The following is a 72089-nucleotide window of genomic DNA, read 5'->3' on the forward strand; positions in this document are numbered from 1 at the left end:
AAAACATAAAGTAAACACGCATAGGTAACACATAAGGCACACACACACGTATAACAACAACCAAAGATCGCGTAATTCAAGATACGAGTTCGATGATGGTTAGATCGGTTTGATTACTGATTAGCTAACTTTATCGCATTGTTACTTCCTACCATTCACAGTCGTAAATCGGTTCGCGTCGATTAAACATTCGATTACTTCGATTCATTCTGATTACAACACTTACTCCACATAATACAATTAGAACATAAAATAGACTAATTACAGTCAAAGAAGTCAAAGTTGACTTGGACTTTGACTTTGACTTTGACTTTGACATTCGAAAACACGGGGTGTTACAGCAACCTTGTTTATTGATGTTGATTTCTTGATTATAAGTAGTTATCTTGGATGTTTAGTATATGGTTAGTTGAGATAATTGAAAGATGAAGCTTAATTAATCATGTATTAGTAGACTTTAAACTTGGTTAACTAGTTTAACTTGGTTAAAATGTGTGCACCATGATACTAGAAATGGTTAGTGGGTTCATGGTCTTAACAAGCATGCTAGTGACAAGTTCTAAATTACACGTGACATCCGGCTCACTTCTTATCCGAAATGAACAAATATATAACAATTTCAAGGCTCAAATATGCTCACATAACGGAAGGAATGAGTAATAGTGTGAAAATTATCATGCAAGTTTTTTCTTTGTTTGTCATGCTTTCTCGTTATATTTTTCAAAATTTATTTGGCTTGTCGAGTTTTTATCATGTCCGAAGCTTTCTAAAACACAACCAACCGGTTTATTTACTCAAAATATATACAAATTACTGATATTTTTGATTGATTTTTTTTATATAGGACAAACAAAGTCAACATGTTAAACCCCCTCCCCACACTTGAACTTCACATTGTCCCCAATGCGAAACCCAAAATATAGAGAAAAAGGAGAATAACACTCCCCTGAAGATGATTTTGATGCAACGAGACTTCAAAGCTGCTTCTGTGGTGTGCTCCAGTCCAAGACATGCTAGCCAAAATTTGTAAATATGTCACAAGGCACAGCAAAACAAAACAGAAGCATAGGCAATATAAACCGAAACAAACCATAATTTACATAAATAAAAGTACTAAATATCCAAACATAGACAAAACAAATAAACTAAAGTGTCTGAAAATTAAAGTACATATCCGTGGGTGTTTGAAATAGTAGCCAAAATGAATACCCGAAAAATAAACTACTAAAATATCATAATCACCCACTCACAACTCCACCTACTCCTCGTCATCGCCACCAGCATCTCCTCCCGTGCCGGATGGGCCGGCATATCCATAACTGCTGGGGTTCCCAAACGGGAACTGTGGGGGCTCCGCAAAGTAGTTAGGGTAGGCGTTCTGGAGCCCCCCAAATATATACGAGAATCCTGCATGCACCTCCTGGCGCATGAACTCTTGATTCGCCCTAATCGCCTCCTGGTTCGCCCTCAGCTGATCTTGATTAGCTCTTACCTGCTCTATATTAATCCTTTGTTGCTCCTGGCTAACCTGTATCTGCTGAAACTACTAGTAAAACTCAGGGTAGGGGGGAATGCCGGGAGGCCAGTGCTCATAATGTGGGGAGCGGTGCTGCTGTGGTGAGTGTGGTGGCTCATGCTGCTCGTGTTGCTCATGCTGCTCCTCCATAACTTCATCCTCATCATTTCCTGGGAGTGGAGGCAATGGGTCCCAGACCTCGTTGTCCAACCCCTTCAACCTATCCCCATGATCCGTCTCTGCAATAATCCCCATTGCTTTCAACGAGCGGATGTCGACGTACAAACCCTCGGTCACCAAAATAAGACCCTCAACTACCTCGTCCGTCATAATCCCCATCCCGTATGCGATCTGAGTCACGTACTGATCCCCATGAATCTGACTACTGGGGGTACGACCGGAGCTATTCATAAAGTACTCAGCCATCCGTGCGGCGAGGTTTATGTGTATCCCCTCCGCTAGCGCATAGAGAAATATAAGATCCGGTGTTGGACAGTTTCCCAAACTGTCCATGCGCCCCGCTATGGTATGACTAAATATATGGTGCATGACTCTGTGCAATGGGTCGCGTAACCTTGAAGCTTTTGACATCCTAGGATCATATGGGTCTCCAACCGCAATTTGTGCCCAAAAGTCGCCCCGCTCGTTTTCGCCGGGGAAGGTAAACTGATCTGTAAAGAACTCGTAATCCATATCCTCATCGGTGTAGATTCCTAGTCTTCGACCCAATCTTCCCACTGTCCAATTATGCCAACGACTGCCCATTCTGAAATTTATCCTCTTCTTGTAGCGGAAGTTTGGAACTTTATGCGCTTTAGGCTTCTCGTATTTGTAAATGGAGAAGAACTCTAGTGTAAGCTCTCGATAAATCGGGCGGTCGATGTTGACCAAACGAGCAAGCGGGACTGTCAACATGTTCTCGAGCCTGTCACACTGATTTAATTCAGCCATGACGCCCCAATCCAGCCTCCTCGGGATACCAAACTGGCCTCGCCTTTGCCACAATGAGTTAAATTTTGGGATGCAAAGACTTTCCCTCTCGTCTTCTTCGTTAAACTGGAGGAAGGGATGATCCATCTGTATGAGGAATGTTGTCAGATTAAGAGGAGCAGAAAAAGTACCGAACAAAACAGCATAAACACACCGTTATGAAGGTTCTGTCTCGCTGATCTGGGCGATTGGCACGGGCGTGCGTCACCGAGATCAGTGCATGTGATCGGAGTCTATCGGCAATGCACGAACAGTGCAAATGTTGAACGACCATGCGACTCCAGATCACAACAAAACCAAGTGAACAGCCGGGACTGAACGACCGTTCCACCCGAGGAACGACCGTGCGACAACAATTTCTGCAGATTTCGAACCCCTAAACCAGAATAGCCAGATTTTTACGAAATTTAACAACTTTTTGGCAAACAGGGTTGGAAATCCTACCGGATGTTCACTAAACACATGATTCTTGCAAGGGTTAGGGTTTCGATTTGTTTATGAAGAGAACCCTAAAAATCCTTGAAGAAATCGAACAAATCTAACCTAGAACAAGAATGGAACAGAAAATCGACAAGAAAGAACATACCGTGCGAGAAGATTGGAGAAACCGTGCGAAGAAATGGTGTCATTTGGAGCAAAATCGGTCTGGAACGGCTGCTGCTGTTTAGGGTTTGCGAATGAGGGAATAAACTGCAGATGAGGGCTTTTATACAGCACAGATGACAAAAATGCCCTTGGCCTCTCGCACGGTCGTGCGGCCATCCGCACGGTCGTGCGTCACTGGCAAGTGCTAACCCTGGCACGCTTATCTCGGAACTGCACCGGGGGTGCGACTCGAAATGCTGGCCGGCCCACAACCGCATGGGCGTGCGGCCTGGGGCACGGCCATGCCATATCTGCAGATCAGTTTTTTCTGCAGAATTCATTTGCAGCACCTATTTCAGCCGTTTTTCACCATTTTTGCACTATGCCAACTGTTTTAACATTGTTCCACCATTGACCCTTCGCTTGGCATGTCTAAAAATTGTACAAACTTACGGAAACTACAAAACACACCTAAATTACCTAAAAACGACGAAAGCATAAAATGGACATTTTTACCCCTAAAGCGTCAAAGACACTCTTGCAACATTTTTAGTCTTCGAGTCAGTAGCGTAGACTCCTCCCCACACTTAAGCTGTATGCGGGGTGTGGAGCTCGACAACCTCCACCGCCGACTCGATCGGCCCGGCCACGTATAGCTTCAAGCGATGCCCATTCACCTTGAAAATAACGTCGTCCGCGTTCTCTATTGCAACAGTTCCTTAAGGAAGTACCTCTTTTACCGTGTATGGTCCTGTCCAACGTGAATGTAATTTCCCTGGAAATAGACGCAACCTCGAGTTGTAGAGAAGAACAAGATCGCCCGCTTGGAATTGTTTGTGGTCCTTCAAGCGTTTGTCGTGCAATCTCTTGGTGCGCTCTTTGTACAACACGGAGTTCTCATAGGCGTGTTATCGTAGCTCTTCCAATTCATAAATCTGAAGAAACCGGGCTTCACCTCCGGTTTTTAAGTCCAGATTTGCGGTTTTTAGAGCCCACATCGCCTTATGCTCCAATTCCACCGGTAAATGGCATGCTTTTATGTATACAAGCCTAAAGGGAGTAGTCCCAATAGGGGTCTTGTAAGCCGTATGGAAAGCCCACAACGCTTCATCAAGCTTATCCGACCAATCCTTGCGGTTTGCACCTACCGACCGCTCAAGGATTCTCTTCAGCCCTCGGTTCCTGACTTCCACCTGCCTGCTTGTCTGTGGATGATAGGGCGTGGATAAACGGTGATGCACACCGTAGCAGGAAAAAGCTCTCTCAAGCTGAGTATTGCAAAAGTGCGTCCCTCTGTCACTGATAAGCGCCTTCGGTGCGCCAAAACGGGCAAACAAACTTTTCAAAAATCTCACGACTACCCTGGCATCATTGGTGGGCAAAGCCTGTGCTTCCGCCCACTTCGATACATAATAAACCACTACCAGGATATATTTGTTTCCTCGTGAGGGGGGAAATGGTCCCATGAAGTCTATCCCCCAGATATCAAAGACTTCACAAACTTGAATCCAGTTGAGGCATTTCATTACGTGCGGATATGTTTGCTACCCTCTGGCAGGCATCACACGTCCTAACCCAACTCTGCGCATCACGAAATATAGTCGGCCAATAAAACCCAGAATCAAGCATCTTGGGGTGAAATTGGCACCATGGTGACCTCCTGTAGGTCCCTCGTGACAGTGGCGCAGAATGTCAGTCGCCTCCTTTCCTGAAACACACCTTCTAATAACCTGATCAGCACCAACCCTAAACAAGTAAGGGTCATCCCAAATGTAGTGCTTGACATCCGAAAAGAATTTCCTCTTTTGTTGGTGAGCTAACCCTTTAATCAGAATCCCGCAAGCAAGGTAGTTCGCAAAGTCGGCGAACCATGGCGACTCATCGCATATCTCAACACTCATCAACGACTCGTGTGGGAAATTGTCATTTATGGAATCCCAATGCGTGTCCTTGATGTCTCCATGCTCCATCCGAGATAGATGGTCAGCCGCTAGATTCAATGCACCCTTTTTATCTTGAATTTTGATATCAAATTCTTGCAGCAATAATATCCATCTGATGAGACGCGGTTTAGCGTCCTGTTTGCTGAAAAGATATCTGATGGCTGCGTGATCCATATACACTATTGTCTTTGAAAGCACCAAATACGATCTAAATTTATCAAATGTTGTAGGATCGTTGTGTGACCTTAACGAGTCGTTCAGAAGAGTTTTTGATCAAAAGGAGAGGCGGAAACAGACGTTTTGATGATGAATCAACTTGATTTCCACAGAGAATCACTTAAACTGTCTCTTGTATTGATATGAAAGCTTTACACGACCTGGAGACACTTCGGCAGAGCTTCGCTACCAGAATCCAAAGTTACAAATGAAATCTCAAGTCACCTATTTATAGGATTTCTCATTTCGCACGAAATGCACTTTTCATTTCGCACGAAATGGACTTTTCATTTCGCACGAAATGTCATTTCGTGTGAAATGTCATTTCGTGTGAAACTGGCTAACAATTCTATTACAAGACTCAATACAAGACGAAGTCGATAGACATATGCACCAACAGACTCCCCCTTGGATGTTGACGAAGTCTTCAGTGTCGAGTCTTCAGTATGATGAGTCTTCAGTCTTGATCAGTCTTCTCGCTCTCTCCAAAGTGTCTGACATTGTAAGCATCCTCAATCTTCTCTCTTCTCTTTATCATCATCAACAACTAATCTCCCCCTAGGATGTTGATCTAATAAACTTCAATCTCCTCTTTCTCTCACTTGTCAGCACATCAGCTTCTGTCTTGATCACAATTCCATAATCAGAAACTGGCTCTACTGTCTTCAGACTCCCCTTTGCTAGTAGACTCCCCCTAAAATTATTCCGGGATCGCAATCTAACATAGCACTTTCACAGATTCAAGAATGATTCCTGGCTATCCGTAGCAACAGGATCAAACACGGGGATCTGCACAAATCTCTACCCAACACATAAGTTTTTACAATTATTAAAATTTAACAATTTTAATCTCTACTAACTACTTGTAATTGAAACATACAAATTTGGTATTTCATTAAAATCATTTTACATTTCAAACACCCTCTCCCAACTCAGTTGTCGTCATGTTTAGCACTCGGAAATTTGAAAATCAGCTTTTCAGCATCAGTTGTCGAAAATAAGATGAAATAAAATCTTTTTGGATTTTTCAAAATTTTAAATCTAAAACACAATCTTTTTGTATTTTTGTTTTTAATGAAGAGCAGTAAAGAAATATTTACAGACAATATTTTTGTGAGTTTGTGTAAGAGGATTATATCAGTTTTTGAGACAAATCACTAACACCGTTAAGCTTTAAACATTTTAAGTTCTAAACAATTCACCTAGATTGTCAGTATACTGATCCACTTAAATTTTCACACAAAGTTTAACTGTTTCGAGATACGAATTAGTGTTTTAAAGCACTTAAACTTATTCGCGTGTACCACCTCAGAATATACTCCCGTATCCAGACTTCTATATTCAGTCTTACATGTGAGTGTACACTAATGATATCTGTAAACGGGTAAATGCAAGACCATGAGAGCTCAGGTTAGAACTTCCGTTCAGACAAAGAGATGATGGGATCTTTTCTTTAACAGCCATGATTAGCATTTTTCAATGTTTCATCATTTTTTATGCTGAGGGTGGGCTTTGTGAATAAAGCTATGCAAAGTATTATACGAGGACTAGGCTATTGCTCTCGCAAAATCAGAAGTCCTGGTATAATACCCCAGATATCATCACGCACAAAGACCTAGTATGTCAGAAATAAAAAGTCTTTCAAACAAGATTTCGGGGGTTACCCATATATCCGAGAGATGTTCCCCACGAGATAAGTAAGTATTTGAAATTTAGGTTTATACCTTGAAAACAATCTACTGAATGTATAAAAACCTACTGACACATCCTCAGTGAGACCGTTTATCACTTTTGACTTTCCAATTCTTTAGCGTACTGTGATAATCCACTGATGTACTATCATTTCCTCTTTTTTCACAACAAAACTCGTTTTTGAATTTATCATGTTTTTGGCTTTTTCAAATTTTCTAATGTTTTTAGATTTTCTGAAATTTCTTACTCCCCCTAAAATTCAAAACCATGTAAAGAAAATTTGACAAACTAATGCGAATTGCTTCAATTCTCCATTCACTTTGGCATAAACAAACAGAACTCCCCCTGACAACAAACTATTTTCCCATTATGATTTCAAAACACTTAAGTTTGTTTTAATCAAAATGGTTTTTCCGGAAAATAAGTTTTGTTGATTTTCACAAACCATTTGTAGGTTAGGGGATAAACTCATCATTTTGTTTTATCAACCACTTGTATGAGGATTACATCAAGTTCAATTTAATGACCTTGATTAACCACTTGTATGAACAAACACTTGTATGTTCACTTCAACAATACCACTTGTAAGTTGAAATATGACATTTTTAAGTTTTACCACTTGTAGGCTTTCCAAACAAAATATTTCAAGACTGATGCTGATTCCTGCTCCACGATTGTCACACACCAACCAATGGCGGAAACATTGGGATGAGACGAAGTGTGAAGATTGCTCGAGACATCATAACGCTAATAATTGTGACAAGTATTTAAATAATCATTTCATTTCATTTCTAAAGAATCAAGTACAAGGTTTTGAAACAAAGTACAATAACATGAATAATAAAATGATACAATACAAATACAATTCTTTCTAAGTGGGTATCTAAGCATCCTACTAGATTCCATGCATCGTCAACATCCACCTGTAACATGTTAAAACAAAGTTCAATGCAAAAGCAAAGGCGAGTATACAAGTTTGATACGTACATAGCAAAAGATAAGTTTTGAACAATTCCTCATAGCAAGCATGTGATTCAAGATAAGCCTTTAAATATGGTATGTGTCTAACATATCAAACCAAGGAAACGCAATATGCTCATGACATAACCGAGATAAAGGGGCGGGTCGTTAATCCTATAGCGCTACATATGTCACGGTTTGGCTCGTACGAAGTTAATGATAAATTCAACACATAAGTTTCACCCAAGTTTAAAGTATCAAGCCATCATGTATACAAGCATGTTGTAGGAATGTTCATGTGTTTAAGCAAAATGTTCATGTGTAAGTTTGTTGATAGATAAACATGTTACACCCCAAAAGTGATAAAAGTAAAAGGGGGAATACGAGTATACTCACAAAGTTTGCATATGCTTTCCAATTATCCAATTATTGACGAGTTGATGAGGTTGGAAGATTGAATGTGTAGGGTTAAAGTTCAAGTATGCTTAGAGTCGAGATTCGGCATTCAAAACAACATAAAAAGTAAGATATGTGAATAGCATGTGAAAATAATCATCTTCAACACTTAACACTTGTATCACACTTGGTAACCACAAGGGTTATGATAATGTTTTCATGAGTTGAACACCCATAAGAATCACAACAAGGTTTAGGTCTTAGGTGATGTTCTACTACTTTAACATATAAACATGAGTTCAACATCAAAGGTTCGAATGAGTGTATATATATATCTAGGTTAAGTACTACATATTATTTAGTCCAATAATTCAAGTAGGAGGTAGAAGATTAGAATCTTCATTTAGGCACCTCGTGTTATCATAGATGTCATGTATGGGGTAGGAAGGACATGCTTCCATTTAGGAACCCCTTGAATGTTCACCACTTCACTTGGTGTAACAACAACCAAGGAGGGTCACGAACTAGGATTTGCACAATAACATAAACAACCTAACTATAGAGAAATCATCAAATCACGTGAGGATTGTATGTAGGACAACCCAAGTTGTTCCCTAATCACTCATTCATCAAGACCTAAGCTTGACATGATTTGTGGGTTGAAACCCTAGACAAAACACCAAGTTTATGAGGTTTAATCCTCTGATTTTAAATGTCTAAACCTTGTTTTTAAGCTTAACCAACCATGGGATAAGTTGTAAGCATTAGGACATAGGTATGAGATGTGTTGAACACAAGTTACATAGGTTTAAACAAGTTTTTGATGAACATAAAAACAAACAGAAAGTTTATGGACGATTTCGGGGCATTTCCAGGTCTGATTTCTCCAAGGAGAAGTCTAGGAATCGAACCCCATGATTATCCAAGTAAGTAGGAAAAAGAATCAAGTGATTTCGTTAAGAAATGCGTGAGTTATGCTCATTTTCGTGAAGGGGTGTCAATCTGCTCGAACCTTTGCTTTCAGCTACGGTTTGGAGGATGTTTTGAGAGTTTTTAGTGTTGCAAAAGTGGTAGAGAGGCTGGTTATAAGTGGTATTTATAGGGGGAAGGATTAGGGTTTCAATGGGTTGGGCTTTGGAAGTGTTTAGAAGGGGTTACACCTTGAAACTAGCCCACAAAACCCAACTATATGGGGCTGAATTTTGCTGAATTGGGGCTGCCATATTTCTTTATTTTTTTATTTTTTTAAGACATTATAATGAGTAATTTTGTTAGTTAAGTTGTGTAATAATATGCAACAATGTTTCCCCTAACTTGTAACAAGGTGAAATATGAAATAAAACATGATTTAAGTAGGTAAAAAGTGTAATGTACAAGTATGTAACATGTTTGTAAGTGACAAGTATATGTCACATATTAGATGATTAACCGTTGTATAAATAAGCATATTATTAGGGGTTTTTAGGTATCAACAATTTAAGGACAAGCATGGACATGCATCGTGAATAAGTATCGTATAAGTATGAATTACAAATAAGGATTCGATGTACAATGAATTCGAACGTATGAACATGTATGAATATGTAGATGGTGAATTTAAAGAAATACGAATTTTATTTATGATCCAAGTCTCGGATTTACAATGATTACAAGGAAAGAACGATTACAAGAATACAAAGTTTCCAAAAATAGTTTTACAAACGATGGTTTCTAAATATTGAAAGTATGAAAACGCGGGGCGTTACAGTCTCCCCTCCTTTAGGAAATTTCGTCCCGAAATTTATTCAAGAGGTAGACTTGAAGAGTTCTAGTAAAAATTTGAGACTTGAAAATTTTGAAATGTTTCGAAAGGCACAAAACTTTGGGAAAATAAGTTTGTAAAATGATTTGTCGGGATAAAATGGTTTTGAGGCATAAGCAGGGGTAAACGTGGATAGGTAAAAAATGATTTGAAATGGCTAAAATTAGAAAATCGGTTCTAAAGGTAATAAGGTAAGTTAGGATTCGAATGCTTGAGTGAGCTTGATTATGACCGAGGCTCGTATGACAGGAAGGAAATAGGAGCATGGGGCGAACAATTGACACCAAAAGAACGCAAGTATATGAGTGATATGGGTATTAGATAGATGAAAGTTGCATGTTAAAGATGAAGTCTCGTCATGGATAATCGGACGTAATGCGTTTGTGAGTTGTTTAAAGCTTGTATTAGGTCCAAGAGGTCTATAAAACACTGAATTTCTCATGGCACATTTTACGAAAGTTTGGTAATATGGTGAAAACACTTATATATAGGAAGTACCAGCGGCGTATCCACCGTGTTTTGACCATGTTACATCCGTTTCGTCTTCGGTGTCATGTCACGTTCCGTGCATTACCATACGCAATAGCACACTCTATGGTTCTCATACGCCTATCACTATAATCCCGTGTGCACCCGTGATTATTTTGATCGTCGCATGATCCGCATAGCTTGTACTAGTTGTGTATGAATCAGGGTATACAAAAAATTAGAATGTGCACGTACAAGGATATAGTATATAAGCAAGTCCATGCTTAAGTATGTGTGGGACCCACGTAAGCGAATCCCTCGGATTCCGCTCGCGTACGGGTACGGGTACGAATGTATGAATCATGAGTATAAGCAAAATTATGAGCATAAGTATAAGTTTAAGTATGAATATACACGTAAGTATGGGTATCAAACGTACGAGTAGTATGAGTACATGTGTAAGCATGAAACGTATAAATATAATTAAAATCATAAAACGCATGAGTACAAGTATGAATACGATTATAAGTATAAGCATAAAATGTGTTGTTATGAATATGAGTGAGAGGGTGAGTACAAATACTATTGATTACGTATATAGTATTAATTGAAACATAACAAAGTTACGTATGTAAGAGTGCTCAAAAGGTTGAGTATGTAGATACGGACGATATAAGTGGAGTTATCGTGAGATAGTGACAAAAACATGTAGGATGATATGCATGTATAGTTGTTTAAATGAAACGTTGAGTTTATTGAATCAAATTTAGATTAAGCTTGGTTTGAAAGGTAGAATATAGTTTGCATATGTAAGAGGATATAAAGTACTTATTGGTCATGCATATCGTATTTTGTAATGAATGGAAATGCTACCTTTGTTTTAAAAGAGTGTACGAAATCCGAAGATGGTCGGCCCCATGAAGTCTTCTTGCCCGCGTGTTTTGGAAAATAGGTGTAGGAAAAGGTCTTTGAAAAAGTAAGTTCGTTTCATCAAAACAAGAAATTTTGGAGTTTTTGTGAATACGTCGATCCTTGGAAAAAGGGGTTTATCAAAGGTCTTAGTGTTCATTTTAAAGGGTTTTGACAAATGGTTCGTTGATGTTGGAAATATTCTTTGGTAAAACGATCTCATAATATCTATAAGATCCTATAAGTAATTGAGAAAGGTTGGTTTGGTTTCAATTAAGAATGGAAGTCTCTAGTATGACGATATAATGTGAGCAAGTTTTAGTGATTAAGTCGAATATGAAGTTCATGGGCAAGAGTTTCGTTGGACCGATTTAATTGATAGGTAGCATTTCGTAAGGTTTTGGAGTTCGAGTAATAAAACGTTTTAAGACATGATTAAGAATCTCGTGTATATGAGTTGAGTGAAAATAGGTTGTAGAATAAGATGTACGTTTGATAAAACAATGTATTTTGAAATCGGTATGAGTGGGTATTTTGAATAATGATAAACAATTTGGGTATAAAATATGATCGAGTTTGCATAATAAGATATTTTGAAGAGACGTTTTGGTAACGATCACCTAGGTAAGGGAATCACCCCTAACTCGTTGGTGAGGTCGTTTTTAAGAAAAGGGGAGTGGAGTTAATCGTCAAGGTAAGGAAATCACTCCAATCTCGATGATACCCCTCCACTAGTTGTTACAAGGAATATGAATTTAAATTATATGAAAATCATGCATATATAAATGTATCGAAAAGGTTCGATATGTTGTGCGTGTGAAAAGAGAAATCAAAGGTAAACTCGAGGTTGAAAGATTGCATCGTATAAAATGAACAATAGAAACACATGTTTGACCAAAGTTTGGAGTGTTCCAAAACGGTACTTTGACTAACCAAAGTGGTCGAAAAGTCTTTTGAATTTGAGGAGCATGCTTTAGCCTAATAGGTAAAATACTCTCGCCGACAAGTCGGTTAACGGTATTTATCCTTCCGGTTACTACATGTCCCAAATCAATCGAAATTTCGAGACTTGGCGGGATTTATGAAAAAAAAATGCCAAGGAGTGGAACTAGTCGACAAGGTGCGGGTTTCACCCCTAACTTGACGATTCCGTATCCTAAGTGTGGTTGGTACTCGTCGGGTCAAAATTTAATTTCGACGTGTTGACGAGGGTCCACTAGAATTTGAAATTTGAGATTTACCATTAAGATGTGGATTTCACTCCTAGCTTAATGGCGATATCTCGTGTAAAAAAAAGAATAGGTAGATTGAGAGTCGTTCACCAAATTGTGGGTTTCACGCCTATTTTGGTGAATTCGTCTCATTTGTACAATATGAGTGTTGTCGGATTTAGAATAATCGAGTAAAATGCATGAGGGAAGTGTATGTCGAAGGAGATACACAAACAAGTGTAAACACATAGGAAAGCATATCAAGAATGGTACTTAAATAATGAAATGATAAAACAAGTATTAACACATAGAGAAATATGTCAAGAATAACACATAAAGAATCGAACAACGAAACAAGTGTTAACACATAATAAAACAAGCATTAATGCGTAAGAATAACATGTCAAATATTACACATGAGTAACATACATGTTTAGAAGAGCATAAATAAGTAACAAATAAAGTATCATGTAGTAGCCCAAGCAAAGCATACAAATAAGGCTCTAAAACTATAGACTAGGTGAAAGCATTCCTACTTTTCCTAATTCCCTATAGTTATGGCTCTGATACCAATCTGTCACACCCCAACCAATGGCGGAAACATCGGGATGAGACGAAGTGTGAAGATTGCTCGAGACATCATAACGCTAATAATTGTGACAAGTATTTAAATAATCATTTCATTTCATTTCTAAAGAATCAAGTACAAGGTTTTGAAACAAAGTACAACAACATGAATAATAAAATGATACAATACAAATACAATTCTTTCTAAGTGGGTATCTAAGCATCCTACTAGATTCCATGCATCGTCAACATCCACCTGTAACATGTTAAAATAAAGTTCAATGCAAAAGCAAAGGCGAGTATACAAGTTTGATACGTACATAGCAAAAGATAAGTTTTGAACAATTCCTCATAGCAAGCATGTGATTCAAGATAAGCCTTTAAATATGGTATGTGTCTAACATATCAAACCAAGGAAACGCAATATGCTCATGACATAACCGAGATAAAGGGGCGGGTCGTTAATCCTATAGCGCTACATATGTCACGGTTTGGCTCGTACGAAGTTAATGATAAATTCAACACATAAGTTTCACCCAAGTTTAAAGTATCAAGCCATCATGTATACAAGCATGTTGTGGGAATGTTCATGTGTTTAAGCAAAATGTTCATGTGTAAGTTTGTTGATAGATAAACATGTTACGCCCCAAAAGTGATAAAAGTAAAAGGGGGAATACGAGTATACTCACAAAGTTTGCATATGATTTCCAATTATCCAATTATTGACGAGTTGATGAGGTTGGAAGATTGAATGTGTAGGGTTAAAGTTCAAGTATGCTTAGAGTCGAGATTCGGCATTCAAAACAACATAAAAAGTAAGATATGTGAATAGCATGTGAAAATAATCATCTTCAACACTTAACACTTGTATCACACTTGGTAACCACAAGGGTTATGATAATGTTTTCATGAGTTGAACACCCATAAGAATCACAACAAGGTTTAGGTCTTAGGTGATGTTCTACTACTTTAACATATAAACATGAGTTCAACATCAAAGGTTCGAATGAGTGTATATATATATATATATATATCTAGGTTAAGTACTACATATTATTTAGTCCAATAATTCAAGTAGGAGGTAGAAGATTAGAATCTTCATTTAGGCACCTCGTGTTATCATAGATGTCATGTATGGGGTAGGAAGGACATGCTTCCATTTAGGAACCCCTTGAATGTTCACCACTTCACTTGGTGTAACAACAACCAAGGAGGGTCACGAACTAGGATTTGCACAATAACATAAACAACCTAACTATAGAGAAATCATCAAATCACGTGAGGATTGTATGTAGGACAACCCAAGTTGTTCCCTAATCACTCATTCATCAAGACCTAAGCTTGACATGATTTGTGGGTTGAAACCCTAGACAAAACACCAAGTTTATGAGGTTTAATCCTCTGATTTTAAATGTCTCAACCTTGTTTTTAAGATTAACCAACCATGGGATAAGTTGTAAGCATTAGGACATAGGTATGAGATGTGTTGAACACAAGTTACATAGGTTTAAACAAGTTTTTGATGAACATAAAAACAAACAGAAAGTTTATGGACGATTTCGGGGCATTTCCAGGTCTGATTTCTCCAAGGAGAAGTCTAGGAATCGAACCCCATGATTATCCAAGTAAGTAGGAAAAAGAATCAAGTGATTTCATTAAGAAATGAGTGAGTTATGCTCATTTTCGTGAAGGGGTGTCAATCTGCTCGAACCTTTGCTTTTAGCTACGGTTTGGAGGATGTTTTGAGAGTTTTTAGTGTTGCAAAAGTGGTAGAGAGGCTGGTTATAAGTGGTATTTATAGGGGGAAGGATTAGGGTTTCAATGGGTTGGGCTTTGTTTAGAAGGGGTTACACCTTGAAACTAGCCCACAAAACCCAACTATATGGGGCTGAATTTTGCTGAATTGGGGCTGCCATATTTCTTTATTTTTTTATTTTTTAAGACATTATAATGAGTAATTTTGTTAGTTAAGTTGTGTAATAATATGCAACAATGTTTCCCCTAACTTGTAACAAGGTGAAATATGAAATAAAACATGATTTAAGTAGGTAAAAAGTGTAATGTACAAGTATGTAACATGTTTGTAAGTGACAAGTATATGTCACATATTAGATGATTAACCGTTGTATAAATAAGCATATTATTAGGGGTTTTTAGGTATCAACAATTTAAGGACAAGCATGGACATGCATCGTGAATAAGTATCGTATAAGTATGAATTACAAATAAGGATTCGATGTACAATGAATTTCAACGTATGAACATGTATGAATATGTAGATGGTGAATTTAAAGAAATACGAATTTTATTTATGATCCAAGTCTCGGATTTACAATGATTACAAGGAAAGAACGATTACAAGAATACAAAGTTTCCAAAAATAGTTTTACAAACGATGGTTTCTAAATATTGAAAGTATGAAAACGCGGGGCGTTACAACGATTACCAACTCGGGAGCTCCGGCAAGTCAGGGTTTTTAAGCAAAGAATGCAGACACCCAAGCCTGACCAGCTTTGGGTGTGACCTTTTCAGTTTCACTTGGGGTTTGAACATTCCTTTTTACTTCATAAAATTCTTTTACCCCTTTGGCCTTCCCATCGACTATCTTACCAAAAATATTTTTAACTTTGTCATTAAAAGCCTTTTCGACATCAAATTCTTTCTTTTCAGAATAGAATTGATTCGAAATTTCAACCTTACCAACTTTTTGTTTAAAATTTTCAATCCGCAATGGTGGAAAGTTGACATCATCCATTGGCGGCACTGAATTCTCACTTTTAACCTCAACTTGTGGCTCCTCTGACTTTGACGAGTCAGATTCATCACCCGATTTTACATCTGATTTCTTAACAACCCATGTTTGGTTGTCAAGATTTCCCCTTCGTTTGTAAAACCTTTTTAAACACTCTCTAACTTCATATGTTGAATTTTTAAACACTTTGAATTTTTCAGTTGGTGGTTCAGTTTTATCAACAACTTTTTCTTTCAGTTTAGAAACAACTTCCTGTTTTGAATTGGTAGCCATTGGACAGTTCCAGGCGATGTGACCAACTTCTTGACATTGGTAACAGGTTCTTGTTTCCTTTTTCTGATTAGCTTCATTCTTTTCAAACTTCTGTTTTTCTCCAAGAAATTTTTATTCGACTGCTTCCAGAATTAGCTTTTCTTCTCTTCTTCAGAACTTGCCCCTGAAACAAATATTGTTTTTGTTTTAGAAATTTTCTCATTTTTATGATTTTCGGGTGGAATAAATCCTAAACCTTTCTTTTTGAAATTACAACTATGGTTTGGTTTCTTTTGAAAACCAGAACCAGAACTGTAGCCTTTTTTCTTGTTCAATCTTTGTTGAACTCTTGAAGTGTATTTTTTAGTTTTTTCATTAAGATTTACATCTTTTATTTCAGAAATATTAATTTCTGTTAATTTGAAAACCTTTTTGATCTTTACAATTTGAATACGACCGCCAAGAGCTCTTTTTCTGTTGTGGTATAATTCTCCTGAGCGTCGTGAAGAGTCTTGCTCGCATAATAGATCGGGTGAAAGTGCTTTTCTTTCTTTTTCCTAACACGGCCCCTATAGCGAAATCGCTCGCGTCGCACATAATTTCGAATGGCAGACTCCAGTTAGGCGCAACTAAAATAGGGGCCTCAATCAACTTTTCTTGAGAAGGTCAAAATCCCTCAAGCAATCATCCCCAAAGATAAACAGAGCGTCTTTCTCCAACAGACGGGTCATGGGCCTGGCGATCTTTGAAAAATCCTTGATGAATCACCTGTAGAACCCTGCATGACCAAGAAAGCTCCGTATCGCTCTCACAGAGGTGGGCGGTGGAAGTCGTGAAATAATATCAACTTTGGCTGGATTGACCTCCATACCAGCACGCGAAATCTTGTGTCCCAACACTATGCCCTCTTGTAACGCCTCACTTTTTCGCTACTTTCTGTATTTAGAAAGATTGTCGTATATTTCTACTTTCGGAAACTTATATTCCTTGTAATCGTATTTCGTTTGGAATCGTTGTAAATCTGAGACTTAGATCGTAATAAAATTATTTATTTTATACGAATCATGCTTCGTTATTTTTACATGCTTAAACATTTAATCTTTATATACATTTGATACATACTCGTACCCTTGTAAACGCATGCGTAACTTGCAATCTATAGGTGATGCTAGATATCCTATACGTGCAAACACTGGATGATACGTTCACATACACAACCTATACTTTTATTTTATATAAGCTTGTTACTTAAATTCACATAGATTAGACATTAAGATGTATATATATATATGATTCATAAGTTATTTAATTATACATATTGATAATACATATTATAATATCACACACTAAGTTCCTAAAAAAAACTGATCTTGACCCCACTCAAAAATTCAGCTGAATTGATCCACTTTTCACATGTAAATATTACATATTGTAATATACTTTACTACATAAAAAGGAATCAACATACAATGCCAAATGTGGAGGCATTGTGACTGTGATCCACAGCACAAATCGGCTGACAACATTGGACCAAAGTCCAACCATTTCCAAGCCAAGATTTGGTTGTTTTTATATATACTATACCTATTTTATACCCCACTTATGTATTAATCAATGAAACAACATTTAAGTAAAATATTAGGACCAACAATTGACAAAAAAAAAATAAATAAGCTAGTCTAACATTACGGCCAGAATTGTAATTCAGCTTTGATTGGCCTTTTCTTTATTCAACCACCAACTAACTTCATTAATTAAACTAGCCCTAATCCCCTTTCATTTTTGCAGCCGACACCATCTTGTTCCCTCCCAATTCCTTTTTGTCTTCAACTTATGAACATGTAATACACACACAAACTCCTGTACATTCATCTTCTCCAAACAAACCTCATATCAACCTGCATCTCGATTCCCCCCTTCCATGTCTGTTCTGCCACCGGTGAGACCAGAGGCGCCGTCAGACGACCTCCGGCCGACAACCCTCATTTTCTTCTCCGCCGTCGGCTCAGTCGACGACACACCCCACACCCCCCAAACATCTGATGTTACCGGTGACGACAAGAGCAGAAGAGAAAGAGATGGATAGAGAGAGAGAAAGAGATATCGGGAAGAGAGAGAGAGAAGGATGACGGCGGCGCTGCCACCGTCGGCGTTGGAAGTAGACACCGGCGACCAGGTCGTGGTTGTTTTCTTTGATTTGTTCCGACAAGTTCCGGTAACCACCTTCTCACTTTCCGTCAGTTTTGGCCCAATTCGTGTTTCTGATTCAGGTTTTTCTCGATCAAATTTCTTTGTTTGATCTAGTTGTGGCTCGGGTTCGGATGTCGTTCAGCGGGTCAGTTTCGGGTCGGTCAACCACTGGTTTGGTTCAGTCGCAGCTCACGTTCAGTTCGCGTCGGTTTGGTCCGGTCAAACATGGTCAACAACAGTTCCGGTTCGGTCAACAGTAGTCGACTGGTCAACGGCTCGAGTCAACGATCGCACTTGTTCGGTTCAGATTTGACATTCGGTAAAATTAACGACCCGATTGTTTCTATAGCATCTTGTTATATATTTTTATAACTAATTAAGCTCGAATTGTTACACTTATCATTTAAAGATATTTGAATTTTTGACGTGAATTTTATATATATTATGGTTATTTGTTGAGCTTTGACAAATATAACGACAACTTGTGTTGTCGGGGTCATCCAAAAACAGGGGAAACTCTGCCCGTTTTTCGTAAAATCCCGTGAAACGAAACACGTTTATTTTAAAAGGCGAAGCCTATCGGGTTCAATTAAATTTTTATAAAAATAATTATAAATGTATATGTATTTATTTAGTTATTTATTTATTTTTACAATACTTTTATAACCTTTCCGATAGACATAATTTAGAATTATTGTATAAACTATATAAAATATATATATACTTATCCAGCGACAAGTTATACTTTAGATTTCACTTCCTATCCTCCGTCATAATTCCTTTTACTCATGCACCATCGTTTACCCTTATAGGGTGACCTTAGTGTTCCGTCTTCCTAAACTCGCACACTCGTCAACACTTGGATAATCGGAAGACTTAGCAATTATGTGAGTATACTCGCAACCCCCTTTTTATGTTTACCACTTTTGGGGTGTAACATGTTAATTTATAAAATCCCACTTAAACTTATTCTTTATGCAATGCACGAAAACAATCCTTATACATGAATACTATGTTATGATACTTGATGCTTACGTGGACCATACTTATGTGATATGTTTTAGTCATTAGCTTTCACGAGCCTCCATTTGACATGTATAGCGCTATAGGAGTAACGCACCGCCCCCCTTAAACTTGGGTCATGTTGAATTAATTAAACTTTCTTGCGTAAACAGAGGTTGGCTAGAAATATTGCATGCCACGCTAGGTTGATCTCGTATAGACTAAGTTGCCATGTGGATTCGTTTTAAACTTTTATACTTATAATTATACCTATGCTTAAACTTGTATACTCGCCTTTGCTTTTGCATTGAATTGTATTTTAAACATGTTACAGGTTGATGATGACGATGCTATGAAAAGAAGTAGCGTTGATGCCTAGATACACATATAGACGTTTAGGTTTAATATGTTGTATCAATTTTGATTATGTTGTTACGTATTTCCTTTGAACATGTTGTCATTTGAATTTCCTTGTATGTTTTGACAATTTATCTATGAAATGAAACCGGTTGAATTAAATATCGTCACTAGTAGTGTTATGAAGTCTCTAGCAATCTTCACACTTCGTCTCATCCTGATGTTTCCGCCATTGGTTGGGGTGTGATAGATTGGTATCAGAGCCATAACTATAGGGAATAAGGAAAATTGCCATGCTTTTGACCTAGTCTATAGTTAAGCACCAAATTCGACCATATTTGCTTCACATGCTACTTGTATGGAACATCTTTACGTGCTATTCTTGAAAAGTTTCTTATGTGTTAACTTCTTGATAACGTTTCCTATGTGTTAATTTCTTGAAATGCATTATGTGTTATACTTGATTTGATATTTCAAACATCAGCCTTCCTAAGGCATTTTACTCGTTTATACTAAACTCGAAACCACTCGTATTGTACAAACGAGGCGACTTCACCAAAATAGGCGTGAAACCCACAATTTGGTGGACGACTCTCAATCCATCTATTCTTTTACGCGAAATTCGCCACCAAGTTAGGAGTGAAATCCTCACCTTGATGGAGAATTTCCATTTCAAATTCTAGTGGACCCTCGTCAAAGTGTCAAAATTAAATTTTGACCCGACGAGTACCAACCACACTTAGGGTACGAAATCGTCAAGTTAGGGGTGAAACCCGTACCTTGTCAACTAGTTCCGCTCCTTGATTTAAAAAAAAATCCCGCCAAGTCTCGAATTTTCGATTGATTTGGAAGAAGTAGTAACTGGAAGGGTGAATATAGTTAACCGAGATATCGGTGAGGGTATTCCGCTTATTAGGCCAAAGCATGTTTCTCAGATTCAGAAGAATTTTCGACCACTTTGGTTCAGTCAAAGTTTCGTTTTGGAACAATCCAAGTTTTAATCAAACCTATGCTTTACTATCATCGCTTTCATATAATTTAAATTTATTTTCGAAATCGTTTTTCTCACACACACATCATACTAAATCTTTTGATACATTATACATATGCATGATTTTAAAACGTCACTCATTTTTGTTTACATTCTTTGTAACACCAAAATGGAGACATATCATCGAGATAGGAGTGATTTCCTTACCTTGACGATTAACTCCTTCTTTTCTTAAAACGACCTCACCGAAGAGTTAGGGGTAATTCCCTTACCTAGGTGATTGTTACCAAATTTCCTTTCAAAAGAGACTTCATCATACAAAACAATCATATTTTACACCTAAATCGTTCATCATTCGTCAAAATCGCTACTTATGTAAATTTCAAAATTTATTATTTTATCGAACGTATTCTTTATCTCATAATCTATTTCACGTAAATCACATACACGAAAATTCTTAATCATGCCTTAAAACGTTTTATCACCTGAATTTCGAAACCTTGCGAAATGCTACCTATCAACGTAATCAGCCCAATGGATCTCTTGCCCATGAACTTCATATTTAACCTCATCACTAAAACATGCTCACATTATATCATTATACTAAATACTTCCACTCTCAGTCGTAAATCAAACCAACTTTCTCATATATTGATAAGATCTTATATATATTATAAGATCGTTTTACCACAAACTCTTTTCAAAACCAACGAATCATTTTCACTGCTAAACTTCTTTTAAGAATCAACGTTTTCACAAGAACCTCCAAATTTCAAATTTCATATTTTAATGCAAGATCCTTTGAAATAACATGAACTTATTATTTACAATGAACTTTTATACACCCTCAATAAGTCATTCAAATTTCTAAACATGGGGGCAAGAGGACTTCATGGGGATCGATGATCTTCAACTTGCGTAAATCTTCTTTTTGAAACAAAAGTAGCATTTTCATCGCTTACAAAATATGTTATGTATAACCAATAAGTACCTTATATTCTTTTTACATTTACAAACTAGAATCTACATTACTAGTCAAACTCAATCTATTTCTATTCGATAAACTCAACGTTTTGCTTAAACAACTATACATGCATATCATCGTACATGTTTTAATCATTGTCTCACGACAACTCCACTTAAACCGTTCGTTTTTGCATACTCAACCTTTCGATTGTTTTCACATGCTTAAACTCGTTATGTTTCAATTTATACCATTTACGCAATCTTTATTATTCGTACCTACACTCTTACTCATACGTTTTATATTTATACTTACACCCACATGCGTATTTATACATACACGTATATTTATGCTCATACTCTCCTTCATACTCATGATTCATATATTCGTACCCGTACGCGAGCGGAATCCGAGGGATTCGCTTACGTGGGTCCCATACATGCTTAAACATAAACATGCTTATACACTACATTCTTTTACGTACTCGATCTTATTTTTCAAATTTATGTATACCCTGATTCATACACAACTAGTACAAGCTAAGCGGATCATGCGACGATCAATATAATCGCGGGTGCACACGGGATTATGATGACAGACGCATGAGAATCATAGAGTGTACTATTGTGTATGGTAAGACACGGAACGTAACATGATACCGAATATGAAACGAACGTAATATGGTTAAAACATGGTGGATACGCTGCTGGTACTTCCTATATATAAGTGTTTTCACCATGTTATCAAACTTTCGTAAAACGTGCCATGAGGAATTCGGTGTTTTGCAGACCTTTTAGACCTAATACAAACTTTAACAACTCACAAACGCATTATATCCATTTATCCATGACAAGACCTTATTCTCAACAGTCATAATCACATTGTATCCCACCTTCAAACCATTCTTGTACTCGCATTCACCAACTAGATCATTTGTTCACTCTTATACCTCTGTTGTTCCCAGTTATTCTTTTGTTTTTATGCAAACCTCGTTTATAAGAAATGGGTTTAAACACTCGAAAACTAAATACTTTTGCTTTTAAAGCCTTCTTACAACTTACAAAGCGACCACACTTTTCATCAAAATGCATACCATTTTATACAACAGTTTTCTTTCTTAGATAGCATATTTTAAAATACCTCTCCATTTGAATTATTCAAACCTGTTTAAGCTCGCTGGTCTATACACGCTTATGCACGTTTTACTTACGCTTAATGTCTCAACTCACTTTAATCAAACAAACTCCTTTTACAAAACCTACCCTTTCGTCCTTCAAAACTTCGTACCTTTCAAAACGTTTCAAAACTTCCAAGACTCAAAATTTTAGACAATCATTCTTTTAGCCAAAATGTTTTTTTTTCTTCACAAGGTCTTCCTCTTGAATAAATTTCGGGACGAAATTTCCTAAAGGAAGGGAGACTGTAACGCCTCACTCTTTCGCTACTTTCTGTATTTAGAAAGATTGTCGTATATTTCTACTTTCGGAAACTTATATTCCTTGTAATCGTATTTCGTTTGGAATCGTTGTAAATCTGAGACTTAGATCGTAATAAAATTATTTATTTTATACGAATCATGCTTCCTTATTTTTACATGCTTAAACATTTAATCTTTAAATACATTTGATATATACTAGTACCCTTGTAAACGCATGCGTAACTTGCAATCTATACGTGATGCTAGATATCCTATACGTGCAAACACTGGATGATACGTTCACAATACACAACCTATACTTTTATTTTATATAAACTTGTTACTTAAATTCACATAGATTAAACATTAAGATGCATATATATATATATATGATTCATAAGTTATTTAATTATATATATCGATAATACATATTATAATATCACACACTAAGTTCCTAAAAAAAACTAATCTTAACCCCACTCGAAAATTCAGCTGAATTGATCCACTTTTCACATGTAAATATTGCATATTGTAGTATACTTTACTACATAAAAAGGAATCAACATACAATGCCAAATGTGGAGGCATTGTGGCTATGATCCACAGCACAAATCGGCTGACAACATTGGACCAAAGTCCAACCATTTCCAAGCCAAGATTTGGTTGTTTTTATATATACTTTACCTATTTTATACCCCATTTCCAAGCCAAGATTTGGTTGTTTTTATATATACTTTACCTATTTTATACCCCACTAATGTATTAATCAATGAAACAACATTTAAGTAAAATATTAGGACCAACAATTGACAAAAAAAATAAATAAATAAATAAGCTAGTCAAACATAACGGCCAGAATTGTAATTCAGCTTTGATTGGCCTTTTCTTTATTCAACCACCAACTAACTTCATTAATTAAACTAGCCCTAATCCCCTTTCATTTTTGCAGCCGACACCATCTTGTTCCTTCCCAATTCCTTTTTGTCTTCAACTGATGAACGTGTAATACACACACAAACTCCTGTACATTCATCTTCTCCAAACAAACCTCATATCAACCTGCATCTCGATTCCCCCCTTCCATGTCTGTTCTGCCACCGGTGAGACCAGAGGCGCCGTCAGACGACCTCCGGCCGACAATCCTCATTTTCTTCTCCGGCGTCGGCTCAGTCGACGACACACGACACACCCCACACCCCCCAAACATCTGATGTTATCGGTGACGACAAGAGCAGAAGAGAAAGAGACGGAGAGAGAGAGAGAGAGATCGGGAAGAGAGAGAGAGAGAGAGAGAGATCGGGAAGAGAGAGAGAGAGAGAGAAGGATGACGGCGGCGCCGCCGCCGTCAGCGTTGGAAGTAGACACCGGCGACCAGGTGGTGGTTGTTTTCTTTGATTTGTTCCGACAAGTTCCGGTAACCACCTTCTCACTTTCCGTCAGTTCTGGCCCAATTCGTGTTTCTGATTCAGGTTTATCTCGATCAAATTTCTTTGTTTGATCTAGTTATGGCTCGGGTTCGGATGTCGTTCAGCGGGTCAGTTTCGGGTCGGTCAACAACTGGTTTGGTTCAGTCGCGGCTCACGTTCAGTTCGGGTCGGTTCGGTCCGGTCAAACATGGTGAACAACAGTTCCGGTTCGGTTAATAGAAGCCGACTGGTCAACGGCTCGAGTCAACGATCGCACTTGTTCGGTTCAGATTCGACATTCGGTAAAATTAACGACCCGATTGTTTCTATAGCATCTTGTTATATATTTTTATAACTAATTAAGCTCGAATTGTTACACTTATCATTTAAAGATATTTGAATTTTTGACGTGAATTTTATATATATTATGGTTATTTGTTGAGCTTTGACAAATATAACGACAACTTGTGTTGTTGGGGTCGTCCAAAAACAGGGGAAACTCTGCCCGTTTTTCGTAAAATCCCGTGAAACGAAACACGTTTATTTTAAAAGGTGAAGCCTATCGGGTTCAATTAAATTTTTATAACAATAATTATAAATGTATATGTATTTATTTAGTTATTTATTTATTTTTACAATACTTTTATAACCTTTCCGATAGACATAATTTAGAATTATTGTATAAACTATATAAAATATATATATATATATACTTATCCAGCGACAAGTTATACTTTAGATTTCACTTCCTATCCTCCGTCATAATTCCTTTTACTCATGCACCATTGTTTACCCTTATAGGGTGACCTTAGTGTTCCGTCTTCCTAAACTCGCACACTCGTCAACACTTGGATAATCGGAAGACTTAGCAATTATGTGAGTATACTCGCAACCCCCTTTTTATGTTTACCACTTTTGGGGTGTAACATGTTAATTTATAAAATCACACTTAAACTTATTCTTTATGCAATGCACGAAAACAATCCTTATACATGAATACTATGTTATGATACTTGATGCTTACGTGGACCATACTTATGTGATATATTTTAGTCATTAGTTTTCACGAGCCTCCATTTGACATGTATAGCGCTATAGGAGTAACACACCGCCCCCCTTAAACTTGGGTCATGTTGAATTAATTAAACTTTCTTGCGTAAACAGAGGTTGGCTAGAAATATTGCATGCCACTCTAGGTTGATCTCATATAGACTAAGTTGCCATGTGGATTCGTTTTAAACTTTTATACTTATACTTATACCTATGCTTAAACTTGTATGCTCGCCTTTGCTTTTGCATTGAATTGTATTTTAAACATGTTACAGGTTGATGATGACGATGCTATGAAAAGAAGTAGCGTTGATGCCTAGATACACATATAGACGTTTAGGTTTAATATGTTGTATCAATTTTGATTATGTTGTTACGTATTTCCTTTGAACATGTTGTCATTTGAATTTCCTTGTATGTTTTGACAATTTATCTATGAAATGAAACCGGTTGAATTAAATATCGTCACTAGTAGTGTTATGAAGTCTCTAGCAATCTTCACAGTTCGTCTCATCCCAATGTTTTCGCCATTGGTTGGGGTGTGACACCTCTCGTACCATGAAGTGGCACTTCTCCCAGTTTAGGACAAGATTCGTCTCCTCGCACCTCTTCAACATTTTCTTCAAATTTTCCAAACAATGATCGAAGGAATCTCCAAATACCGAAAAGTTATCCATGAAAACCTCCATAGAATCCTCGATCATATCATGAAAAATTGCAACCATGCATCTCTGGAAGGTCGCCGGTGCATTGCGTAACCCAAAAGGCATCCGCCGGTAGGCGAATGTGCCAAAAGGGCAAGTAAAGGTAGTCTTCTCCTGATCCTCAAGAGCGATGGGAATTTGGAAGTACCCAGAAAACCCGTCCAAGAAAGAATAATACGACTTCCCCGACAGACGTTCCAACATCTGGTCGATGAATGGAAGCGGGAAGTGGTCCTTGCGAGTAGCATCATTGAGTTTGCGGTAGTCAATGCAAACTCGCCACCCATTGACGGTACGGGTAGGAATCAACTCATTCCTATCATTTGGGACTACAGTAATACCACCTTTCTTCTGTACTACCTGCACTGGACTCACCCACACAGAGTCAGATATAGGATAGATCAATCTGGCATCCAACAAGTTAATCACTTCCTTCTTTACCACATCTTGCATGTTTGGATTCAACCGCCTCTGAGGCTGTGCACAGGGCTTGTACTCGTCTTCCATCAGAATCTTGTGAGTACAAAAAGAAGGATTTATGCCTTTGATATCCATAATCTTCCATGCTAGTGCGTTCTTATGAAGTTGTAAAACACTACGCAGCTTGCTCTTTTCCTCTTCCGTCAAAGATGATGAGATAATAACCGGCAAACGACGCTCCTCGTCTAGAAATGCGTACTCCAAATGGGGCGGAAGCTCCTTAAGCTCCAAAGACGATGGATCTTCAACCGAAGGCTTCGACTTTTCTGCATCCTCACGATCAATTTCTGTAAACCGATCCGGACTCTGGGAACCATCATCACCAATCTGATAGACTGGCTGCTCGAAATCGTGGCCCTCCTGCGTAATGCCATCTAGGTCCCCACACAACAGATGTGTGTCCGAATCAATCTCCTCAATCGTGCCCTGGAAATGTGTGCTCACATACGTGTCAACAATGTCAACATAGTAGAGCGCATCATCCTGACTCTGCAGGTGCTGCATCGACCACTTTATGTCAAAGGTCACATGCTCATCATTCACTCGGAGTGTAATCTGCCATGTAGCTACATCTACAATGGTCCGAGCAGTATTCAAGAATGGACGTCCGAGAATCAAAGGCACCCTAGAGTCCTCATCCATATCCAGGATAACAAAATCCACTAGAAACACAAACTTGTCGATCTTAACAAGCATATTTTCAACAAATCCACATGGATACTTGATAGAACGGTCTGCAAGTCGAATACTCATATGTGTAGGCGACGGCTCACCTAGATCCAACTTTGTAAAAACCTTATAGGGCATAAGGTTGATACTCGCTCCCAAATCAGCCAATGCATGGCTAACAGACATATTTCCGATCAAACAAGGAAGCGTGAAACTGCCAGGATCTCCCATTTTCGTGGGTAGACGATTTTGAAGAATGGCAGAGCATCTTTCATTCATCACCACACAGGACATATCCTTAAGCTTCTGCTTATTTGAGAGGATGTCCTTTAAGAACTTTGCATACTTCGGCATCTGGGCCAAGGCTTCAACAAACGGTATGTTTATATGCAGTTGCTTAAACGTTTCAAGGAACTTACCGTATTGTTCTCCATTTTTCTGTTTCTTCAGCCGCCCAGGGTATGGAACTGGAGGAGTGTACTCTTTGACTGGCTCCTGGACTTGTGCTGTACTTGCTGGGCGCAGCCTATCTTGCACCTCGTCCGGTGTGTCAGTCGGGACCTTTTCAGTGATTGGTGGTGGGTCCGATATGCTGGGTCCTGTAGTCTTGCCACTCCTTGTCAAAACCGCATTTACATGCCCGCGCGGATTTGGCTCCGTATTGCCCGGAAGACCACCTGGGGGTCTCTCTGACATCATCTTTGCCAGCTGACCAACCTGATTCTCGAAATTCTGAATCGAGGCTTTCTGACTCCTCATTTGTCCCTCATGAGCTAGAAAACGATCTTCGCTTTGTTGGTATCGTTTTTCAGCTAACTGGTTTGCACTCGTAGAGCTCGAAAGAAGCTGAGCCATCATATCCTCCAGCTTAGAACCTGATTGAGGGGCTTGCTGCTGGGAACTACTCCCTGCACCCTGATTCTGATATGAATATGGACGTGGTTGGTAAAGTTGGTTGTACTGCTGGAACTGCTGACCATGAGCCTGCTGTGGCGCTGGAGCGCGCGGGGTAAATCCTAACGGGTTCTGATTACCCGTGCTTGCTCTCCACCAAAAATTTGGGTGATTCCTCTATCCGGGGTTGTATGTGTTGCTATACGGGTTGTTCTGTGGCCTCACCTGATTACTCACGAAATCTACTTCTTCTTGGCCCTCATATACAACTCCCTGAAAGCATGCACCAGGCTCGTGTGACACTCCGCACTGGTCACACCCTGAACTAGCTTGAGTAGCTATCTGGGACTTGTCGAATTTCGCTGAAAGAGCTGAGATTTGTGCAGTAATGGCTGTGTAGTCGTCCACAGCGTGAATTCCTGGGCGAGATGATGATGATGTCCAGCCTCTCTCTCCTGCTCGACGCGAGCCAGACTTCAACGCAGCTTTTTCTATAATATCATAGGCTTCGTTCGGCGTCTTTGTTCCTAGATCGCCTCCTGCATTCATATCTAATCTCTCCTGCGTGTCGTAACTAAGCCCTTGATAGAACGTCAAGTTTTTGGCGCCGTTGCCGGGGAGTAGGAATTACGGGCCACTTACACATGAGATGGGCTTGTGGGCCCTAGGCCCAAGCCCAAAACCCACAAGCTTAAAACTGCACATAAAATAACATCTTAACAAATCTTTATAAGATCTCTACAAATCTTACAAAATCTTCACAAAATCTCATCAAAATCTTTTCAAAATCTTAACTAGATCTCTACAAGATCTCTATTAGATCTCTATATATATGGGATATTTCACCCAATTTATTTTCGTTCTCAACAATTATACTTACACACACAGACAATACACATATTGAAAACCCCTAATTTTTTTCATAAGCCTCACAAAGAACACCACATTTCCTTCATAATTTCCTGACTTACAGCACATACACACATAACTTTACCTACAACATCAAACACCCAGACTTACATCCACTCCCTCCCTCTCGAGTTCAACACAGCTGACCCCCAACACCTTCACTTTCACCTCTCGATCTCCCTCTTTGTCTGTCTGATGAACATCACCGGCTACCGGATTCCTCCGGCGAACCCCCATAACCACCGTCCTCTTTCTCTCACACTTACACACCCATGATACCTTGCACCACTTTCAATGGCCACCCCAGCCCCTGTTATCTTCGAATAGACGGCCGGCCACCACCAATCGGTGGTGGCGTACAGCGACGAGATGGAGAGAGAGCAGACGGAGAGAGAGAGAGAGACAGAAGAAAGAGGGGCGGCGTCAACTGGGCTCGGCGGCAGGGGAGTTTCACGGCGGAGCCAACCAAACACCGGCGACTTCGCCGGCGACGAATCCAACAACAGCGACGCCGCTGTTGACGGTGATGACGCTGTGCTGCTGTGATGTTGATGACGATGTCTCTGGTAAGTTCTACGACACAATTTTTCTTTCGAATCCATGTTTCTCCGGCCGTTGTGGTTGCCGTTTCAGGTGATGATGATTCGATGAGGGATGATGACGATAATGGTGTCGGCTGCCGGCCGACGTCGGAGACAGCGGTGGCACCGGTGACGTCACAGCAGGCATGTTGGAGTCTCGTTTCAAGTTTCGGGTTTTGGTTCGAGTCAACTTGGTTAAACCGAGTTAACTCGGTTCGGGTCTGGGTTAAACAGTCACGGCTGGTCAACAGGTTCGGGACGGTCAACAGCTCGGTTCGGGTTAATCAGCTTTGGGTCAGACTCCGTTCGGGTGACTCGGTCAAACCGAGTCAACTCGGTCAACTCAGGTCAACGCAGCGAGTCAACTCAGTTGACCGGGTCAACTTAGTCAAACTGTCCGATGTTTCGACACGAAAGAATTGGTAAAGATAACGGTGCGTTTATAATTTTGATAATTATATTTAACGATTGTTTTATTTTCGTGATGTCGAGCTCGAACCGAACAAATTAACGAATTCTTAGTTAATATTTACTTGGATTTATTTAGTATTTCCTTTATATAAATTGATTATACAAAAATATTGTTGAATCTTGTTGAAATTTGAAAATATAACGACAACTTGTGTTGTCGGGGCTGTCCAAAAACAGAGGAAACTCTGCCCGTTTGTCGAGAAAATCTGTAAAATAAAACGAGTTTTGTTATAAAACAAAACGTGTTTTATTGTAAAACAAAAATTATTGATATAAAGCGACTTTTATAAAACAAGATACATATATAAAGTTTCTTTCGACAATACTTTACAACTTAAGAAAACAACGATTCGGAAACTGATTACAACAACAAACATAGTTGTTTTGAACTTCGGAAATCCGACGAATCCTTCTATAAAATAAATATAACCTTTTATATTTATTTCAAACACCTAAATGGCATACGAAAGTACTTTTACGAACCTCTACGATGCGAGACGTAATATGAGTTCATTACATGTTTATTACACACACAAACAACTTCTCAAGACGATTAACGAGATTCTACCGAAATATTTATATACTTTTATATAAATATTAATATATTTTAAATCTCACAAGAACTAAGTGTTTTTCAAAGACTTAGGAAAATAATACCGACATTAGACGAAGCTTAACAAGTATAACTTAATCGTTACTATCAAGTTATTAACTTACCGTTGAATTGTTCGGTTAACGATTCGGTAGAGCTCGATGACACATAGTTTCATTACCGCATTTGCTTAGAAACTTATAAGATATTCCGTGTTAGGAATATTGTAGAATACACGCTAGCGAGTCTAGTCTTGGAAACGACATCACGAAGTCGCATATAGCTAGCTTTGCACATGAATATTCAGGTGAGTTCATAACCCCACCTTTTTTACGATTTTACATTTTTCTAAATGTTTTCGGGGTGGAAAAACATGCACTTTTTGCAAAGCATACAAGAATTACATATTTCTAAACCATTTTACAAGCAAGTTTTAACTAACACAAATGGCTTACGAAAAGCTTATGTTTTATACCGGTTTTTCAAACAAGCATATTTTTCGAAATGTGCATACACACGGATTCTAGTTTTCTAAAATACGGGAAAATACAAGTACCAAGAGGTACATTAAACTAAGGAATGATACTTGAAATCGTGTCACGAATAGGGTACCAGAAGCACCATTAATCGTATACATACTAAGACCGCAGAACAAAAGGTTAGATCTAATGGGTTTTCAGGCAGCCACACTCATGGTGATAACTAGTATCAAGTAGTGCTTTTGTGTCTCAGTCGTGAATCGACAACTAGAAAAATGCCTATGGTTTGGATGCTTCCTATGTCGTGTCACATGTTAATGGCCTTGCAACCCATTAACAATCTCGATACTTACAGAAATACTTGATACATACAAATTACATACCATGTTTTATACAAATTCAAAGCATAGTATTATGCGGGCATGAGGTCAAAGTCAGGGTGGGCATTGACGGTTATACAAACTTTACAAATACAAGAGTTTACAAATACATGATTCTACGAACATAAAGCGTTACACATACAAAGTTTCCATATAACATGACAAGAAAGTGATTTTAAATTTGTTTTCTCAACAATACTTTAGAAACCGGTTGTTCAAAAAGATTTATTTCAAATCTTTTACAAACAAACTATGAACTCGCTCAACGTTATGTTGATTTTTCGCATGTTTCTTTCTCAGGTTACTTATCAGAAATCATGGCACGGTTGGAATAGGAGAACCATGTGGAGTCGAGTACTTAGTGGGCGTTCAATTTCTAGAAGTCTTAGCTTGTTTTTGCTTCCGTTGTGCAATGAAGATACCAGTCCAGTCACGCCAGCTCTGATAAGTTCAAGGTGTGACAAAAAGAATCTTTGTAAGCAGGACCAACCCGTCCTCTTACTTATACGTAAGTTGAAAAACGTTACCAAAGTTCGTAAATTAGATATTTGTGAGTTTTTATCAAATGAATCTTAAAAACATTTGAAAATCCGAGTATCAAAACTGGTATGTAAGCGTCTATGAACAGATCATTAATGTTTTGCAAGGACATTAATATATGCGGTGACATAGGAAGCACTCAACCCTAGCAAATTTCCCCCGGTCCATCCGGTTAGAACAAAAAAAGCACTACATGGGCCATACAAGGACCCAAGAGTGGGGCTCGCTACACCCGATAGATCTACCACTTTTGCCCTCGGTCTTATACAAGATTAATGGCACTTAAGAGAGATTACTATTCGCCACCTTTTTATTTAGGGTTTAATTTTAGATTTGCCACCCTTTTATTTAGGAAGTTTGTTGTGCTTAGTTTTAAGTTTTTATAAGAAATAACTAAGTATAGATATTAGGCAGTTTTAATAAAATAAAATGTGACACATAATATCTTCATTTTAGTACTTTTAATTCTTTTTGTTTTTGTTTGCATAGTGATATTCACCAAAATACACATACTTTATTTCCCTATTTTACCCCCATTTTTTGCGTTTTCGGCCGTAAAACCGTGAATCGGATACTTAATCAGGTATACTTTTGTTTACAGGCCTAAAACAGCATGCCAAACAAGAAGATGATGAAAACGAGTACTTTTCGGACAAAACGACACCGCTGCGAACTTTCTGTGAAGAATTCTGACATGGGCAAGTTGCACGGCCGTGCCACTCATGGCACCCCCGTGCGGATCCGATAACAGGGCCTATCCCGGCATTGCACAGCCAGTGCGATCCAAGGTGCAAGCCCATCTCGGCAATGCACGACCCTGCTATCGACCGAACGACCGTGCGGATGCGATGACCCAGCTCAGTCCGGAACTGCACCACCAGTGCAGCTGCTCGTGCCATCCAAACCCGGAGATGCACGCTCGTGCCACCCATGGAACGGTCATGCAGATCTGAAGACCGGTCAAGATCTGATGAGGTCACAAGGCATGGTGAACACTGATTTAAAAGTGAACGGTCGTGCACTTTATTGGCATGACCGTGCGATCGCAAAATGTTATAAAAAACATACAGAAACATTCTGTTTGAAATTCTGGACTTTTGGGAGCTTATCAGGCGATTTCACAGGCTCCGGAGGCTCTTGCTTTCACCCGGATTCAAGCCACATTGTGGCGATTAGCTCCGTTACTATCCGGATTCTTAATCTTGTGCTTGTTTATGGTTTGATTTCCTTAATCTTTCCATGATTTTGTTATATTTCAAGCATTTAGATTAACTATTATGTATTAATGTAAGCCTTTGGGCAAAAACACTAGTATCCCTTGCTTAATTACAACCTCTTGTATGTTAATTATGTTTGTAATGACACTTTGAAGCATTTTCTATGTTAATCTTTGATGATTAGTTTGCAACCTTGTTTATGGATGTTGATTTCTTGATTATAAGTAATTATCTTGGATGATTAGTATATGGTTAGTTGAGATAATTGAAAGATGAAGCTTAATTAATCATGTATTAGTAGACTTTAAACTTGGTTAACTAGTTTAACTTAGTTAAAATGTGTGCACCATGATACTAGAAATTGTTAGTGGGTTAATAAGGGGTAATTATTGTTAATCAAGAAAGCTTTCCCTCACGGAAGGACCTTAACGGGTTAAATGGTGTTGTTATGAATTCTTGTCATGAATTGTTAGCTTAGTTAGTAGTTTAGGCCAAAATTGCTATCTTGGTGAATTTATGTGCAAGATTTGTAAAATGAACTCGGTTGTGATTTAATCTAGTTTATGCTTGTCTCGGTGGTTGCATTGTGTTATCGGTGTCACTTTCCTTGATTAAGTGAGGTTAGAAAACTCCAAATGGATGACTAACTTATTTTTAATAGATTTTCATAGACATTTATCAATTGCACGTTAAAGAACAATTTTAGGTGGTTAAAGTGTGTTTATCGTTTTAGCTTTCCGAATGATTGTCATATTAGGATTCCCGAAAGGGATACTAATTTTCTTAATAATGGAAAATTGACCAAATGTTTCAAGTGACAAAACCGACTTAGTTCATATACTTTGGTTGTGTAAAAAGCAAGGATATATACTTATTTTCTTATTTGGAGACTATTATGTTTTTATGCATCTTTGTTTATGCTTACTTTAGTTGTTAGAAAATCAATCACTTATCTTTCTACTGGTAGTTTAATGAGAAAGGTCTAGAATGATTTCTCCGCCCACATCCTTGGATCGATACTTGTTTCTTACCGAAACTTAACTACATATATGACAGCGTACACTTGCCCTTTCCTGTGTGTTTTAAATGTTGAAGTATAAATCAATTTTATAAATTTAAAACCGAATCGTGTGTTAGATTCATTGTAAAAACATGTATATACGCGCACACGTCAAGTTTTTGGCGTCGTTGCCGGGAATGTGGCGAGCTTTAGGAACGACCCGAGTCATTATTTTATCGGTGTATATACTTGTAAATATTTGTGAATATTTTCGTGATTATTTATTCATTGATTTATTTGTTAATATTTCTTGTTTTTAATTTAATTTATTCGTTTTCAAGCTTGTTTTTAAACTCTTGTGCATTTTTTTCCATTTATTTCTTTGAATTCGGACTATTTATTCATTTATTCTTTGAGTTTTCAGCTCCGAAAAATCATTTTTACACTAGCCGATTCGATTATTTTTTATTGTTTTAATTTTTACAAAATTTTGGGCCTATTTTCGGATTTTTATAAAATTTTCCAGCCCTATTTATAAAAATCCTGTTTCTTTTCAGCAAAAAAAAAAACAGCAGCATTATTATATTAATAAAATATTCATTGAGTCATTTTTTCGTTTGCAGTTTGATGTCCTCAACCCCCGCTCCAGAAGTTGTTGAGCCGTCAGACGAGCCTGAGCATGATCTGATGAGACGTCTTCGCGAAAGATCTCGTGCGGTTGGCCTGCTTCTCGCAGCTGGTGAGCCGGAGAATCAGCCCGGACGTGAAGGCCTGCAGCCGAGTATTATTAGACCTACTATAGATGCACCTACTTTTGAAATTAAATCTAGTATTATAAATATGGTGCAGAATTCGGTGCAGTTTGACGGACGCGAGCATGAAGATCCCGGACGACATATCGCTTCTTTTCTCGAAGTATGTTCGACGTTCAAGATTAGGGATGTTTCTGAGGACGCTGTTCGGTTGAGGTTGTTTCCATTCTCATTGCGTGACAAAGCTAGGGCTTGGCTTATGTCACTTCCAGCTGGGTCCATCAGGACCTGGAATGAGCTGGCAGAGTTATTCATGCAGAAATACTTTCCACATGAGAAAACAACCAAGTTAAGAAACCGGAGTGTGACTTTTCGCCAAGACGAGGGAGAGTCGTTGCACGCGGCCTGGGAGCCATTCAAGGATTTGTTACTTGATGTTCCACATCATGGCTTCTCCAAAAGACAGTTGGTCTTGACGTTCTATCAAGGGCTTAGTTACGACACGCAGGAGAGATTAGATATGAATGCAGGAGGCGATCTAGGAACAAAGACGCCGAACGAAGCCTATGATATTATAGAAAAAGTTGCGTTGAAGTCTGGCTCGCGTCGAGCAGGAGAGAGAGGCCGGACATCGTCATCATCTCGCCCAGGAGTTCACGCTGTGGACAACTACACAGCCATTACTGCACAAATCTCAGCTCTTTCAGCGAAATTCGACAACTCCCAGATAGCTGCTCAAGCTAGTTCAGGGTGTGACCAGTGCGGAGTGTCACACGAGCCTGGTGCATGCTTTTAGTGAGTTGTATATGAGGGCCAAGAAGAAGTAGATTTCGTGAGTAATCAGGTGAGGCCACATAGATAGAGCCCATCTTTGCAGATTAGGCGCATTAGATCACATGTATTAATTACTTGTACATTAGATCACATGTTTTAATCCGTGCGTCGATATTGAACAAGACAACTATCGAAACGTCGACAAAAATGTGTAGGTCGTCATGCTATCTTTGGATTTTTTTTAAACAGTATAGTTTATAAGATATGTCAAGAATACGTAAAAAATTATAAGTTTGTTGTGGAGGGGTGAATTGTAACTAATTATCTATAATTTTGTTAAACCCTCAGGGATTTAAGTGTAATAAGTTTAGTGGCTAAAAAATAAATAGTGTTTAAAAGACCAACCTACCCTCATTTTAGGGGTCTTTCTATAAATAAAGGGGGGGGGGGAGTTCTTATTTTTTGGGTATCTTAAAATACCCATCCCTCATGCATTATAATATAGTATAGATAGTCTAACAGCTAGTAGGCAACAGTTACATTTCTCAAATTCCACAACCTACATCGCGTGGTTCAAACCACATGCCCCGGACCACGAGGCCAACCACGAGCCGGCGGGGGGGGGGGGGGTGTTCCCCTCGTGGTTGGTCTTAACCACGTGTAAACCACTTGCCACTACGGGTGGCCTTAGAGGTGCAGCCCTAATTAAGGTGAGTATTTTAGGACATACTATCTTGATTAAATTTAAATAAAATAAGAATAATATGACGTACAAAACTTAGTTTTTGTGGATATATTGTTTAATTAGTCTATTTGGCAAGAGAAGCATTAAAGTGGATAGTTTTAATGCCCTTGTTTACCTTTCTCAAGTGTGTTGGTGCATATGTTTCAAAGATAAACTTTTGATAATGATAAAAATAAAATGTTTTAGTTAAGTATAGAGACAATAATGCTCAATACATTGGTAATTTCAGTTTCATACCAGATTGTGAAATTGTGTCCAATAACCAACCTAACATATACTTGATTGATAATTGACGTCACATATCGAGTACGCATGACAGTTTGTTAAAACTTACAGAGTAAATTGCCATTTTAGTCCCTAAGTTTTGTCTAAATTTGTCATTTTTAGTCCAAATAGTTTTTTTTTCGCCTCTGGGTCCCTGACTTTTCCCTTTTGTTGCCATTTTGATCACAGACCCTAACTCCATCCAAAAACCTCATTTTTATCCAGGGGCATTTTGGGGATTTTCATTTTAAATCTTTTCAGTTGCCATTTTGATCCAATTCTAAAAATTATAAAAAATCCAAAAAAATCTAAAAAATTCTAAAAAATAAAAAAAATCATAAAAATAAAAAAAATCTGAAAAATCATAAAAATTCTAAAAAATCAAAAAAATAAAAAAATTTCTAAAAAATCAAAAAATTCTAAAAAATCAAAAAATATCAAAATTCTAAAAAATCAAAAAATTCTAAAAAATAAAAAAAAATATATTAAAAATCTAAAAAATCCAAAAAAATTAAAAAATCAAAAAAATTCTAAAAAATCAAAAAAATCATAAGAATAAAAAAAATTTAAAACTCAAACAAGTTCTAAAAAATCAAAAAAATTATAAAAAAAATCAAAAAAATCTAACAAATCAAAAAATTCATAAAAATTCTAAAAAATAAAAAAAAATCTAAAATCGTAAAAATAAAAAATATTCTAAAAAATCAAAAAAAAAAATTCTAGTTACCTATTTTTGACTCCCGTGATCATAACAGTAACTTACGTGTCATTACTCATTACCTATTTTTCATGCTTTCTGGTAACTTTATTTGTATCTTAGTAGGGTATTATTCTTGACAAGCATTAGTCAACTAGTTGAAATTATCAAAATCATCAATACATTATTCAGTTGACATGTTTTCGGTACATAATCCTAAAAATGGGTATTCTCACACACAACTCCATACAAATCTCATTATCGTACCTATCTAAATTATCGGGGTCAATGCTTCCACGTCCTTCATATCCTTAATCCCAGCATCTTTTAGTATAGACTTGTCCCCAATTATGTAGCTATCGAGTCAAAGATAAATAACAATTATCAAACAGATTAAAAGCCTCTCCAATAATATAACCGTTTCAAGTTAAACTTATTATTCTTGGCTTCTTGTAGTGCTGATTCACAATTAAAACTATTATACAAAACTAGAAACTTACCTATGGGATGTGTCATTCATGTAGAATATAGGAGGGTAAGTGTCAAGGCAGACTGCATGAAACTGATTGCTGTCTATACAAGCTAGACGCGCAAAAGATGGGAAATCACGGTTTTGTATGGCCTTTTCCATTTGAACTATGCGTTTTGGCACAACTTCCTATATAAACCATGAGTATAGCAACATATTATAAGCACCACAAAACATAGAATGAGATTATTCAAGTACTAAACATAGTTGTTAATGCCGAATAGCGACAAGGTACCTATATCGCTACATAGCGAATAGCGATAAATAGCGGGCCGCTATTTTATAAATAGCAATACCCTAGAAAAATCAACTTAAATTGAGTTTTTAGATTTTTTTTTAGAATTTTTTTTGATTTTTTAGAATTTTTTTGATTTTTTATAATTTTTGTTTGATTTTTTATATATTTTTTTTTTGATTTTTTAGAATTTTTTTGATTTTTTAGAATTTTTTGATTTTTTAGATTTTTTAGATTTTTTTATTTTTTTGATTTTTTATGATTTTTAGAATTTTTTTTATTTTTATGATTTTTTTTTTATTTTTTAGAATTTTTTTGATTTTTTAGATTTTTTTTGGATTTTTTAGAATTTTTTGGATTTTTTAGAATTTTTTTTATTTTTCAGAATTGGATTAAAATGGCAATTGAAAAGATTTAAAATGAAAATCCCCAAAATGCCCCTGGTTAAAAATAAGGTTTTTGGATGGAGTTAGGGTCTGTGATCAAAATGGCAACAAAAGGGAAAAGTCAGGGACCCAGAGACGAAAAAAAACTATTTGAACTAAAATGGCAAATTTAGACAAACCTCAGGAATTAAAATGGCAATTTACTCACTTACATTTTGGATTTTCATGTACATGTTTTTATTAGCCAAGGAATTAGATGTTTAAAAGTATTTGCGGGTATGGTTGTTTGGTAAACAAGTACGTATGTTTCAAATATGGATGAGCAAATACCGATACCGTCTCGATCCCGAATTTCATGAATACTGGATACTGATACCGATACCGAAATATGTCGGTACGGTATCGGTATTTTGAAGGTAAAATTCGGTATTTTACCGGTACCGTACCGAACCCGTCCCGATCCCGAAAATCCCAATACCGAAAATGCCAAAAAGTGGATACCGATTCTGGTACCAAAAAAATTCGGTACGGTATTTTCGGGATCGGGATCGGGACGGTATTTGCTAGCATCTGCTCATTCTTAGTTTCAAGTAATCAAATCATGTATCACCTAAAACAATAACTGTCCATACATGTAACTATTTTAAAACTATTCTCATACCTGAATTACATGTCCCAAGTGTTTCAAGTATGCCCGTCAATTTTGAGGTTCGTTTGTTATCCACTAGTTTAGTGGAACTAAAAATATATTTATATGTTATTTTTAATATTTAAAAACTCAAATCAACAGAAGTGTTAAAAACAATTTTGCTCAAACTCGAACAACAGGCTCATCATGAAGCCATGAATCCAAAACAGTCTCAAAACCAAAGAATACCGAATGAGTATCAAGGTCGATTTGGTTGTATTGTCGCCCATGGCGCTAGAAAGGGTCATCCATCATCAAGATTAAAACAATACAAAGTCAACCTTTAACATCAATACAAATGAATGCATATTCATCCCTCAGCAATGTTGAAGTTTATAGAAGCCTGAAATAATGACTCTTGAATGTATTTATAAACTTATATTACGTGTTTGTTGATTCCATACAAAAAGGTCTTTCATTTGATCTGGCTCTGGTGGTTGTTTTTGTAATTGATGATTTTGTACATTTGGGCTTAGTTCTTCGTTCCAGGTTCGCCAAGCTTAATATTCAAGTGGTTGGATTTTCGGTGCTTGAATGCATGTTCTCAGTTTGCTAGTTTTTATTAATCGTATTTTTGATGCCGTTTTAACTTTGTACTTTATGGTGCATCAATTATCATACCTAGATATTAAGGGGTGCGTAATCGAGAACCTCCATCAGGTGATTCGGGTAGGAAAATTGTCAGCGTGAACCTGAAGAAGAACGTTGGAAAAAGGGTTAGCACTCGATGGTTGGTTGATTTGAGTTCATCGGGTACTTTTGGGGTTTCAAAGTTTCTTTTAGTCTACTACCACACCTATAAACATAGTGGTTCCTATTTTATACACAAACAATCATATTATACGCAATGGGTGACTATCAATATACAGTAAATTAATTGACAAGTTATTTCGACCATGAGACTAGGGGTGTTCTTCGGGTTGGGTTGTTCGGGTTTTTTGCTAGGAAAAAGTGACCCGATAACCGACCCATTTAAAGTTCAGTTGTTCGGTTATGGGTTATTCGGGTTCGGGTTAGTTCGGGTCAGGTTGTTCGGGTTTAGATGTAAAATGAAAAAAAAAATGTTATTTCACAAAATATCATCAAATATATCATGTTGTTAATAAAATATCATCGCAATTCAAACCTCATTTAACATTATGGTACGATAACATTCAATTTCATAAGTCTTAAAACTTAATGTTTCAAATACAAAACACTCCAAATCAAATAATGTTCGGGGTTTTAATCGGGTTTCAAGTTTCGGGTTGTTTGGGTATTTGGTTGGGAAAAAGTGACCCAATAACCAACCCGTTTGAGGTTCGGGTTGGTCGGGTTTGGGTTGTTCGGGTTCGGGTGACTTCGAATTAGGATCGGTTTTCGGATAAAAAAGAACAACCCTACATGAGACGCTAACAGGACAAGCCTATTATAGGAACAAAGAAATCGTTAAGACAACGATTAAGACCATTTACATAAACAGCCTTAACTGTTATGGTAAGAAAGAGTTGGTAAACCTACATTTACCACTAATGGTAGGGATGAGAAACGCAATAAAGTCTTGGTAACCAAATTTAGCAAAACGCTCCCATACTTTGTAAGACTGATTTAGAAAAGTTCTACAACCATCAAAGAAACTCCACAAATAAATCCAAACAAACAAAGTCCTACAACTATAAAGTTCAACAAAGTTTCATAATATTAAAAAAAGCATCAGCAGAATACTGATTACACAAATTACCTCTTCTGAGAAAGGCCAAAGAGAAGATTGTTCTTGCTGGCAACGGCCACACCTTCAAAATAAAACAGTTGGTATCCAGTGATTATACATAAAATCATAAAAGATAAACTTATAAATCTTTACGTAGAATAACTTACCAATATGCATAGCAAGTTACTTCTTATACATATCAATGAAATCCATCATCTCCCTCAAGATGTACATATCAGCTATACGATCACCTTCATCTTCATCATCACCACCATGATCATCATCATCATCGTCGTCATCGTCGTCATCATCATCATCATAGAACGAGTAATCGTATCCTTTACATTCATCGTCAGAGTCATCTACTATATCATAAGCACGTAGATACCCATCGAGATGATCATGAGGAAGTTTTAGGCATTTAATCTGTCGATAACATCTTATCCCTAAGCTCCCCTTTAGATTAACATAATAGCACTGACGCAAGTCGAGTGTTTCAAGGTGACCACAACCGTCCAGAATACCCTGCAACCCAGTGTTTCTCATGCCGTTCCCAATGAGTTCAAGGTGAGTTAACTCGGGTAAGTTTTTCCCAATTGCTATGGCTACATCATTCTGAACAGTCATGTTAAAATCATCATCATAACCGTCATGATCATCCTCATTACCATAAAAAACCCAATCCTTCCATGATATATATGAGTTTTGGTTCATTTTGAGTGTTTTTAGCAAGGGGCAATAGCGGCCAGCAGCTTCAATATCTTCTTCTGATACGTATACTCCAACAAGGCTGAGTTCCTCCAATAATGATAATTTCTTCAAAGCTTCACTAAATCTTTCACCAAAGTAATATACGATTTCTAGACGTTTAAGCTGACTTGATCTGTTAACAAAAGAGAAGCAGAATCAGATATAATATCAGAGATTTGATTTTCAAGACACGAAACCAAAAGAACATAGCCTGATACACTAACACTCACAAACTTTGATAAACGACAACAAGCATGACACGCACATTTGTTTACCCTCTATATATATATATATATAGCCAAGTTAGATTAAAATACCAAAACAGTAATCAAGTAGCTAGTTTAGGCCTGTTGCAGCTTTATTTTATTTAGCAACCCCAATCAAAGTTTAAAAGAACTGAATGGAGATTCGAGGCGCTTCCACGAGGCGTAAATAAAAATAATATATCTTATAAAAAATAAAATAATTGACACCAAAAGTCCAAAACATCAAATATAAAATAAGTAACACAGAAATTCTAAAACACCCATGAGGGGCAACCGCCTCGGCTCTATGCAAGCCTCAACCGTTTTCTTTCTAAACCATGATCCCAATTACAATAAAATGACCATCATACTAGCATAGGTTTGCTGCAATACTAATTAGCAGTAACCACTGTCATACCTATCAGCGACATACTGAAGGAGCTCATCATCGCAAAAGCGGATGACTGTTAAATCAAGCAACTGGCCTTGGCTTCTATCCACAGCATGCTTTAAGATCTCCTTGCTTTGATCCTCAATATAAATGACCTTCCACATAGCAGGGTCCTTGCAGATTTGACGCCAAGCAGTGCATACTTTCTGGGCATTCTCGAGTATGTCAACCACGCCAATTCTTTGGAGTATATTCAGCGTCAAATCTGAAGGAAGCTCCAACCAGTTCCTTGTTGCTGCTGTCTCCACCTCGCTTTTTGCTTTTGGTGGCATCGTTACTTCAACATTTACAATGCAAATACAACAACATGTTATTATGGTAGGTAATAAAAGTGAAGCAGAGCAAATACCCTAGAACTTGATCAGCAAAAGATTAGAACTTGGAATATAAAAAGAAAACGTCTACTAGAAAGAAGATGAGCGTACGTACATTACACGGTGTGTAGCGGATTCTCGTAAACCCTAGAATAGTTGGTAATTTGGGGAATTCCAGAACTACTCGCATTAGTTCAAAATTTGGTTCCAAACTGATATAGTAGTGACCAACACGTGGGCCCATGGCCTTCATCAATTTATTTGTTATAAAAAAGAATGGCCCATTGTTTATTTACTAGTAGGGTGCTCCTGTAAATAATATTACGCATTGGAGTACTTGTTTCTTGTTTCTACTAGTTTCCTTGTTTGTATAATATTTATTCTAGTATCGTTGTAGTGGATACATATCATAAGCAAAGTCATCAATTAATCAATTTCATTGTAGTATGCATGGTTTGGTCGGTTCGACTATTATCATCAACTGAAGTCATCGGTTACTCTAGTTTATTAACCAATTGGTTTTCAGTTAATGAGTTCAGGTTTATTCGGTTAGATGGTTTTGTTGTTTGATTCTTTTAATTTTGGTTAATAGCCAAAACAATGCTCGGGCTAAAACTTTTACCTAAAAATACATGAAGTGGGATAATAAATACATAAAATGGAGGTATAACATATGAAATACATGAACAGGAGAGCTATATATATATATATATATATATATATGTATATATATATATATATATATATATATATATATATATATATATATATATGTATATATATATATATATATATATATAGTAGTGCTAATACCCGCGAATTTCGCAGTGTTGAAAAATGATATGTTTGTACTTTTGATAGAAAAGTTTTATGTTACCTATCATAAACGGACTGTACAGATGAACTTATCATGCCAATCTGAATTTAAATATTAAAAAAACGAAGCATCGTACTACAACCGTAACAAAAGGGAATTAAAACGTACTGAATACATAAGATAAGAAATTGAATAAAACTAATTAATAGGCGATACAACGGTCTGTAAAAACGATGCAGCTTTCAATCCGTGAAAGGTATCAACATCTTCAAGGTATTCGAAATCTTTTGTTGTAATGGATACCTCAATCATATTGCCCCATTCAGTGGATAAAGTCCAAGTGTTTTTTTTTCCATTACATGTGGTTGGTTACGTCATGAGTCAAATGTAATTACTTTTAGGTCTTTGAAAGATGAAACCTTCGTCCAAACTTGATCTTCAAATTTGAAGAGTTTCACTGTAATAGGACGACTCATTTCAACAACAAACATATGAAGTTTGTGTTTAACTATGAATAAACGTCGTTGCCGAACATTAATACCAATTTGTTGTGGCAATGTAACCTGGTTGAAAACTTCAGAATTGCCATCAAAAGCAATTATATAACTATAATCACAAAGCCAATAGTGAGAAACTGTGAAATATAATTTGTTGTTCGGTAAAGTACCGACATACCACGTATATATTCTTGAACTGAAAAGTGTTCCCTTCAAGAATTCAATAGTTCTCCAAGTACCAGTACATCGTGAATAGACGTGAGATACGACAACATCATTACGACGCTTGATGTGTAGAATTTTAAGATCATTGGATGCATCAAGGTACATCCCAGCTGTATCGGCTGAGTTTAGGTATATAGAATCAGAATTCTCATGTAACAAAAATAAAAGCGCGTTGTTGTTGGATTCCAAAGGATTAATTTATTTGAAGGGTGTTCGGTGGAAAACAACAAAAGACCATAAAGAGACGTAATAATATTTAAGAATAAAGGGGGGGGTAAAGATGGGGAAAGAAATATTTTTCAGAGCAAAGAAGTCTATCTTTCCACCTACTATGTTGTCAATGACACCTGATAGATAAGTAAACGTGATTAACTTTCTGTTTTGAGAATTACCCATTTGGCGAGCATGGATGATAGCAAACATATGTGTAGACAATTCATAACGCCAATGTTTACACACACATCTGAAACGACCAATTGCCTTTGAAAGTAGCCTGGATAAAATCTCTTCAACGACCATTTCCATCCCAACACGTTCCATTCTTCGTACTAAACTTAAACATGAGAAAAAAAATGCATCATATTTTCAAAGTAACGTAAAGTTGACATAATTAATTGAGTTATAATCATCAACACTTCAAGAAGTAACTAAAGCTCAACACAAAAATAAAATGCAATATCTGAAGAAGTAACTAACCAAGTTATAATCTTGTCTCGCAAATCCGATTGTCGTGAAAAGCCTGTAACAGGAGCTTTTGTGTATAAGACTTGAAGAATCAGATAGCCTTAGAGGAATTATGTCTATTTAAAGGATTTTATGACATACTCTAAAAAATATTGATAGTAAATAATCAAAATCATTGCAATGAATATAAGAAATCGTAATACTTTCGTTACAATATATAATTAGTTTAGTTATAGATAATGGTAAGTCAAAGCTTTTCCTAATGAATGTAAAAAAATAGTACAAATTGATTTTATTCATTACTATAATTATAAATATATTGAAAAATACTTGTAAGAACTATTAAAAGTTACATAACAAAATCAAAAGTTAAAATAGATAACCAATATCTACTTATGTAAATTATTCAACTCAATATTGGGAAAAAATAAATAAATAAACGTAAATGTAAAATACTCATTTAACCGATATAATAATAAAAAAATCAATACTTAAATATTAAAAGATATCACAATCATAACATCATATCACCTCAACTCTCCTACAAACTCAGTTCAGCTTCCATCACAAAGCTCAAGAAGTCTTCAACAGCGGTTCAAGCATTTGTAAAGGTACTTTTCCGACGTAATCTCCGATCACTTCTACGACGATTTTTACTTTGATTTAGCAACTGAAGTTGTCTTTGGTACTACAAATAACTCATGAGATGTTTGTTTTCGGCGATTAATGACGAATTAGACGTCAAATCAGATTTTAGGTTTTTGTTAACTTGAAAGTTGGGTATGTTATGTATATTTAAGAGGGATTATAAGTATTGCATGTGTTTGAAAATATAGATTTTTGGGTTAATAGTGTGATTTGGTTGATAGATTTTGTTGATCTTCTTATGAAAAATAGATTTTCTTGGTTAATAGTGTGATTTGGATGATTGAATAGGTTATCATTCTCGCATAAAATTTATGATTGAGAATATTTTTTGTTCACTTATATTGAAATATGATTATATTGAAGTCATGTATTTTTATTTTTGGTTATCTATGACAATATAAGTATACACTAAGATTCAACACTAAAAAACAGATATGTTGTTATAAATTTATTGACTAAATTGAATCTTTCTTTAGTTGTAATCAAATAGGATGATGTGATAATAGTTCCTTTAGTATTGTTTATATGTGTATTGTATATTGTATTATTGAAAGTCTGCATAGAGAGGATTTGATGTAGATTATGAATTAGGATTAGGAATAATGAAAATATTACTGACATTATATCAGTATAAATTTTATAGATATAAGAATCATAAAGGCATATTTATAAAAATAGTTTGTCAAATATTGCTTAACACGTAATAGTTTTTCGGTTTAACTTTTATTAAGTTCTTGTGTTTTGGCTTAAAATAGTTTTGATTGCTGCTGAATTTGATCATGTGTGCTATTGTTTTCTTATTAATATCGGTTGTTATCATTATTGATGTGGTTGTAAAGAAGAAATTCACCGTAAACACGTTAAAATCACTAGTTAACTCGTTAATCTAGCCAATTATCGTTTTAACCCTATCATTAGAAATAATGTAGGTTAATTAATCAGTAAAAATTAGTGGACATAAGTGTGCATCCAATTCTCATTGAATAGAAATATAATTTGGGATTGCTAGGGTTTGTCTAGGTGATTCTAGGTTTTCAGTGTATCAATCTAGAACTAGATTCACAATTAAAAGGTGTTAAAGTGTATGCTTTATTGTCACACCCCGACTCGCAGCGAAAGCGCACGCGAGGTGTAACAGACACATGGTACGGACACGTTATTTAAAAAGATATTGTATTACACAACATATGATTCAGCTGCTTCACTCGTTTTACTCGTGTAATTGACAAAATATAGCATTTTATAAAATTATGAATATGCCAATGAGACGAGCTTATTTTTCTCCACATTTTGACCTCAGTTTCATAAAAAATGGAATAGGGCCAAATATAATATATTTATATGATTATTATCAAACGGGCTCTTATACTACTAAATCTATGTCAAGGTATCTCATGGTTGTGACAACCCTCACATTTCCTGGTATCCGTACAATTAATTAATAATCAATTTATGCTTAATGACTGTGCTTGATTACAACTGTGATTAAACAGCTTTCTGTTTTCTGGTACATACATACCCATGCATCACATTTTATACTGTCACTCTATTTATTACACACAAACATTAGTGACAAACTTGATGCACAAAGCACAGTTAGCACAGTGAGCGGATAACCCAGAGACATGCTGACAATGCCAGCACCTAGACAGCCATTGTTTTTGAGGCCAGTGTGAGCCAGGAATAGAATACTACACTAGTAGGGAGTGTAGGGAAGTGAGGACCATAAAACTGCGTCACTAGGTGATAGTTATAGTGCCCGGAAGTGCATAAAACATACTTTAAGTGCAGAATTCTGCTCTAAATAGCCAAAATTCAGCATTTAACAATGCTAGTAAATTGCAAAAACTTGACAAGATAGTCCTAGATACTTTCCAAAGTGTTGGGAATTAAATGTGTCACTAAAAGTAATATAAAAGACACTTTAAAGACTAATTTAGCACTTTAACGGATCAACATCCAACCGAACAACCGGACTTTACCCGAAACATAAAAATATTGTCAAATACATTGTTTTTACTTTTCTGAGCTAGTTAGGGTCCCCAAACACCCTAACACACTTTATAAATAACAACACACAACAATACACTAACTAAACACTTAAATCCTAACTAAATTAGTAACTAGATCCATCACAACCCAACCCCATACCCCCCCCCCTTTCGACGGTTGTGTGAGGGTGGGACACCCCCACCATTCTTTTCATTATTTTATTTAGTTGTTGTTGGTTAAAGGAACATGTTGTATGGAGGTTAAAGATGGATTTGGATTATAAATAAACACAAAGTCATGGTCTCTCATTCACAACAACTCAACATCAACACACACTTCTCTCTTCTTCTTCCCTTGAGTTCGGCCGCCACCACCACACCACCATACCACCACCTTCAAGTCTTTTTCAATCAAACTACACATATACAAAGGTGCAAGAGACCCTACAACTAAGCTTGGTGTGTTCGGAAGCTCAAGGACCGCTCTCGTTTTCTTTTATCCATCACTTTTACGCTTTGAAACTCCCCTAGCCTTGTGCTAGTAGTAAGTGCCTTAGATCTTCATCTTGTTCATATTTTTGGTGGTTAATAGTGAAAAGGATGATGAAAATGTAAGAACTCTAAAGAACATAATCAAAGTCTTGAAGTATAAACTAACTAGAGATGAAAAATGGTTAAAGTAGTGATGAAATCATGTTCATCTTGTGTTGTTATGCTTATTGTATGTTGTATGTTAGATTAAATGTTATGATTCATCACATAGACTTGCTAGATCATGTTTAAAGACATGAACTAGCAAGATGTGAAGATTAAAAATGTTGTGGATAATGAAATCATCCACACATAAGCTAGGAACTTGATTACATACATGTTTCTTGAAAAACAAAGATAAAAGTGGGTTGTAAACTTGTAGATCTAAAGATCTATGAGTGGTTTTTCAAAAGAAGCAAGTGAAAATATGAGTTTTGTTAAAACTTGGATCTTGTATGAACTAAACACATTTTTAGTAAGTAAACAAGTGTATAAACCCTTGTGTAACAAGAAAATTTCACAAAGAAATATCTTTGGAAATCATGACTAGAAGTTGTAAATCTTCAAATTCTTTAAAGATAAAGTTTTTAAGAAACTAATCACATTTTTAAAGATAGCAAGACTCACTAATCATGCTAGTAAGTTACTACTTGCTTTTATAAATATATCAAGTTCATAAGTTTATGATTTACGCTTATTTTTGTCAAGATTGATGACTAGAAATTGTATGTTGTTGGATGATGATTGATTGAATGATTTTACAAAAGAAAATGATATGCTAGTAAGCATGGACGCCTCTATTTACAAAGGAAACTCTGGCGAAATTTTTCTAGAATTTCAACACTTAGAAATATTTTTCCAACAAGTGTTTACAAATATATTTTTAACTTGGTTTTCAAAATAAACTTCGCCATCATTTTTATTTCAAAAATTACCAAGTACCGGAGGTGGATTATCGTAAATAAAATTTGATAAGTATATATTTAGAATATATATATTTTATAATAAAACGCTTGTGTGATTGTTTGTTATTATGAGAACTAGATATATTATCTTTAGGGTAAAAATAATATAACTTGAAAATACCATGAAATTATGACTCCAAAATAATACCAACGCTCTCACAAAATAAATATTTAAGTTACACAAGTATTGTTGCTTTACGACACGCTAAAACGTAACTTATGTATACTTTGGAAAATACTCCCATACGTATATTTTGATAAAGTATTATTTTGGAAAATGTATGAGGTAAAATATAATATTTTTGCGAAAAATATATATATTTTGGAATTAAAATGTTTTAGACAAGTGATTAAAATATATTTTCTAAGTGGGACTTAAAATATATTTTTCGGAATTATAAAGCGTACATGTATAAATACCCCCATCCTTGGGAAGGAAATACACTTATTAAATAATTAAGAAGTGTGAATACGAAATAGTTGCCTAACTATTTTTCCAAGAACGTTAAACCCTAAGCCAAGGCACGGCCCATCCGTCTAATAGGCATTAGTACGTGTAGGTCGTCACGCAGCGGCTCGAGTTTGAGATTGACGTTTCAGGATACGCACTTCTGTGAGTTCATGTCCCCCTTTTCTCTTTACTGTTTTCAGTTTTATACTTCGGGGGTGAAATACATGCGACAATTATTACAAACATTTATTTACATGGTATGGTTATCGTAGGGGGGGTTTATACTACTAGATCATGTGAGGGGTGGGTACAACGCTTGAGGCCATTAATCCTCGTTGTTAGGACCGAGGGACACAAGAGTGATAGATCTATTTGGGTGTAGCGAGCCCACACCCGTGAGGCCTGGGCGACCCATAGAGGTGACTGTGTCTTCCAGCCGAAGCCCGGTAACAAATTTGCTAGGTTTGAGTTTCCCTGCACTTTCTCACACATACCAGTGGCTTTGCAACCCATTGGTGATCTCTTTTTCCTTATTGCTACATACCAGGGACTTTTACACATACTCTAAAGGTTTATACATACTCACTTTTACATGAACTCGCTCAACTTTTGTTGATTTTTTTTAAACTACATCTATTTTCGGGAAATTAGTGGATCTGGCAAGGTATGCAATCACGTCAAGCTGCGTAGGGAATAATGATGTCATTCGAGTTTAGGAAGTGTGACCCTTGCCTGGACGGGTTACAAGTCTTAAACTGTGTTTTTATTTTAAGTCTTTGGTCGTGTCGTATGAACATGTTTTTAATTATGTCATGGTTGTAATTCGTTTCATGTGTCGACTTTCAAACAATGTTGTCGTGGTAACTTTTAAGACTTGATGAATGGATGAACATCTTGTGTTTTATTTTCATATAGCATTGTTATGATAATTGCCATGGTATTAAGAAGTCACACCAAATAAACCCACGCTTCCGCAAAAGCCAGGGTGTGATAGCTTGGTATCAGAGCATCGATCATAGCGAACTAGGATTCTTTCTCGAGTCTAGACTATGATCACTAGGGCTCTCACGGAAACATTTTTACATTGCATACACTAAAACGTCCAGATCCAGTGCACAAAACATTTTTACAAATAAAAGGCACAAATACATTTTTTCAAAATTATATTTCAGTCTTAGAGACTGAGGGAGTTCAGTCTTAGAGACTGAGGGAGGTTCAGCCTTAGAGGCTGGGGAGGTTCGGTCTTAGAGACTGGGAGGTTGGTCTTAGAGGCCAGGGAGTTAGTCTGAGAGGCTAGAGAGTTCAGTCTGAGAGGCTGGGAGGGTAGTCTAGGAGACTAGGAGAATTACTTGTTTGCTTTATTATGATTTACATGTTTAATTGATATCATGTTGATATATGTGGTTGTGTTACAGACACCATGCCATCATCTTCAGACACAGGAGTATCGGACACCTTGGATCCTATGGCGATCGTTTCAGATGACGAGATTCCGTCAGAGCGAGAGGTCTACACATCAGACACCACCAGCACTGATGACGATGATTTCCAGCCGTTCGCGCTGCCAGACGTCGGAGTTGAGCCTGCTGATGGCATTCCTGTTGGGGATTTACCTCTTGCGGTGATCCCTGCTCCCATTCCGCTTGCTGCTTTCCCCGTGGTGGATGTACCACTCGATGTCATATCTGATGACGACATTGATCTGTTCGAGGAGGGTCCGCCTGAGGACGACTATGAGGGCGGGGCCCCTATTGATGCTGACGTTATTCCTCCCATTGCTGAGGCCCCTGTAGAGGAGCTTCCTGTTGGTTCACCTGTCCTAGATTCGTTGGAGTCTGTGGCATCCGGGTCCCTGCATGACCAAGGTGTGCAGCATCACTCTTCTGACGCCGACCCCGACATGGCGATGTCAGCTGCACCTGGTCCGTCTCATGAGTTCGAGTTTGACCATGAGGTCGATGATGATTTTGGTCCAGTCTTTCCCCCTGACTTCGATCCTGACCAGGAGATCGAGTTTATTCACTTGGACCAGTCCTTAGAGGCGCCCGTAGCTCCTATTGATCCTTTGTTTGACGTCCCTGTTGATTTTGATATGGATCTTGTTGATCCTGAGCCCGCCATGGCCCCCGAGCCTATTGCTAACCATGACCCTGTTCTTGATGAGGCCCCAGCCATTGCACCGCCTGATATGGGTGCACCGGCCGTTGCACCTCTTGTTGATGATATACCCATTGCTGATCTTCCCGTCATTGCTCCACCATTGGTGGATGATCCTGTTGTTGATGCACCATTAGCTGATCCCGTGCCGGTATTGTTTGACCATGCACCTTTCGCCGCACACATAGATCCTCGTTATGCCGACACCCGCAACGGGTGGATCGATGATGATGACGATTACCCACCGTTTGTGCTACCTGTCACTCCTCCAGTAGCACCTGTTTCTGCACCCACTGATATTCCATTGTTTCCCCCACACACCACTGATGTTCATCGCACTGATCTTCCCATTACGTTCCTCCAGGACATACCGCCACCTCGACCTGGAGAGGGGTCATCGAGGCAGCCGCCTGTTTCTGTTCCACCCGTACTGTCATCATCTTTACCGTTCACATCTCAGTTTCCCCATGTTGCGCCACCTACTGCACCATCTTTCATACCATCGAGCGAGCCATTTTTATGGACTACGCCCCCTATCATGCCATTGTCTGATCCGTACCACCCGTACCATGTTGGGTACACTACGGAGGACATACTTACATCCTTGATGATGCAGCAGGATGCATTGACACGTCGTATTCAGGAGTTGGAGAGAGCTCCACGACCACCTTGCCATTGTCAGACCCCCTTTGCAGCACCGCACACTCCTCGTCCACTTTCCCCTGACTCAGACGTTCATTCTTGACAACTGAGCAGCAGATTGCATATTTGCTGTGCGTCTATCGTGCCTTAGAGGAGGACTGGTTATATATGCGTCGCTTACTTTTCTCTCGTTTTCCTCCTCCTCCTCCTCTGCCATCAGCATAGGCATTTTGGTTCGATGCAGGTAGACTTTTGGTGAGAAGACCGCGATTGTGCCGACTACACAGCATCTTGAAGACCGCATTTTGATGTCATGACTTTTGATATTTAGTTTTTGGTTGTTGTAGATGACTAGATAGTTCAGACAAGGGCGATGTGGCCCTTAGTCATTTTTGATGTACGATACAGTTATAAAACTTGTAAACATTGTATTATGGTCTTGATTTTATGATAACGCAATTGCAGTATTCTCATTATATGCATTGTTGGATTATTTGTTTTAATTTTATAACATGAGGTGTTATGTGATTGATGAATGTTATTACGTACGCATATTATTTATTATGACCTGACCAATATGATCATCTTTTAGAAGATGCCTCCAAGACGTGACCCGCGCATGCCCACTACTGAGGCGGAACTCCAAGGGATCATTGTCGCAGCTATCGCACAATACGCTGCCTCTCATGCAGAGACGAGTGGAAATGTCTCAAATAACAACGGCAATAACAATCCACCCAATGGTAATGTTAAGTCGTTTGAGATATACTATGATACATTTGGATATTTATAGCACGTCCGCTAATACCATTTGTGAATTCTAACGTATGTGCAGGGTGCACTTACAAGCAATTTCTCGATTGCAAGCCCGTGAATTTCGACGGCACAGGAGGTGCTGTTGCGTTTGTTAGGTGGGCTGAGAAGACTGAACTGTCCTTAGAATGAGCAAGTGTGCTCCCGAGCAACAAGTGACCTATATCTCAGGGTTGTTTCTGGATGGAGCCCTATCGTGGTGGAATCTGCAAGTGCAAACTCTAGGTGAAGCTGCTGCTTATGCGTTATCATGGAATGAGCTGAAGGAGCTCATGAGAAGGAAGTACTGCTCACGTGCTGAAATTCAGAAGCTAGAGACTGAGTTCTGGCACCTAAAAATGGAAGGTCCCAAGATTGCAGAGTATGTTCAGAGATTTCATGATTTGTCCCATGGTGTCGTACATGGTCACGCCAGAATTTAAACGTGTTGAGCGCTTTATCTGGGGATTGGCACCTCAGATCATGAGTATGGTTACCACGTCCAAGCCTGCAACAATCACAGAAGCCATAGATCTTAGTGTGGCACTCACTGAGGAAGCCATTTGGTTGAACAAGTTTTCAGTTACTGAGCAGAAGAAGAAAGAGACTCATGTAGAGTCGTCTGGTGAAAACAAAAGGAAATTTTCAAACTTCAAGCAAGGTACCAGTAATGTGAACAAGAAGGGTGAATCAAGCACACCGGCCAGAGCTGCTACCGGTGTTGAGAACAAAGCAAAAGGTTATATGGGTACTCTGCCCAAGTGTGACACGTGCCAGCGCCATCATTCTGGTCAGTGCAGATTGAGGAAGTGTGAATCATGTGGAAGGAACGGCCACACGAAGGATACGTGTTGGGCCGGAACTGGTGCTGGGCGTGTTGGTAATCGAGGTTATAGGAATGGTAATGGAAACCGCCAACAAAGAGGAAATGGCGGAAATGGAAATTGTGGGAATGTTGCGAATCAAGCTGGGAATGGAAATCGCAACCAAAACAACACTCAAGCTGGAAATGGAAATGGAAATGGTCGAGGACTGGGATGTTTTAATTGTGGAGAAGTTGGGCACTTCAAAAGGGAATGCCCGAAACTGAATCAAGCCCGTGGAAGAGTGTTCAACATTGGCGCAAGGGAAGCGCACCAGGATCCAAACGTTGTCACTGGTACGTTCCCTATAAATCAACGCTTTGCATCTGTTCTGTTTGATACTGGTGCCGATTATAGCTTTGTATCGTTAGAATTTTAGAATACTCTTGGGTTAACTGCTAGTAATTTAGATATTTCGTACTCAATTGAACTGGCTAATGGAAAGCTAGTTGAAGCGAATGAAGTTGTCCGAGGATGCGTAATTAAGCTAGGAGAACGCGAGTTCACTTTGGTTCTACTACCGGTCGAGTTGGGAAGTTTCGACGTGGTAGTAGGGATGGATTGGTTGTCAAGCAACAAAGCCGAGATTGTTTGTCATGAAAAGACCATTCGCATCCCAATAAAAGATGGAGAAACGGTCGTGGTTCACGGAGAGAAGCGCGATACGCCTCTAAGAATCATTAGCTGTCTGAAAGCTAGAAACTGTTTACAGAAGGGATGTGTTGCCTTCTTGGAACACATCATGGATAAGGAAGCTGCTGAGCCGAAGATCGAAGACATCCCAGTTGTAAAAGAATATCCTGAAGTTTTCCCAGAAGACTTGGCAGGATTACCACCGCAAAGACAAGTCGAGTTCCACATTGACTTAGTTCCATGTGCCGCGCCTGTGGCTAAGGCACCCTACCAACTTGCGCCTTCGGAGATGCAGGAGTTGTCGACGCAACTTCAAGAGTTGTTAGATAAGGGATTCATCAGACCAAGCTTCTCACCTTGGGGAGCTCCGGTTTTGTTTGTCAAGAAGAAGGATGGTAGTTTTCGTATGTGTATCGACTACCGAGAACTAAACAAGTTGACTATCAAAAATAGATATCCTCTGCCGAGAATTGATGACCTATTTGATCAGCTGCAAGGTTCAAGTTTCTACTCAAAGATCGATTTGCGATTAGGTTACCATCAGTTGAGAATTCATGAGGAAAGTATTCCCAAGACTGCTTTTAGAACTCGTTATGGACATTACGAGTTTTTGGTAATGCAGTTTGGGTTGACAAACGCGCCAACCGTTTTCATGGACTTGATGAACAGAGTTTGTAAGCTGTACCTCGACAAGTTTGTGATTGTGTTCATCGATGATATTTTGATCTACTAAAAAACGAAGGACGAGCACGAACATCATTTAAGAGCTAATTTGGAGCTACTTAAAAAGGAGAAGTTGTATGCCAAGTTCTCAAAGTGCGAGTTTTGGTTACGTGAAGTCCAATTTCTTGGACATGTGGTTAATGGGAATGGAATCCATGTGGATCCCACAAAGATCGAAGCAATAAAGAATTGGGAAACTCCAAAGACGCCAACCAAGATTCGACAGTTCTTAGGTTTGGCTGGTTATTATCGAAGGTTTATTGTGGATTTCTCAAAAATCGCTCAACCTTTAACTTCCCTTACCCAGAAGGACAAGAAGTTCGATTGGGGAGACAAACAAGAAGGAGCGTTTCAGTTGTTGAAGGATAAGCTTTGCAATGCACCAATCTTATCGCTACCCGAAGGAATGGATGACTTCGTGGTATATTGTGACGCCTCGCGTCAAGGTTTAGGATGTGTGTTGATGCAGCGACAAAAAGTTATAGCGTACGCGTCACGCCAGTTGAAGGTTCACGAGAAGAATTATACCACGCACGACTTAGAGTTAGGTGCGGTGTTATTTGCGCTGAAGATTTGGAGACATTATTTGTACGGTACGCGATGTACAATCTTCACGGATCATAAGAGTCTGCAGCACATATTTGACCAGAAGGAGCTAAACATGAGACAAAGACGCTGGGCAGAGCTGTTGAACGACTACGACTGTGAAATCAAGTATCATCCAGGGAAGGCGAATGTGGTCGCCGATGCTCTAAGTCGAAAGGAAAGGATCAAGCCCATAAGGGTTAGGGCTTTGGAGATGATTGTCCAGACAAACCTCTCATTGCGCATTCGTGCCGCGCAGAGAGAAGCTCTCAAGGAAAGGAATATTGAGGATGAATATCTCCGTGGGATGGAGAAGCAGTTGGTACCAAACGAGGAAGGAACTTTGTGCTTCATGAAATGAATATGGGTTTCTCTGTTTGGTGGATTGAGAAAGGTTATTTTCGACGAAGCTCACAAGTCACGGTACTCAATTCATCCAGGAGCGGATCAGATGTACCAAGATCTTAAGGATTTCTACTGGTGGCCTAGGATGAAAGGCAATGTTGCAGTTTATGTTAGCAAGTGTTTAACGTGCGCCAAGGTAAAAGTCGAATATCAAAAGCCTTCAGGTCTTCTGCAGCAACCTGAAATACCCAAATGGAAATGGGAACAGATTTCAATGGATTTCATAACGAAATTGCCAAGAACACCCAAAGGCCACGATACTATTTGGGTAATAGTAGACCGTCTAACGAAATCTGCGCACTTCTTGCCAATCAGGGAAAAAGACACCACGAGCAAACTAGCTGAGATATACATGAGAGAGATCGTTGCACGACATGGAGTGCCTCTCTCAATCATCTCTGATAGAGATGGAAGATTTGTGTCAAGGATTTAGCAATCCTTTCAAGAAGCGTTCGGTTCTCAGTTGAACCTAAGTACAACTTTTCACCCGCAAACGGATGGACAGAGTGAACGAACGATTCAGACTTTAGAAGATATGCTGCGAGCTTGTGTAATGGATTTAGGTGGAAGTTGGGATACTCACCTACCATTGGTCGAATTTTCTTACAATAACAGTTATCACGCAAGTATTCAAGCCGCACCGTTCGAAGCTCTTTATGGACGTAAATGTCGATCACCGATTTGTTGGGCTGACGCAGGTGATAGACAATTAGTTGGTCCGGAATTGGTCCAGGAAACGACAGACAAGATTGCACAGATTTGAGAGCGCATCAAGGCGGCTCGCGATCGACAAAAGTGTTATGCGGACCGAAGAAGGAAACCTCTGGAATTTGAGGTAGGAGATATGGTCTTATTGAAGGTTTCACCCTGGAAGGGTGTGGCACGCTTTGGAAAGCATGGAAAGTTGAATCCACGTTACATTGGTCCATTCAAGATTCTGAAGAGGGTTGGTTTAGTAGCATATAAGTTGGACTTACCTCCTGAGCTTAATGGTGTTCATGATACCTTCCATGTATCAAACCTAAAGAAGAGTCCAACTCAGGAGACAGTTGTCATTCCTGCTGACGAGGTTCATATCGACGACACGCTCCATTTCATTGAAGAACCTGTTAAGGTTACTGATTGGAAGATTAACAAGACACGCAGAAGTAGTGTCAAGCTCGTCAAAGTTCAATGGAACGCAAGACATGGTCCAAAATTCACGTGGGAACGTGAGGATCGTATGAAAGAGAAATACCCTCATTTATTTCCCAAGACCCCTGCAACTAGAAGCAGAGCTTAAAATTTCGGGACGAAATTTTCTTAATGGGAGGAGAATGTGACGACCCTCACATTTCCAGGTATCCGTATAATTAATTAATAATCAATTTATGCTTAATGAGTGTGCTTGATTACAACTGTGATTAAACTGCTTTCTGTTTTCTGATACATACATACCCATGCATCACATTTTATACTGTCACTCTATTTATTACACACAAACATTAGTGACAAACTTAATGCACAAAGCACAGTTAGCACAGTGAGCGGATAACCCAGAGACATGCTGACAATGCCAGCACCTAGACAGACATTGTTTTTGAGGCCAGTGTGAGCCAGGAATACAATACTACACTAGTAGGAAGTATAGGGAAGTGTGGACCATAAAACTGCGTCACTAGGTGATAGTTATAGTGCCCGGAAGTGCATAAAGCATACTTTAAGTGCAGAATTCTGCACTAAATAGCCAAAATTCAGCATTTAATAATGCTAGTAAAGTGCAAAAACTTGAAAAAATAGTCCTAGATACTTTCCAAAGTGTTGGGAATTAAATGTGTCACTAAAAGTAATATAAAAGACACTTTAAAGACTAATTTATCACTTTAACGGATCAACATCCAACCGAACAACCGGTGTAGGATCGAATACCGACCTGTTTGAGTCGTTCAGAGAAGTTCGTATCCGAATTAAGAGGCGGAAACTAATAATTCGGTGCACTTGACGCTGAATTCACTTTAATCTTGCTGTTGTATTGCTATTGAACTCGATTACAATGTTTTACAGCACTTCGGCAGCATTTCGTGGCTTACCGGAAGAATTCACCTCTAACTATGTGACTATCTTTGGAACCACTCTTAGGACCTATATATATACTTCTGGAACCGCTTATACGGCATGTCCGTATGAGTGGTTCACCAACTTGCCGTAAAAGGGGTCCAAGATCATGACATAAAAGGGGTCCATGATCATGACATAAGAGTGGTCCTAGAAGTGTACATAAAAGCGGTCCTAGACTAGATATGACACAAAAGCGGTCCTAGATCATGTAAACATAAACAATCCTATACAAATCACTATTTCTAGGATTCCGTGCCATTTCTGATCTGTTCAGCTTCAAGACTCGATGGAAGACGTAGTCAGCAGACGTAGGTGCACTAACAAACTCCCCCTCGGATGTTGACGGAGTCTTCATCACTGTCTTCATTCCAGTCTGTAATCTACAATCTTCATCAGTCGACAATTTGCCTCTGAAATATTTGTCGTTCCAAGAATCCTGGTTCTCTATCTTCATCATCAACAAACTATTCTCTCTTGAATGTTGACTCGGTGTCTTCAGACTCCCCCTCTCACACAGCTGGGATCGTAGTCTGAAAGTCAATCTTTCACTGGTTCTGAGATCTTTAACAAGCTCCCATCAGGTTCTAGATCGAAACCTGGCTCTTTAACACCTGCACAATCTCTACCCAACCATAAGTTTCTATAAAGATAAACTTTTCAACAATTTTAAAAACTATATAGAACCAATCAGCAATAATGATTTTGCATTCAAGAACATCACTCGTTTTTATCAAAAACAACTTCATCATTTAACTCTCAAACACTCCCCAAACCAGTTCTTCAAGTTTAGCACTTTGAATTTCGAAAATCAGCATATCAACATCAATTGTCGAAAATCTTTTTGATTTTTCAAAATTTTATGCTAAAACACACTGAAAATCTTTTTGGATTTTTTTTAAATGAAAGTAAATGCAAAAAAGAAATATTTACAAACAATATTTTTGTGAGTTTGTGCAAGAGGATCATATCAGTTATGAAACATATCACTAACACCGTTAAGCTTGATTACATGTTAAGTTCTAAACAATTTACCTAGATTGTCAGTATGTTTGCCCACTTAAATTTTCAACACAGATTTCAATCGATTCGAGATACGATATTAATGTTTTAAAGACTTAAACTTAATTGTGTATCACTCCACTTGAATATACTCCCGTATCCAGATCCCAAATATTCAGTCTTACAGGTGAGTATACCACAGATGATATCTGTAAAGGGGTAATGTGCGAGGGCCGTGAGAGCTCAGGTCGATACTTCCGTATACGCAGAGAGATGATGGCTTCGACTTTTGGTGGGTCCCCTTTAGAGGATCTTTTGTTACAACAGCAAAGATTACCAATTTTATTGTTTAATCAGTTTGCTGAGGGCGGCGCTTATATTTCAAAGCTTTTTGCAGAAAGTATTATTCGAGGACTAGGTCAGTATTTCCATACAGCAGAAGTCCCGGAATAATACCCCAGATATCACTGAGCATAAAGACCTAGTATCTCAGAATACGGGACCTTTCAAACAAGATTTCGGGGGTTACCCATATATCCAAGAATAGTTACCCATGAATTAAGCAAGTTTGATTTAGATTTATATCTCGTTTCAATTTACTAAATGTGCGAAAATCTACTGACACATCCACAGTAAGATTGTTTATCACATTTAAACTTTACATTTCTTTAGCATGTCGTGATAGTTCACTGATGTACTATCATTTCCTCTTTTTCGCAACATAACTCATTTTTCAATTTTATCATGTTTTTGGCTTTTTCAAATTTTCTGATGTTTTTGGATTTTCTAAAAATTCTTACTCCCCCTAAAATTCAAATACATCTAAAGAAAATTGAAAACAAACTGTACAGAACATGACAACTGATATCAAAACACTTCAATTCTCCATCCGTTTGGCTTAAACAATCAGAACTCCCCCTCACAACAAACTATTTTCCCATAATGATTTCAAAACACTTAAGTTTGTTTTAATCAGAATGGTTTTTCCGGAAAATAAGTTTAGTTGTTTTTAACTTTTGTAAAATGGGGTTCAAATCATCACTTTGTTTACCAAATTCTTGAATGATAATTAAATCAAGTCCAATTCAATGACCTTGATTTAACCACTTGTAATATCTAAACCAATCACTACCATACAACCACTTGTAAGTTTAGCAATTCAAGCTCTTCAAACCTGTTTTTCAACCAATTACCATCTTTTGGTTGAATTCTCAAGGTGCCGATTCCTACTCCTCGCTTACAAACCTGGGAGTTCCGGCAAGTCCTGCAACTTCACAAACAGATTTAGAAAGATGCCGATTCATGATCCGCAATACCATCTTGGGATCTCCGGTAAGTCAGGTTTTCATTCTTGGAAAAATATATCCACCCAAGCCTGACCTTCCTTGGGTGTAACCTCATCGTTTTCATTGTTCCTTTCAACCGACCTGTAAACCCATCCTTTGGAAGCATAAAAATCCTGAATGCTTTGGGCCTTACCACTGACCATTTTTCCAAAGATGCGTTTTACATTTCCGTTGAAAGTTTTTTCAACATCAATTTTCTTCTTGTCTGAATAAAACTGATTTGAAATATCAACTTTTCCAATTTTAGATTTGTAATTTTTAGCACTTAGTGGCGGAAAATTCACATCGTCCACTTTTGAAACTTTCTTTTTCTCAACACGTGGCTCCTCTGATTTTATGGAATCAGATTCATCACCAGACTTGTTACCTGAACCTTTTACAACCCATTTCTGATTTGTGGCATTGTCTATTCTTTTGGAAGCACTCCTTGAACATTCTCCTTTTTCATAAGTTGAATTCTCAAAGCCTGTGAACTTCCGGGTTGACAGTTCAGTCTTCTCAACAACTTTTTCTTTCATTTTTCTTGAGACTTCTTGTTTTGGTCGAAATGTCTTTGGACAATCTTTCACAACATGACCCACAGCTTTACACTGATAACAAGATCTTTTTTCAACCTTTTTCGGGTCTTCTTTCTTCATGCCCTCTTGCTTCTTAGCAAGGAATTCTTGATTTGTCTGATTTCTGAATGATTTTTCTTTTTCAGCTTCTGTAGTTTTTCCTGCAACAAACATTGTTTTTGGTTTATAAACTTTTTCATTTTTATGGTTTTTCTGTGGAGCAAAACCAAGACCTTTCTTTTTGTAATTACGATCATGGTTTGGTTTCTTTTGGAAACTATAACCACAATTGTAACCCATTTTCTTGTTAATTCTCTGTTGATCTCTTGAAGTGTATTGTTTAGGTTTTCCATTAAGATTAAAATCTTTTATTTCAGAAATATTAATTTCTGTGATTTTGAAAACCTTTTGAATCATTTCAATTCTGACACTTCTTATTGGAAAACTATCATCTGAATATAATTTGTCAGAACCTTTCAAAGTATATGCCACTTTGACTGATTCATCATTCAAATTAGATTTCGAAAGTAAAAACTCTTTATCATAAACCCGTTTGTCCTTTTTGACTGTTTGCTTTGACGCACTGGACCCAGACTTTGACTCGGGTTTAGACTTCGGTTTTGATTCCTCATTGTCATCTGTGTCTAACACCTGATCGACCATACTTTTTATCAACTTTGACTCATGATCAGTGTCTGATGACGTATATGTAACATCAATACTTTCTGGTAAGTTATCCGACGACCCAGACTCCCATTTCAAATTGATTGCTTGATTGACTCTTTCTGAATTTGGATTTCGAGGTGAATATCCATTTTCGACTGGGGGCGGACATCTGTTGTAAGATACACTCGGTTTCTTACCAGAAGTCTTCAATTTTTCTTCATCTTTTGTCACGGATTTTTCTTCTTCAAATATCTTCACTTCTTCAAAAGTCTTCAAATCTTTCACAACTGGATAAATCCTGTCAACAACAAAAGTAGAACATGAGTAACTGTCTAATAATTTCTTAACTTTCTCAGTTTCTATCTTTTGTGTCGCCAACTCAAGCTCGAGATCTGCACATTTCTTTATGTTATAGTTCGCTGTATCAAGCTGTCTCAGATATGCTATCTTCAAAGTATTCATAGCTTCAGCTTGTTCACCACCAGAATCTGTGTATTTGTTGATCTCTCTGTTCATAGTATCATATGATTCTTTCAGCTTGTGAATATTGTGCAACAACTCATTGTTCTGCTTAATTAGCGAATCACAGTTCATGCACTTTTCTTGGACCATGACCGGTTCAGCATCCACTTTAATTTCAAATTCAGGAACTTCTTTCACTGTCCTGCCTGAATTTAAAAAATGAGCTCTTCTCAATTTTTCAGCTTTCGCTTCTTCCTTCAATCTCTCTTCCTCTTCAGCTTATTCTTTAATCTTTCTTCGTCTCTCTTCAGCAGCTTCCATGACTTTTCTGCATCGTTCTGCACATTTTAGATCATAAGCATTAGCAAAATCAGTATCCATCTTTCAAATGTTCACTAATTCACAAAGATTTTCAAATTTTTGCAATCAAACACAATGTCTGCTCGAGCGAACTGTCTTTCAAACGATCCAATCAATTTTCCAAATAAACGGCCCAAACTATTCAAATAAGCGGCCCAAACAACGGCTGTTTGAACAGGCTAACCAAATAAGCGATCCAAACCCAATCCGTTCGGGCGATCCAACACCTTTTCGAGCGGTCCACAAATTCTAATTTGAGCGGTTCAAGACAGAATCAATTTGAGCGATCCGAGGGTTGGTCTAATTGGGTGAATGGGCGGTGAACTTCAAGCAACAAGAATGATCTGATTGGGCTTTATGGGCTGCACAAAAAAACAAGTATACAACCCGTAATGATCAGAAAGCAATATGATTGGGTTGGGCGGTGCTTGAATAACTATTGGTCAATGGTTTTAATAGTGGGCGGTGACTAAAAATTTGATTGGGCAAGTGGGGTGGTGGTGAACAGGCTAGGATTGGGCTAATTTTCTTAATGGGGCGGCACAATAAACCCAATCACATGTGATTTGGCCTTTAATGGGGCGGCAATATGGGCTAGTTGGACGGTGTGGGTATGATTTGCCAACAAAACAAACTAAACGGCACTTCTGTTTGATTGGACCATAAAGTTGCATTGGGCGGTTAGTTATCAGTTTGTTAACCAATGAACAGTTTAAGATTTGATTTATGAGCGATTCATCATGTAACCTTAAAAGCGATCCAGACCTTTTCTTATCAGTGGTTCAAAGAATTACTCAATGAGCGGTTCATATAGTTCTGACATATGAGCGATTCATCATGTAACCTTAAAAGCGGTTCACTAGTTGACTTTTTGGAGCGGTTCAAGAAAGTTCCTATGAGCGATCCTGGTTAAGTTCGAAAAAGCGGTTCAAAGAAGTGATTTTTATGAGCGATTCACATGTACGTTCACAAAAGCGATTCTCAATTTTGTTCAAAAGAGCGAGCCAGAACAATAAGTTTGGAGCGGTTCACATATGTTCATATAAGCGACCCACACCTTTTTGACGAAAAACCGAACCGAAAATCTGCGATTACTCCTAAACGGCTTGGAGTTTCAAGCTGAAACTTGGTAGGGTTTTAGATCATGTATACGCGCACCACATATCCAAAAATCAGCCAAAACGGACCGTGAAATCTTGGTCTGACGTAAGAAAGAAGGTGTAGAAGAAGAAAATGTGACGAAATCCAGCAAATTTCAATAGAACTCCTCCTCCTGAGCTCTGATACCACTTGTAGGATCGAATACCGACCTGTTTGAGTCGTTCAGAGAAGTTCATATCCGAATTAAGAGGCGGAAACTAATAATTCGGTGCACTTGACGCTGAATTCACTTTAATCTTGCTGTTGTATTGCTATTGAACTCGATTACAATGTTTTACAGCACTTCGGCAGCACTTCGTGGCTTACCGGAACAATTCACCTCTAATTATGTGACTATCTTTGGAACCACTCTTAGGACCTATATATATACTTCTGGAACCGCTTATACGGCATGTCCGTATGAGTGGTTCACCAACTTGCCGTAAAAGGGGTCCAAGATCATGACATAAAAGGGGTCCATGATCATGACATAAGAGTGGTCCTAGAAGTGTACATAAAAGCGGTCCTAGACTAGATATGACACAAAAGCGGTCCTAGATCATGTAAACATAAACAATCCTATACAAATCACTATGTCACACCCCCAAATCTACCTGCGGATAACACCCGCTTCGAGGGCGTGACTGACCAGGATCCAGCCACCAATTATACTGAGCATTAGTTAATAATAGAAATATTTAATATCCGAAGTAATTAACAACATCAGAGTTTAGGTTTGGTAATTAGTTTAACAAAACAGCGGAAGCATAAACCAAAGTAGTTTTAAAGACAGTTCATTGTTCAAAACAGTTATCCCAACACACGGGTTTGACGAACACTACACATCCCCAAGCAGCAGCTCCTGAATCACTGGTTACCTGCAAAGCATGCAGTAAGGGGTCAACAATAATGCTGAGTGAGTTCACTAGTGGTCCAGTTTTAGTTTACCAAAAACTTGAGTTGTTTAGATAAAGCATTTATAATCACGTTGTGGGGAGCTACCCCACCTGTAAGCTCACTAAACTGTGGATACCGAAACTGTTGACGGAATATAAATATTCGTGCCCCGAGTCAATGTCTATCATCATTGACCATGTTGCAAGGTCTACTAGTTCACGCCCGATCCCCCCGGTCACGGTGTGAGGTTGTCAAACCTAATAGCGCTATCAACTAATAACCCGTTCGCCCCCGGCGATTAATCGGTACTGTAAGCAGGGACTTAAGGTGATAGAGTTTCGTTTAGCATGGCTAGTTGTGATTTATAGATAGTATCCAAACGTATCTCCCCCGGAGATAGTAATTACCCATTCTGTTTCCCCCGGAGTAATGGGTCCAAAAATGTTTTTCCCAAAGTTGGTAGTTTGTTGTGGTATCCCCTTTTACCAGAGGATAGGGTCATTTTAGTCTCGTGTCCCAAACCACCGGGACGCATGCTTTTAGTGTGTGAACTCACCTTGGGTTGCTCGGCAGATTGGGTTACTTGTCAAACACGTTGGTCACCACGTCCTAACATGGTTACCGGTATAGGTCAGGTTCGGTGTACAAGCATTCACGTAAAACACATACAAGTACGTAACATGCATACAAGTAGACAGTGGGTTACTGGGCCGGCCTAAATAATTAAGCAGTCAACAGCAACACATAATCCAGTCAACAGATAGCCCATAACACATAGTGGCCCAATAACCAAAGTGGACAGCCCAGTCGCAACCAGCTGGTCTCGAGTCGCAACCGTGGTCTCGGCTTGTCACGTTGTGGTTGCGAGTCGCAACCGTGGTCTCGAGTCATCATGCTGTGGTTGCGAGTCGCAACCGACGTAGTCTCGAGTCGCAATCGTGTGGTTTCGAGTTGTCATGCTTTGGTTGCGAGTCGCAACGGCGTGGTCTCGAGTCGTAATGCCGTGGTTGCGAGTCGGAAACTGTCCCTTTCATACACACGTGATGATGCAGATATGACAGCCCACATTGTACATATGAAATCAGACCCAGATTAGGAAACTACCAATAAGGTTTCTACAAACACTTTGCCAAATCTGAATATTAGTAAAGATAGATCAAACTTTGCCATTTTTGAATCTTCAAACCCACCTTCAACAAGTTCTTCCTATATTCATATTTTTCTAGGGTTTTCACCATAACAAATCACACATTTATGGACCAAAAATCACATATTTACAACAAGATTATCATGGCAAGAACAAAGAACATACAATATAAAGCCGAAATCTTATGTTTAGCATCATCATCTTTGCAAGAAATAAAGAAGCATAGTATGGTTAGCCATAATCATTCTTGATCTATCGTTTGTTAGTCTTTTTAAACATGTCATCAAGCATACAAACATAGTGGTTTACACATAATGCCAAACTCACAAAATGTCCTAAAAATCATGCATAGCAATTTTAACCAACCATTTTCTAGTTCATAATCTTTTCATTTATCAAACATTCAAAGCATCTTCCACACAAACATAGGACACTAACCGGTTAGGAGAAGATAGGAGAAGTGTGTTTGTGTGTTGTGTAGCAAATGAAGGAAAGTGAGGAGAAGGTTGGGGATTTATACAAGGGGGGTTTTCGGGTTGGGCTTGGGGTTTCGGCCCAAACCGGTTACGGCCCAAAGGCCCACTCGCAACCGCCCGGTTGCAAGTCATGGTCTCGACTCACGTACATTTATATATAATACATACATATCACACATATCATGTAAAAATCACGTTTCCATTTAATAATATTTATATACACACAAAATATTACAAGGTGATCGTTCGGAAAAACCTCGAGTGTCACATTATCCCCAAGTTTTAAGAACTTTCGTCCCGAAAGTTAAGGCAGCCACTGTCAAGCTAGTGTGTTTCAACGGGGTGTCACATCATCCCCCCGTTAGTTTGGAATTTCGTCCCGAAATTCGGTTGTAGCTTCAGTGCTGGGGTTTTCGTTTGGGAACAACTGGGGATACTTAGACTTCATCTGGTCCTCCCGCTTCCAGGTAAATTCTGGGCCGCGTCGTGAGTTCCAACGAACTCGCACAAGGGGTATCTGGCTACGTTTGAGGGTTTTGATCTCTCGATCCGTGATCTCAATCGGTTCCTCAGTAAAGTGTAGCTGTTCATCAATAGTGAGTTCCTTGAAAGGAATTATGAGTGTTTCATCTGACAGACACTTCTTCAGATTAGACACGTGAAAGACGTTGTGCACTGCACTCAGCTCTGCAGGCAGGTTCAATCTATAAGCAACCTTACCGACCTTCTCGGTAATTTCGAATGGTCCAACATACCGTGGATTCAGCTTGCCTCGTTTACCAAAACGAACCACACCCTTCCAGGGTGAGACTTTAAGTAGAATCCGGTCCCCGACCTGGAATTCTAGTGGTTTCCTATGCTTGTCAGCGTAGCTCTTCTGACGGTCACGAGCTGCCGCCATGCGTTGCCTGGTCTGGGAAATCTTTTCCGTTGTATCCACTACCAGTTCTGGGCCTGTGAGTTGACTATCACCGACTTCCGCCCAGCAAAGAGGTGATCGGCATTTACGACCGTACAATACCTCAAAAGGTGCCGCCTGAATGCTAGTGTGGTAGCTGTTGTTGTAGGAGAATTCCACCAGCGGTAGATGCTTCTCCCAGTTCTTGCCAAAATCGATCACACATGCTCTAAGCATGTCTTCCAGGGTTTGGATGGTGCGTTCAGACTGCCTATCCGTTCGCGGGTGATAAGCGGTGCTCATGTCCAAACGTGAGCCAAAGGATTTGTGCATAGCTTGCCACAACTCGGAAGTAAAACGAGCGTCTCGGTCGGAGATAATAGAAGTTGGCACCCCGTGCCTGGAGACTACTTCCTTTAAATAGATTTCTGCTAAGGTAGAAAACTTGTCTGTTTCCTTAATGGCCAGAAAGTGTGCAGACTTAGTCAATCGATCAACTATTACCCAGATAGTATTATTCCCGCGTTGGGATCTAGGTAGTCCTGTAACAAAATCCATGGAAATCTGCTCCCATTTCCATTTCGGGATTTCCGGTTGCTGGAGGAGGCCTGCTGGTTTCTGATACTCGATCTTGACTCTTGCGCAGGTCAGACATTTGCCAACGTAAGCTGCTATGTGGGCTTTCATGCCAGGCCACCAGTATGTGGTTCTTAAGTCGTGGTACATCTTATCTGAACCAGGATGTACTGAATAACGGGACTTATGGGCTTCGTCCATCACAAGCTCTCGTAGATCTCCGTAAAGTGGGACCCAAATGCGCCCTGCCACATAGTAGGCGCCGTCTTCTTTCTGTTCTAGTTGCTGTCTCGATCCTCGTAGGGACTCAGCCCTGATGTTTTCCGGTTTCAATGCTTCAACTTGAGCATTTCGAATCTGGGTAGGGAGACTAGACTGGATGGTAAGTTGTAGTGCTCGCACGCGCTTTGGTACAGTGTCTTTCCGGCTGAGGGCGTCTGCCACAACATTGGCCTTGCCCGGATGATACTTAATGGCGCATTCATAATCATTCAGAAGTTCGACCCATCGGCGTTGTCGCATGTTTAATTCCTTCTGCTTGAAGATATGCTCGAGACTCCTGTGATCGGTGTAAATGGTGCACTTGGTACCGTGCAGGTAATGTCTCCATATCTTAAGCGCAAATATCACCGCTCCTAGTTCCAAGTCGTGTGTTGTGTAGTTCCTTTCGTGTGTCTTGAGTTGTCGGGATGCATAGGCAATAACTTTCTCGCGTTGCATCAACACGCAACCGAGCCCATGAATAGACGCATCGCAGTAAACCACAAAGTCGTCAGTGCCTTCAGGTAACGAGAGAATAGGAGCACTGCAGAGGTTATCCTTTAGTTTCTGAAGCGCGGTTTCCTGAGCTTCACCCCACTTATAAACCATACCCTTCTGAGTAAGAGCCGTGAGAGGCTGAGCGATCTTTGAAAATCCCATGATAAATCTTCGATAGTATCCCGCCAGTCCCAAGAATTGGCGGACTTTAGTCGGAGTCTTAGGGGTAGGCCAATTCTTTATAGAGTCGATCTTTGCAGGGTCGACGTGGATTCCATCCTTGTTAACCACGTGCCCAAGGAAATGGACTTCTCGAAGCCGGAAGTCGCATTTCGGGAACTTGGCCTACAGTTGCTCATTGCGGAGGAGTTCGAGGGTAAGGCGTAGGTGCTGTTTATGCTCTTCCTGACTTCTGGAGTAAATCAGAATGTCGTCGACGGATACAGTCACAAGCTCATCTAGGTAGGGCTTGTACACTCTGCTCATAAGGTCCATGAAGACTGCCGGTGCGTTTGTTAACCCGAGTAGCATGACAAGAAACTCATAGTGACCGTAACGAGTTCTGAAAGCATGTTCTGAAGATGTCCTCAACCCGGACTCTCAGCTGGTAGTAACCTGGCCTCAGGTCCATCTTGGAGTAGTAGCTTGACCCTTACAACTGGTCGAATAAATCATCAATTCGTGGAAGAGGATGGCGGCTCTCCACTATCACTTTGTTGAGCTCCTCGATAATCGTAACACATGTTGAGTAACTTCTCTTCTTGCGTATAACGGGGGCTCCTTAAGGTGAAGCACGAGTCCAAAAATTTTGGAGTTGATTAGGCAGTTCCTGCAACCTTCCCGGTGTATGGTAGTAATATATACCAATAACGAGGGTTACTTCTAGCATGATACTGGTCTGACATCCCACCTGTCGATGTGTAGATAAACCTGACAGTCCTTCAGGTAACATTTAGGGAGAAGTCACTAATAATTGGTGGGTCCTCGATCCTCCTTTCCTTAGTCTTGACATTCGTGCTGAGGGTTATCGTCGCTGGGTAATCCTTCCGTAGACACTCCTGGTCCTTCTTACTGAAATGTAGTTAACCGTTGTGCTACCCTGACACGCTGCAGTAGGTAATGTTTCTCCGCACAACGTTTTCTTCTCACTAAGTGTATGCATACGATACCTGGGTAGCCAACCCACACGGCTACCGCATCAAATCTATCAAGGTTAGCAGAAGAAGGGTCGACGTTGATCACTTGTCCCACATGGTTGAGTTTGCATTCCTACACCTCTATAAGGTTTCAATAGGCTCGCCATCTGCCGTTTCCATAGCAGGTTCGGTTTCGAGATGTACCAGGGTTGAGCCGAACTGTGACGAAGTGGTTTATTACTAAGGGCACGAAGGCCACCATGTTGTTACAATCTTAGCGTTGTCCACACCAATCCTGAATGCCCATCGTGAGTACCACATCCAGTGTTGTTGCTACTACTACTAGAGTTTCCTCAAAACTGTCATTGTTCCATGGGTTGATGACGTTTTAACTTAATCCGTGCTGAGATCGGTAGGGGGTTACGCTCATCCTCCGGCTCGTCATCGCTGCGCGTGGTTCGAGTAGTTCACCGTCTGAGGCGAGAGTATTACAGAAGCGATCACGCTTCGGGATCGGAGACGTCAATCCATGTGCTTCAATAAACGAGAAAGAGTAGGAAAGGTATCGTTCGATCATTCGACGCGGAGACATCCAATCTTAGGGACGTTCGTATAGGCACCTAACATTCTACACAGTTCGCTAGGTGTTCTGATGGGTGTTCGGGTAACACTCGACAGCATCGAGTTTCGGAAGAATCCATCGATAAATAAGAAGTTCGCGTTTAAGTTTGAGTAGGGAGGCAATTACTGCTATGGCCCCTATAGGTTGGTTACGTTTCACACTGATCCAATAACAGGACAGAACCCCTTTTCCACTTGTTAAGCCTTATTGGGACTCACATCCACCCCACAATATTATTATGTGTGCACCCACAATAATATTGTGATTTGCATGTTCATCTCAGCTCCTCTTAACTCATGTCAAATGGTTCCCCACACTCGAGTAGATTTCAAAGAGTATCAAGTAGTGTAAGTCATGGAGGTTTAGGGAATTACCACCCTATCAATCACATGATACTAGAAAGTGCACAGGAATTTATATTGGTGTGCTAACGTGCAATCACATGCAATATCATATGTGGGCGTTCACTAGTTAGGCATACTAGTACGTATAGCAAAACAGGAAACATAAGCAAGCAAGTAAACACTGGTCCGAGCTATGAGGTCAAATGTGTCGAGCCTTGCACTTGGAGTGTAGTGTCGTCGCGAGTCACGAGTTATAGTCTGGTTTTCTCCAAAAAGATTTTCCCCTTTTTAAAACCAAGTTCACTATAACCAATGGCTCTGATACCAATCTGTCACACCCCCAAATCTACCTGCGGATAACACCCGCTTCGAGGGCGTGACTGACCAGGATCCAGCCACCAATTATACTGAGCATTAGTTAATAATAGAAATATTTAATATCCGAAGTAATTAACAACATCAGAGTTTAGGTTTGGTAATTAGTTTAACAAAACAGCGGAAGCATAAACCAAAGTAGTTTTAAAGACAGTTCATTGTTCAAAACAGTTATCCCAACACACGGGTTTGACGAACACTACACATCCCCAAGCAGCAGCTCCTGAATCACTGGTTACCTGCAAAGCATGCAGTAAGGGGTCAACAATAATGCTGAGTGAGTTCACTAGTGGTCCAGTTTTAGTTTACCAAAAACTTGAGTTGTTTAGATAAAGCATTTATAATCACGTTGTGGGGAGCTACCCCACCTGTAAGCTCACTAAACTGTGGATACCGAAACTGTTGACGGAATATAAATATTCGTGCCCCGAGTCAATGTCTATCATCATTGACCATGTTGCAAGGTCTACTAGTTCACGCCCGATCCCCCCGGTCACGGTGTGAGGTTGTCAAACCTAATAGCGCTATCAACTAATAACCCGTTCGCCCCCG

General features: G+C 38.6%; 3 protein-coding genes across 5 annotated transcripts; 1 reads left to right on the forward strand and 2 right to left on the reverse strand.

Moving 5' to 3' along the window:
- Window positions 1-26658: 26658 nt before the first annotated feature.
- LOC118485441 lies at window positions 26659-27842 on the reverse strand. The gene is made up of 3 exons (XM_035981559.1): window positions 27264-27842; window positions 26882-27125; window positions 26659-26699 (listed from the first exon to the last, which is right to left on the reverse strand). Exons 1-3 carry the CDS (start codon window positions 27840-27842, stop codon window positions 26659-26661), a joined length of 864 nt encoding a protein of 287 aa, XP_035837452.1.
- A 10076-nt stretch (window positions 27843-37918) lies between these two features.
- On the reverse strand, window positions 37919-43313 carry LOC110919595 (putative F-box/LRR-repeat protein 23). Of its 3 annotated transcripts, XR_002581592.2 has the most exons (7): window positions 43187-43313; window positions 42725-43034; window positions 41479-42194; window positions 41342-41393; window positions 40243-40313; window positions 38284-38441; window positions 37965-38139 (listed from the first exon to the last, which is right to left on the reverse strand). XR_002581592.2 is itself a non-coding variant. In XM_022163867.2 (4 exons), exons 2-3 carry the CDS (start codon window positions 43027-43029, stop codon window positions 41495-41497), a joined length of 1005 nt encoding a protein of 334 aa, XP_022019559.1. In that variant the 5' UTR covers window positions 43030-43034; window positions 43187-43313; the 3' UTR covers window positions 41160-41393; window positions 41479-41494. The 3 variants fall into 3 exon arrangements, 1 of the variants encoding a protein (XP_022019559.1); XR_002581593.2 differs by lacking the exon at window positions 40243-40313 and having other exon boundaries at window positions 37919-38139; XM_022163867.2 differs by lacking the exons at window positions 37965-38139; window positions 38284-38441; window positions 40243-40313 and having other exon boundaries at window positions 41160-41393.
- A 7987-nt stretch (window positions 43314-51300) lies between these two features.
- Window positions 51301-52782, forward strand: LOC110894089 (calphotin-like). The gene has a single exon (XM_022141267.1). The coding sequence runs from the start codon at window positions 51301-51303 to the stop codon at window positions 52780-52782; it is 1482 nt and encodes a 493-aa protein (XP_021996959.1).
- Window positions 52783-72089: the final 19307 nt, after the last annotated feature.

Source organism: Helianthus annuus, chromosome 2 (assembly GCF_002127325.2).
Source record: "Helianthus annuus cultivar XRQ/B chromosome 2, HanXRQr2.0-SUNRISE, whole genome shotgun sequence".
Classification (NCBI taxonomy): Eukaryota; Viridiplantae; Streptophyta; class Magnoliopsida; order Asterales; family Asteraceae; genus Helianthus; species Helianthus annuus.

What these genes read in the sequence shown, in the direction of transcription:
- LOC110894089 (XM_022141267.1), top strand. Translation starts at nt 51,301, where the DNA reads ATGCCATCATCTTCAGACACAGGAGTATCGGACACCTTGGATCCTATG.
- LOC118485441 (XM_035981559.1), bottom strand. Translation starts at nt 27,842, where the DNA reads ATGCCGAAGTATGCAAAGTTCTTAAAGGACATCCTCTCAAATAAGCAG. An exon ending in TTGACATTGTTGACACGTAT is followed by an intron (nt 27,126 to 27,263) that starts GTGAGCACACAT and finishes GATGGTTCCCAG; the next exon opens with AGTCCGGATCGGTTTACAGA. An exon ending in GAAGATTATGGATATCAAAG is followed by an intron (nt 26,700 to 26,881) that starts GCATAAATCCTT and finishes AGTCCAGTGCAG; the next exon opens with GTAGTACAGAAGAAAGGTGG.
- LOC110919595 (XM_022163867.2), bottom strand. Translation starts at nt 43,029, where the DNA reads ATGCCACCAAAAGCAAAAAGCGAGGTGGAGACAGCAGCAACAAGGAAC. An exon ending in CTTCAGTATGTCGCTGATAG is followed by an intron (nt 42,195 to 42,724) that starts GTATGACAGTGG and finishes TTTTGTTAACAG; the next exon opens with ATCAAGTCAGCTTAAACGTC.